This window comes from Arachis stenosperma, chromosome 1 (genome assembly GCF_014773155.1).
Source record: "Arachis stenosperma cultivar V10309 chromosome 1, arast.V10309.gnm1.PFL2, whole genome shotgun sequence".
NCBI lineage: Eukaryota > Viridiplantae > Streptophyta > Magnoliopsida > Fabales > Fabaceae > Arachis > Arachis stenosperma.
In genome coordinates, this window is record NC_080377.1 from 88,755,954 (window position 1) to 88,811,056 (window position 55,103).

The following is a 55,103-nucleotide window of genomic DNA, read 5'->3' on the forward strand; positions in this document are numbered from 1 at the left end:
AATGCTCAGCCCAAGCACACACCAAGTGGGCCCGGAAGTGGATTTCTGCATCATTTACTTATTTTTGTAACCCTAGTAACTAGTTTAGTATAAATAGAACTTTTTACTATTGTATTATAGATCTTTGATCAGTGTTATGCTATCTTAGACTTTTGTGGAGGCTGGCCATTCGGCCATGCCTGGACCATTATCACTTATGTATTTTCAACGGTGGAGTTTCTACACAATAGATTAAAGTGTGGAGCTCTGCTGTTCCTCAAGTAGTAATGCAAAGTACTACTGTTTTCTATTCAATTCATGCTTATTCTTGTTCTAAGATATTCATTTGCACACAAGAACATGATGAATGTGATGATTATGTGACGCTCATCACCATTCTCACTTATGAACGTGTGATTGACAACCACTTCCGTTCTACATGAAGACAAGCTTGAATGTATATCTCTTGGGTTTCTAATCAACGATTCACATCGACTCCCCTCTGACAATGGGGCATCTGAATATGAGATTGGAACCTCCGTGGTATAGGCTAGAATCCATTGGCAGCATTCTTGAGATCCGGAAAGTCTAAACCTTGTCTGTGGTATTCCGAGTAGGATCTGGGATGGGGATGACTATGACGAGCTTCAAACTCGTGACTGTAGGCGTGGTGACAGACGCAAAAGGATAGTAAATCCTATTCCTACACGATCGAGAACCAACAGCTGATTAGCCATACGATATCTGTGCATGGTATTTTTCATCCGAGACGAGCAATCCGACAGTTGATAAGCCGTACAGAAACCATGGAGGACCATTTTCACTAAGAGGACAGGAAGTAGTCATTGATAACGGTGACACCCAACATACAGCTTGCCATAGAAAGGAGTATGAAGGATTGGATGAAGGCAGTAGGAAAGTAGAGATTCAAAGGGATAAAGCATCTCCATACACTTATCTGAAATTCTCACCAATGATTTACATAAGTATCTCTATCTTTATTTTACGTTTTATTATCTTTTAATTATTAAAACTCTATAACCATTTGAATCCGACTGACTGAGATTTATAAGGTGACCATAGCATGCTTCAAGCCGACAATCTCCGTGGGATCGACCCTTACTCACGTAAGGTTTATTACTTGGACGACCCAGTGCACTTGCTGGTTTGTTGTGCGAAGTTGGAAAAAAGAGTTGAGATTACAATTGTGCGTACCAAGTTGTGGCGCCATTGTGTATTACAATTTCGTGCACCAAAAGTCTTACAAGGACCCAAGTTGAGGTATCAAAAATAGAAAAATTTGCATATGTCTGGCATCCAGGACGCTCCAACCTTATTTTCAGGCTCACACTATAAGAGTCTAAATGAACCAGCCCATGAAGCAAAGCCTTTAGAAAATAGACATTGTGGGAAGAATGGTCCAATGGGCTATAGAGTTATTCAAGTTCGACTTGAGATATGAAATTCGGACAGAAATTAAATCCCAATGCCTTGCTGACTTCTTGGCAGAATACACAAGCAACAAAAATGAAGCCTCTACGATCTGGAGCCTTTATGTGGATGGATCCTCTAATAAAGTCGGAAGCGGCACTGTTATCATCTTAGTGAGTGATGAGGGGACTCAGATAGAGGTCTCCCTGAGGTTTGAATTCTCTGCTTCCAACAACCAGGCCAATATGAAGCCTTAATTGCAGGCTTAAAACTCGCCAAAGAAGTCGGTGCGACCAAAGTAATAGTCTTCAGTGACTTCCAAGTAGTAACTTCTCAAATCAATGGAGAGTACCAGGCAAAGTATCCTAATATAAAAAGGTACTTGGAAAAAACACTTGAGCATCTTAAGTAATTTCTTGAAACCGAGGTCAGGCACAAAACTCGGGAACTCAACAGCAGAGCCGATGCCCTCTCTAAGTTAGCAAGTACCAAGCCTGGAGGAAATAATAGAAGTTTGATACAAAAGACTCTCAAGGAGCCCTCAGTTATGAAGACAGATAACAAACTGGACATTCTACCTGTTTCAGGTTTAAACCTCACATGGATTACCCCTTTAGTCAAATATCTGAAATTCGACATTTTTCCCGAGGAACAAAAGGAAGCCAAGAAACTTCGGAGGGAAGCACAGAACTACACTTTGGTACAAAACGTCCATTATAAAAGAGGGATACCTACATCATTGTTAAAGTGCGTTCTAACTTCTAAAATAGAGGAAGTCTTAGAAGAAGTGCACAATCACCTCGGATCAAGGTCTTTAGCCAGGAAAGTGATTCGAGCTGGGTTCTTTTGGTCAACCTTGCAAAAGGATGCCACCGACTTCATTAAAAAATGCCAACTATGTCAGATACATGCCTATTTCCATGTCGCTCCCCCTTAAGAACTCATTAGTAAACCTCTCTATGGCCTTTTTCAAAATGGGGATTAGACTTACTTGGGTCTTTTCTCCAAACGCCTGGACAGGTCAAATACCTCATCGTAGGAATAGACTACTTCACTAAGTAGATAGAGGTAGAGCCATTAGCTACTATCACAACGCAAAGAAGTCAAGAATTTTTGTACAGATATATAATTACTCGGGGTCCCACACTCCATCACTACAGATAATGGTACTCAGTTTACTAACTCCACATTTAGGAATTTGGTATCCAGCAAGAAGATAAAACATCAATTCACATTAGTGGAACATCCCCAAGCTAATAGACAAGCAAAGCAGCCAATAAAGTCATACTAGCTGGACTAAAGAAAAGGTTGCAAGAAGCGAAAGGAGCTTAGGTAGAAGAACTTTCACAAGTCCTATGGGCTTATAGAACAACACCTCACTCCACGACTAGACAAATGATGAGCGGATAATTTATACGCTTATTGGAATTATTTTTAGTATGTTTTTAGTATGCTTTAGTTAGTTCTATTATATTTTTATTAGTTTTTAGTTAAAATTTACTTTTCTGGATTTTACTATGAGTTTGTGTGTTTTTCTGTGATTTCAGGTATTTTCTGGCTGAAATTGAGGGACCTGAGCAAAAATCTGATTCAGAGGCTAAAAAGGACTGCAGATGCTGTTGGATTCTGACCTCCCTGCACTCGAAGTAGATTTTCTGGAGCTACAGAAGCCCAATTGGCGCGCTCTCAATTGCGTTGGAAAGTAGACATCCTGGGCTTTCCAGCAATGTTAGTCCATACTTTTTCCAAGATTTGATGGCCCGAACAGGCGTTTCAATTCAGCTCAAGAATTCTGGCGTTTAACGCCGGAACTGGCACAAGAATGGGAGTTAAACGCCCAAACTGGCACAAAAGCTGGCGTTTAACTCCAAGAAAAGTCTCTACACATAGAAGCTTCAATGCTCAGCCCAAGCACACACCAAGTGGGCCCGAAAGTGGATTTTTATGTCATTTACTCATCTTTGTAAACCCTAGGCTACTAGTTCTCTACAAATAGGACGTTTTGCTATTGTATTTCATATCTTTAGATCTTTGAATCTTTTGATCGTTTTGGGGGATGGCCTCACGGCCATGCCTAGACCTTGTTCTTATGTATTTTCAACGGTGGAGTTTCTACACACCATAGATTAAGGTGTGGAGCTCTGCTGTACCTCGAGTATTAATGCAATTACTATTGTTCTTCTATTCTATTCAGCTTGTTCTTGTTCTAAGATATCACTTGTTCCTCAACTTAATGAATGTGATGATCCGTGACACTCATCATCATTCTCACCTATGAACGTGTGCCTGACAACCATCTCCGTTCTACCTTAAATTGAGTGGATATATCTTGGATCCCTTAATCGGAATCTTCCTGGTATAAGCTAGAATTGATGGCGGCATTCAAGAGAATCCGGAAGTCCAAACCTTCAGACAGAAGGAAGTCCAAACCTTCAGACAGAAGGAAGGTGAATCCCTCTATGAAGCTTGGGAAAGATACAAACAATTAATCAGAAAATGTCCTTCTGACATGCTTTCTGAATGGTGCATCATAGGCATTTTCTATGATGGTCTCTCTGAACTGTCCAAGATGTCTTTGGATAGCTCTGCTGAAGGATCTCTTCATCTGAGAAGACGCCTGCAGAAGCTCAAGAACTAATTGAAATGGTTGCAAACAACCAATTCATGTACACTTCTGAAAGGAATCCTGTGAACAATGGGACAAATCAGAAGAAAGGAGTTCTTGAGATTGATACTCTGAATGCCATATTGGCTCAGAACAAAATATTGACTCAGCAAGTCAATTTGATTTCTCAAAGTCTGTCTGGAATGCAAAATGCACCAGTCAGTACTAAGGATGCTTCATCTGAAGAAGAAGCTTATGATCCTGAGAACCCTTCAATGGAGAGGTGAATTACCTAGGAGAACCCTATGGAAACACCTATAATTCTTCATGGAGAAATCATCCAAACTTCTCATGGAAGAATCAAGAGAGACCTCAACAAGGTTTCAACAACAATAATGGTGGAAGAAACAGGGTTAGCAATGGCAAGCCTTTTCCATCATCTTCTCAGCAACAGACAGAGAATTATAAGCAGAACCACTCTGACTTAGCAACCATGGTCTCTGATCTAATCAAAACCACTCAAAGTTTCATGACTGAAACAAGGTCCTCCATTAGGAATTTGGAGGCACAAGTGGGACAGCTGAGCAAGAGAATTACTGAACTCTATCCTAGTACTCTTCCAAGCAATACAGAAGAAAATCCAAAAGGAGAGTGCAAGGTCATCAACATGGCCGAATTTGGATAGGAGGAAGAGGCAGTGAAAGCCACTGAGGAAGACCTCAATGGACGTCCACTGGCCTCCAATGTGTTCCCCAATGAGGAACCATGGGAATCTGAGGCTCAAAATGAGACCATAGAGATTCCATTGGATTTACTTCTGCCATTCATGAGCTCTGATGAGTATTATTCCTCTGAAGAGGATGAGTATGTCACTGAAGAGCAAGTTGCTAAATACCTTAGAGCAATCATGGAGCTAAATGACAAGTTATTTGGAAATGAGACTTGGGAGAACAAACCTCCTTTGCTCACCAAAGAACTGGATGACTTGTCTAGGCAGAAATTACCTCAAAAGAGACAAGATCCTGGGAAGTTTTCAATACCTTGTACCATAGGCACCATGACCTTCAAGAAGGCTCTGTGTGACTTAGGGTCAAGTGTAAACCTCATGCCTCTCTCTGTAATGGAGAAGCTAGGGATCTTTGAGGTACAAGCTGCAAGAATCTCACTAGAGATGGCAGACAATTCAAGAAAACAAGCTTATGGACTTGTAGAGGATGTTCTGGTGAAGATTGAAGACCATTACATCCCAGCTGATTTCATAGTCCTAGAGACTGGGAAATGCATGGATGAATCCATCATCCTTGGCAGACCATTCCTAGCCACAGCTAAGGCTGTGATTGATGTTGATAGAGGTGAACTGATCATTCAAGTGAATGAAGAATCCTTTGTGTTTAAGGCTCAAGGATATCCCTCTGTCACCATGGAGAGGAAGCATGAAGAGCTTCTCTGAAATCAGAGCCAAACAGAGCCCCCACAGTCAAACTCTAAGTTTGGTGTTGGGAGGCCACAACCAAACTCTAAGTTTGGTGTTGAACCCCGACATTCAAACTCTAAGTTTGGTGTTGGGAGGTTCCAACATTGCTCTGAGCATTTGTGAGGCTCCATGAGAGCCCTCTGTCAAGCTACTGACATTAAAGAAGCGCTTGTTGGGAGGCAACCCAATGTTATATCTTACCTATTTTCTTTTGTTATTTTATGTTTTCTGTAGGTTAATGATCATGAGAAGTCACAAAATCAATTGAAAAAACAAATACAGAATGAAAAACAGGAAGAAAAACAGCACACCCTAGAGGAAGAACCTGCTGTCGTTTAAACGCCAGTAAGGCTAGCAGGTGGGCGTTTAACGCCCAGTCTGGCACCATTCTGGGCGTTTAACGCCAGAAAGGGGCACCAGACTGGCGTTAAACGCCAGGAAAGGGAGAACCTGGCGTTAAACGCCAGAAATGGGCACCAGCCCGGCGTTTAACGCCAGAATTGGCTCAAAACGCATTTTTGCATGCCATTTGGTGCAGGGATGACTTTTCCTTGACACCTCAGGATCTGTGGACTCCACAGGATCCCCACCTACCCCACCACCTCTCTTTCTTCACCCATTCACCAATCACCTCAACACCCCTTCCCCAAAAACCCTTCACCTATCAAATCCCATCTTCTCTTCACCACTCACATCCATCCTTCATAAAACCCCACCTAACTCACCATTCAAATTCAAACCACTTTCCCTCCCAAACCCACCCATAATGGCCGAACCCTACCCCTCCCTTCACCCCTATATAAACCCATCTTCACTCCTTCACTTTCACACACCCTAAACACTACTTCTTCCCCCTTTTGGCCGAACCACACAACCTCCTCCATCTCCTCCATTTTCTTCTTCTTCTCCTCTATTCTTTCATCTTTTGCTCGAGGACGAGTGGTGCGCGAAATTGTGAACAATACTTTTCACAACTCTCATAATCCCTGGTCATGAACTCCAAAAACTTGGTGGTTCAATTCCATGGCATTACACAACTTCGCACAACTAACCAGCAAGTGCACTGGGTCGTCCAAGTAATACCTTACGTGAGTAAGGGTCAATCCCACGGAGATTGTTAGCATTGAAGCAAGCTATGGTCATCTTGTAAATCTTAGTCAGGCAAACTCAATTGTATATGATGATGAACGAAAATATATAAAGATAAAGATAGTGATACTTATGTATATCATTGGTGTAAGAGCTTCAGACAAGCGTATGAAGATGCCTTCCCTTCCGTTTCTCTGCTTTCCTACTGCCTTCATCCATCCTTCTTACTCCTTTCCATGGCAAGCTTGTGTAGGGTTTCACCATTATCAGTGGCTACCTCCCATCCTCTCAGTGAAAGCGATTGCATATGTCCTGTCACGGCATAGCGGAATTCAGCTGTCGGTTCTCGGTCAGGCCGGAATAATATCCATTGATACTTTTGCGTCTGTCACTAACGCCCTAGCCTGCTAGGAGTTTGAAGCACGTCACAGTCATTCAGTCATTGAATCCTACTCAGAATACCACAGACAAGGTTAGACCTTCCGGATTCTCTTGAATGCTGCCATCAGTTCTTGCCTATACCACGAAGATTCTGATCTCACGGAATGGTTGGCTCGTTTGTCAGGCGAGCACTCGGTTGTCAGGCGATCAACCATGCATCGTGCAATCAGGAATCCAAGAGATATTCACTAAGCCTCAGATGCTTGTAGAACAAGAATGGTTGTCAGTCACCTTGTTCATGAGTGAGAATGGTGATGGGCGTCAATCATCACCTTCATCAAGTTGAAGAACAAGTGATATCTTGGACAAAGAACAAGTGGAATTGAATGGAAGAACAATAGTAATTGCATTAATACTCGAGGTACAGCAGAGCTCCACACCTTAATCTATGGTGTGTAGAAACTCCACCGTTGAAAATACATAAGAACAAGGTCTAGGCATGGCCGAATGGCCAGCCTCCCAATGATCTAAGATAGCATAAAACAAAGATAGCTACCAAAAGTCTCCTAACACAATAGTAAAAGGTCCTACTTATAGAAAACTAGTACATAGATGAGTAAATGACATAAAAATCCACTTCCGGGCCCACTTGGTGTGCTTGGGCTGAGCAATGAAGCTTTTTTCGTGTAGAGACTCTCCTTGGAGTTAAACGCCAGCTTTAGTGCCAGTTTGGGCGTTTAACTCCCAATTAGGTGCCAGTTCCGGCGTTTAACGCTGGAATTTCTTGAGGTGACTTTGAACGCCGGTTTGGGCCATCAAATCTTGGGCAAAGTATGGACTATTATATATTGCTGGAAAGCCCAGGATGTCTACTTTCCAACGCCGTTGAGAGCGCGCCAATTTGGCTTCTGTAGCTCCAGAAAATCCACTTCGAGTGCAGGGAGGTCAGAATCCAACAGCATCTGCAGTCCTTTTGAGTCTCTGGATCAGATTTTTGCTCAGATCCCTCAATTTCAGCCAGAAAATACCTGAAATCACAGAAAAACACAAAAACTCATAGTAAAGTCCAGAAAAGTGAATTTTAACTAAAACTAATAAAAATACTAAAAACTAACTAAATCATACTAAAAACATACTAAAAACAATGCCAAAAAGCATACAAATTATCCGCTCATCACAACACCAAACTTAAATTGTTGCTTGTCCCCAAGCAACTGAAGATCAAATAAGATAAAAAGAAGAGAATATGCAATGAACTCCAAAAACATCTATGAAGATTAGTATTAATTAGATGAGCGGGGCTTTTACCTTTTTGCCTCTGAATAGTTTTGGCATCTCACTTTATCCCTTATAATTCAGAATGATTGGCTTCTTTAGGAACTTAGAATCCAGATAGTGTTAATAATTCTCCTAGTAAAGTATGATGATTCTTGAACATAGCCATTTATTGAGTCTTGGCTGTGGCCCAAAGCACTCTGTCTTCCAGTATTACCACCGGATACATATATGCCACAGACACATAATTGGGTGAACCTTTTCAGATTGTGACTCAGCTTTGCTAAAGTCCCCAATTAGAGGTGTCCAGGGTTCTTAAGCACACTCTTATTTTGCCTTGGATCACAACTCTATTCTTTCTCTTTTTCTTTCTTTTTTTTTTTCGAAATTTTTTTTTTCGGTTTTTGCTTGCTTTCTTTCTTGCTTCAAATCATTTTTTTATGATTTTTCAGATCCTCAGTAACATGTCTCCTTTTTTCATCATTCTTTCAAGAGCCAACATTCATGAACCACAAATTCAAAAGACATATGCACTGTTCAAGCATACATTCAGAGAACAAAAGTGTTGCCACTACATCAAAATAATTAAACTATTATAAAATTCAGAATTCATGCAATTCTTTCCTTTTCAATTAAGCACGTTTTTATTAAAGAAAGGTGATGGATTCATAGGACATTCATAACTTTAAGGCATAGACACTAAGACACTAATGATCACAAGACACAAACATGGATAACATAAAGCACAAAAATTCGAAAAACAGAAGAATAAAGAACAAGGAAATCAAGGAACGGGTCCACCTTAGTGATGGCGGCTCTTCCTTCCTCTTGAAGATCCTATGGAGTGCTTGAGCTCCTCAATGTCTCTTCCTTGTCTTTGTTGCTCCTCCCTCATGATTCTTTGGTCTTCTTTAATTTCATGGAGTAGAATGGAGTGTTCTTGATGCTCCACCCTTAGTTGTCCCATGTTGGAATCAACTCTCCTAGGGAGGTGTTTAGTTGCTCCCAATAATTTGTGGAGGAAAGTGCATCCCTTGAGGAATCTCAGGGATCTCTTGATGAGAGGGGTCTCTTGTGTACTCCATCCTTTTCTTGGTGATGGGCTTGTCCTCATCAATGGGGGTATCTCCTTCTATGTCAACTCCAACTGAATAACAGAGGTGACAAATGAGGTGAGGAAAGGCTAACCTTGCCAAGGTGGAGGTCTTGTCCGCCACCTTATAGAGTTCTTGGGCTATAACCTCATGAACCTCTATTTCTTCTCCAATCATGATGCTATGAATCATGATGGCCCGGTCTAGAGTAACTTCGGACCGGTTGCTAGTGGGAATGATTGAGCGTTGTATGAACTCTAACCATCCTCTAGCCACGGGCTTGAGGTCATGCCTTCTCAATTGAACCGGCTTTCCTCTTGAATCTTGCTTCCATTGTGCGCCCTCTTCACATATGATTGTGAGGACTTGGTCCAACCTTTGATCAAAGTTGACCCTTCTAGTGTAAGGATGCTCATCTCCTTGCATCATTGGCAAGTTGAACGCCACCCTCACACTCTCCGGACTAAAATCCAAGTATTTCCCCCGAACCATAGTGAGATAATTCTTTGGATTCGGGTTCACACTTTGGTCATGGTTCTTGGTGATCCATGCATTGGCATAGAACTCTTGAACCATCAAGATTCCGACTTGTTGAATGGGGTTGGTGAGTACTTCCCAACCTCTTCTTCGGATCTCATGGCGGATCTCCGGATATTCACCCTTTTTGAGTGAAAAGGGGACCTCGGGGATCACCTTCTTCAAGGCCACAACTTTATAGAAGTGGACTTGATGCACCCTTGAGAGGAATCTATCCATCTCCCATGACTCGGAGGTGGAAGCTTTTGCCTTCCCTTTCCTCTTTCTAGAGGTTTCTCCGGCCTTGGATGCCATAAATGGTTATGGAAAAACGAAAAAGCAACGCTTTTACCACACCAAACTTAAAATGTTTGCTCGTCCTCGAGCAAAAGAAGAGAGTAGAAGAAGAAGAAATGAGGAAGAGGGAGAAGGTGGTGTGTTCGGCCATTATGGGTGGGTTTGGGAGGGAAAGTGGTTTGAATTTGAAGGGTGAGGTTGGTGGGGTTTTATGAAGGATGGATGTGAGTGGTGAAGAGAAAGATGGGATTTGATAGGTGAGGGGTTTGTGGGGAAGAGGTATTGAGGTGATTGGTGAATGGGGAGAAGAGAGAGAGAGTGATGGTGGGTCCTGTGGGGTCCACAGATCCTGTGGTGTCAAGGAAAAGTCATCCCTGCACCAAATGTTGCTCAAAATCACGTTTTGAGCTATTGCTGGCGTTAAACGCCGGGCTGGTGCCCATTCCTGGCGTTTAATGCCAGGTTGTTGCCCTTTACTGGCGTTTAACGCCAGTCTGGTGCCCCTTTCTGGCGTTAAACGCCCAGAATGGTGCCAGACTGGGCGTTAAACGCCCAACAGCTAGCATTACTGGCGTTTGAACGCCAGCTTCTTCTCCTCCAGGGTGTGCTATTTTTCTTCCTGTTTTTCATTTTGTTTTTGCTTTTTTCATTGTTTTTGTGACTTCTTATGATCATCAACCTACAAAAAAAATAAAATAACAAAAGAAAATAGTTAACTATAAAACATTGGGTTGCCTCCCAACAAGCGCTTCTTTAATGTCATTAGCTTGACAGAGGACTCTCATGGAGCCTCAGAAATACTCAGAGCCGTGTGGGAACCTCCCAACACCAAACTTAGAGTTGAATGTGGGGGTTCAACACCAAACTTAGAGTTTGGTTGTGGCCTCCCAACACCAAACTTAGAGTTTGACTGTGGGGGCTCTGCTTGGCTCTGTTTTGAGAGAAGCTCTTCATGCTTCCTCTCCATGATGATAGAGGGATGTCCTTGGGCCTTAAACACCAAGGATTCTCCATTCACTTGAATGGTCAACTCTCCTCTATCAACATCAATCACAGCCTTTGCTGTGGCTAGGAAGGGTCTGCCAAAGATGATGGATTCATCCATGCACTTCCCAGTCTCTAGGACTATGAAATCAGTAGGGATGTAATGGTCTTCAATCTTCACCAAAACATTCTCTACAAGTCCATGAGCTTGTCTTGAATTGTCTGCCATCTCTAATGAGATTCTTGCAGCTTGCACCTCAAAAAATCCCTAATTTCTCCATTACAGAGAGGGGCATGAGGTTTACACTTGACCCTAAGTCACACAAGGCCTTCTTGAAGGTCATGGTGCCTATGGTACAAGGTATAGAAAACTTCCCAGGATCTTGCCTCTTTTGAGGTAGTTTCTGCCTAGACAAGTCATCCAGTTCTTTGGTGAGCAAAGGTGGTTCATCCTCCCAAGTCTCATTTCCAAATAACTTGTCATTTAGCTTCATGATTGCTCCAAGGTATTTAGCAACTTGCTCTTCAGTGACATACTCATCCTCTTCAGAGGAAGAATACTCATCAGAGCTCATGAATGGCAGAAGTAAGTCCAATGGAATCTCTATGGTCTCATTTTGAGCCTCAGATTACCATTGTTCCTCATTGAGGAACTCAGAGGATTGGTACACGCCCACTGAGGTCTTCCTCAGTGGCGTCCTCCTCCTCTCTTTCCTCTCCATATTCGGCCATGTCTATGGCTTTGCACTCTCCTTTTGGATTTTCTTCTGTATTACTTGGGGAGTGCTAGGAGGGAGTTCAGTAACTTTCTTGCTCAGCTGACCTACTTGTCCTTCCAAATTTCTGATGGAGGACCTTGTTTCATTCATGAAACTTTGAGGTGGTCTTTATTAGATCAGAGACCATTGTTGCTAAGTCAGAAGTACTCTGCTTAGAACTCTCTGTCTGTTGCTGAGAAGATGATGGAAAAGGCTTGTTATTGCCAAGCCGGTTTCTTCCACCATTATTATTGAAACCTTGTTGAGGTCTCTCTTGATTCTTCCATGAGAAATTTGGGTGATTCCTCCATGAAGAATATAGGTGTTTCCATAGGGTTCTCCTAGGTAGTTCACCTCTTCCATGGAAGGGTTCTCAGGATCATAAGCTTCTTCCTCAGATGAAGCATCCTTAGTGTTTGGTGCATTTTGCATTCCAGACAGACTTTGAGAAATCAAATGACTTGTTGAGTCAATATCTTGTTTGAGCCAATATGGCATTCAGAGTGTCAATCTCAAGAACTTTTCTTGACTAGTCCCATTGTTCACAGGATTCCTTTCAGAAGTGTACATGAATTGGTTATTTGCAACCATTTCAATCATTCTTGAGCTTCTGCAGGCGTCTTCTTCAGATGAAGAGATCCTCCAGCAGAGCTATCCAAGGACATCTTAGATAGTTCAGAGAGACCATCATAGAAAATACCTATGATGCTCCATTCAGAAAGCATGTCTGAGGGACATCTTCTGATTAATTGTTTGTATCTTTCCCAAGCTTCATAGAGGGATTCTCCATCCTTCTGTCTGAAGGTTTGGACTTCCACTCTAAGCTTACTCCATCTTTGTGGTGGAAAGAACTTTGCCAAGAAGGCATTGACTAGCTTTTCCCAAGAGTCCAGGCTTTCTTTAGGTTGAGAATCCAACCATATTCTAGCTCTGTCTCTTACAGCAAAAGGGAATAGCATCAGTCTGTAGACCTCAGGGTCTACCCCATTAGTCTTGACTGTGTCACAGATTTGCAAGAATTCAGCTAAGAACTGATGAGGATCTTCCATTGGAAGTCCATGGAACTTGCAATTCTGTTGCATTAGAGAAACTAATTGAGGCTTAAGCTCAAAGTTGTTTGTTCCAATGGCAGGGATAGAGATGCTTCTCCCATAAAAATCAGGAGTAGGTGCAGTGAAGTCACCCAGCACCTTCCTTGCATTGTTGGCATTGTTATTGTTTTCGGCTGCCATGTGTTCTTCTTCTTTGAAGAATTCGGTCAGGTCCTCTAAAGAGAGTTGTGCCTTGGCTTCTCTTAGCTTTCTCTTCAAGGTTCTCTCGGGTTCAGGGTTAGCTTCAACAAGAATGCCTTTGTCTCTGCTCCTGCTCATATGAAAAAGAAAGAGAGAGAACAAGAGAAATGTGGAATCCTCTATGTCACAGTACAGAGATTCCTTGAAGTGTCAGAGGAAAAGAAAAATAGAAGAAAAGAAGGTAGAAGAATTCGAACTTGATTAGTTAGAGTTCGAATTGTGCATTAAGAAGGAGTAGTACTCCATAAATAGAAGGATGTGAGAAGGAGGGAAGAAGATTTTCGAAAATTAATTAGAAAGATGTCAAAAACATTTTAAAAATTGATTGATAATTTTCGAAAATTGAAAGTGGGGAAGAATTGAAGTGATTTTTGAAAAAGATTTGAAATTAGAAGTCAAAAAGATTTGATTGAAAACTATTTTGAAAAGATGAGGTTAAAAAGATTTGATTGAAAAGTTATGGTTTTAAAAAGATGTGATTGAGAAGATATGATTTGAAAACAATTTTAAAAGATATGATTTGAAAACAATTTGAAAAGATATGAATTTAAAAAAAAATATTAATGACTTTCCTAACAAGAAAAGATAAGATTCAAACATAAAACCTTTCTTAATAGAAAAGGCAAAAAATGTTTAATCAAATCATTAATTGTTGGTAAGTATCTTTGAAAAAGGAAAGAAATTGATTTTGAAAACATTTGATTGAAAAGATATGATTTGAAAAAGATTTGGTTTTGAAAAACTTTGAAAACTTGAAAAAAAATTGATTTGAAAACAAAATCTTCCTCCTAGCACCTGGCGTTAAACGCCCAGAATGGTATACATTCTGGCGTTTAACGCCCAAAATGCTACCTCTTTGGGCGTTAAACGCCCAACCAGGTACCCTGGCTGGCGTTTAAACGCCAGTCTGTCTTCTTCACTGGGCATTTTGAATGCTTAGCTTTTTCTGTATAATTCCTCTGCAGCATGTTCTGAATCTTCAATTCTCTGTATCATTGACTTGAAAAGACACAAATTAAAAATATTTTTGGATTTTTAATAATAAAGAACAATCAAAATGTAACTAGAACCAAACAACAATGCATGCAGGACACCAAACTTAGCAGTTTGTATCTACTGACACTATCGAAATGAGAATGCATATGAGACACACACAAATACTTCAAGTCAATAGAATTCAAAGATTAGAACAAAGAACTATATGCATGGATTCGAAAAAATAACAAAAACATGCATTTGACACCAAACTTAAGATGAGACTCTAGACTCAAACAAGAAACATCAAATATTTTGGTTTTTTTGATTTTGTAATTTTTTTGTGTTTTTCAAAAATTAAGTGGAAAAAGATATCCAAATTCTTAATGAGAATTCCAGGAATCAGTGCAATGCTAGTCTAAGACTCCGGTCCAGGAATTAGACATGGCTTCTCAGCCAGCCAAGCTTTCAAAGAAAGCTTCGGTCCAAAACACTAGACATGACCAAAGGTCAGCCAAGTCTTAGCAGATCACTGCTCCAAAAGCAAGATTGATTAAAATCAACAAGCTCTTGTGGTGATAAGTTGAAACCTCGGTCCAATCAGATTAGACATGGCTTCTCAGCCAGCCAGATTTCAACAAATCATCATGAAACTCTAGAATTCATCTTCAAGAATTTCGAAAAAATAAATACCTAATCTAAGCAACAAGATGAACCGTCAGTTGTCCAAACTAGAACAATCCCAGGCATTGTTACCAAAAGCTTGCTCAAAACTTGAACAATCCCCGGCAACGGCGCCAAAAACTTGGTGCGCGAAATTGTGAACAATACTTTTCACAACTCTCATAATCCCTGGTCATGAACTCCAAAAACTTGGTGGTTCAATTCCATGGCATTACAAACTTCGCACAACTAACCAGCAAGTGCACTGGGTCGTCCAAGTAATACCTTACGTGAGTAAGGGTCGATCCCGGAGATTGTTAGCATTGAAGCAAGCTATGGTCATCTTGTAAATCTTAGTCAGGCAAACTCAATTGTATATGATGATGAACGAAAATAATATAAAGATAAAGATAGTGATACTTATGTATATCATTGGTGTAAGAGCTTCAGACAAGCGTATGAAGATGCCTTCCCTTCCGTTTCTCTGCTTTCCTACTGCCTTCATCCAATCCTTCTTACTCCTTTCCATGGCAAGCTTGTGTAGGGTTTCACCATTGTCAGTGGCTACCTCCCATCCTCTCAGTGAAAGCGATTGCATATGTCCTGTCACGGCATAGCGGAATTCAGCTGTCGGTTCGTCAGGCCGGAATAATATCCATTGATACTTTTGCGTCTGTCACTAACGCCCTAGCCTGCTAGGAGTTTGAAGCACGTCACAGTCATTGAATCCTACTCAGAATACCACAGACAAGGTTAGACCTTCCGGATTCTCTTGAATGCTGCCATCAGTTCTAGCCTATACCACGAAGATTCTGATCTCACGGAATGGTTGGCTCGTTTGTCAGGCGAGCACTCGGTTGTCAGGCGATCAACCATGCATCGTGCAATCAGGAATCCAAGAGATATTCACTAAGCCTCAGATGCTTGTAGAACAAGAATGGTTGTCAGTCACCTTGTTCATGAGTGAGAATGGTGATGGGCGTCAATCATCACCTTCATCAAGTAGAAGAACAAGTGATATCTTGGACAAAGAACAAGTGGAATTGAATGGAAGAACAATAGTAATTGCATTAATACTCGAGGTACAGCAGAGCTCCACACCTTAATCTATGGTGTGTAGAAACTCCACCATTGAAAATACATAAGAACAAGGTCTAGGCATGGCCGAATGGCCAGCCTCCCAATGATCTAAGATAGCATAAAACAAAGATAGCTACCAAAAGTCTCCTAACACAATAGTAAAAGGTCCTACTTATAGAAAACTAGTACATAGATGAGTAAATGACATAAAAATCCACTTCCGGGCCCACTTGGTGTGTGCTTGGGCTGAGCAATGAAGCTTTTTTCGTGTAGAGACTCTCCTTGGAGTTAAACGCCAGCTTTAGTGCCAGTTTGGGCGTTTAACTCCCAATTAGGTGCCAGTTCCGGCGTTTAACGCTGGAATTTCTTGAGGTGACTTTGAACGCCGGTTTGGGCCATCAAATCTTGGGCAAAGTATGGACTATTATATATTGCTGGAAAGCCCAGGATGTCTACTTTCCAACGCCGTTGAGAGCGCGCCAATTGGGCTTCTGTAGCTCCAGAAAATCCACTTCGAGTGCAGAGAGGTCAGAATCCAACAGCATCTGCAGTCCTTTTGAGTCTCTGGATCAGATTTTTGCTCAGATCCCTCAATTTCAGCCAGAAAATACCTGAAATCACAGAAAAACACACAAACTCATAGTAAAGTCCAGAAAGAAAAGTGAATTTTAACTAAAAACTAATAAAAATATACTAAAAACTAACTAAATCATACTAAAAACATACTAAAAACAATGCCAAAAAGCATACAAATTATCTGCTCATCACAACACCAAACTTAAATTGTTGCTTGTCCCCAAGCAACTGAAGATCAAATAAGATAAAAAGAAGAGAATATGCAATGAACTCCAAAAACATCTATGAAGATTAGTATTAATTAGATGAGCGGGGCTTTTACCTTTTTGCCTCTGAATAGATTTGGCATCTCACTTTATCCCTTATAATTCAGAATGATTGGCTTCTTTAGGAACTTAGAATCCAGATAGTGTTAATGATTCTCCTAGTAAAGTATGATGATTCTTGAACATAGCCATTTATTGAGTCTTGGCTGTGGCCCAAAGCACTCTGTCTTCCAGTATTACCACCGGATAATATATGCCACAGACACATAATTGGGTGAACCTTTTCAGATTGTGACTCAGCTTTGCTAAAGTCCCCAATTAGAGGTGTCCAGGGTTCTTAAGCACACTCTTATTTTGCCTTGGATCACAACTCTTATTCTTTCTCTTTTTCTTTCTTTTTTTTTTTTCGAAATTTTTTTTTTCGGTTTTTGCTTGCTTTCTTTCTTGCTTCAAGAATCATTTTTTTATGATTTTTCAGATCCTCAGTAACATGTCTCCTTTTTTCATCATTCTTTCAAGAGCCAACATTCATGAACCACAAATTCAAAAGACATATGCACTGTTCAAGCATGCATTCAGAGAACAAAAGTGTTGCCACCACATCAAAATAATTAAACTATTATAAAATTCAGAATTCATGCAATTCTTTCCTTTCAATTAAGCACGTTTTTATAAAGAAAGGTGATGGATTCATAGGACATTCATAACTTTAAGGCATAGACACTAAGACACTAATGATCACAAGACACAACATGGATAACATAAAGCACAAAAATTCGAAAAACAGAAGAATAAAGAACAAGGAAATCAAGGAACGGGTCCACCTTAGTGATGGCGGCTCCTTCCTCTTGAAGATCCTATGGAGTGCTTGAGCTCCTCAATGTCTCTTCCTTGTCTTTGTTGCTCCTCCCTCATGATTCTTTGGTCTTCTTTAATTTCATGGAGTAGAATGGAGTGTTTTTGATGCTCCACCCTTAGTTGTCCCATGTTGGAACTCAACTCTCCTAGGGAGGTGTTTAGTTGCTCCCAATAATTTTGTGGAGGAAAGTGCATCCCTTGAGGAATCTCAGGGATCTCTTGATGAGGGGGTCTCTTGTGTACTCCATCCTTTTCTTGGTGATGGGCTTGTCCTCATCAATGGGGGTATCTCCTTCTATGTCAACTCCAACTGAATAACAGAGGTGACAAATGAGGTGAGGAAAGGCTAACCTTGCCAAGGTGGAGGTCTTGTCCGCCACCTTATAGAGTTCTTGGGCTATAACCTCATGAACCTCTATTCTTCTCCAATCATGATGCTATGAATCATGATGGCCCGGTCTAGAGTAACTTCGGACCGGTTGCTAGTGGGAATGATTGAGCGTTGTATGAACTCTAACCATCCTCTAGCCACGGGCTTGAGGTCATGCCTTCTCAATTGAACCGGCTTTCCTCTTAAATCTTGCTTCCATTGTGCGCCCTCTTCACATATGGTTGTGAGGACTTGGTCCAACCTTTGATCAAAGTTGACCCTTCTAGTGTAAGGATGCTCATCTCCTTGCATCATAGGCAAGTTGAACGCCACCCTCACACTCTCCGGACTAAAATCCAAGTATTTCCCCCGAACCATAGTGAGATAATTCTTTGGATTCGGGTTCACACTTTGGTCATGGTTCTTGGTGATCCATGCATTGGCATAGAACTCTTGAACCATCAAGATTCCGACTTGTGAATGGGGTTGGTGAGTACTTCCCAACCTCTTCTTCGGATCTCATGGCGGATCTCCGGATATTCACCCTTTTGAGTGAAAAGGGGACCTCGGGATCACCTTCTTCAAGGCCACAACTTTATAGAAGTGGACTTGATGCACCCTTGAGAGGAATCTATCCATCTCCCATGACTCGGAGGTGGAAGCTTTTGCCTTCCCTTTCCTCTTTCTAGAGGTTTCTCCGGCCTTGGATGCCATAAATGGTTATGGAAAAAAACGAAAAAAGCAACGCTTTTACCACACCAAACTTAAAATGTTTGCTCGTCCTCGAGCAAAAAAAGAAAGAAGAGAGTAGAAGAAGAAGAAATGAGGAAGAGGGAGAAGGTGGTGTGTTCGGCCATTATGGGTGGGTTTGGGAGGGAAAGTGGTTTGAATTTGAAGGGTGAGGTTGGTGGGGTTTTTATGAAGGATGGATGTGAGTGGTGAAGAGAAAGATGGATTTGATAGGTGAGGGGTTTGTGGGGAAGAGGTATTGAGGTGATTGGTGAATGGGGGAAGAAGAGAGAGTGATGGTGGGGTCCTGTGGGGTCCACAGATCCTGTGGTGTCAAGGAAAAGTCATCCCTGCACCAAATGTTGCTCAAAATCACGTTTTGAGCTATTGCTGGCGTTAAACGCCGGGCTGGTGCCCATTCCTGGCGTTTAATGCCAGGTTGTTGCCCTTTACTGGCGTTAACGCCAGTCTGGTGCCCCTTTCTGGCGTTAAACGCCCAGAATGGTGCCAGACTGGGCGTTAAACGCCCAACAGCTAGCATTACTGGCGTTTGAACGCCAGCTTCTTCTCCTCCAGGGTGTGCTGTTTTTCTTCCTGTTTTTCATTTTGTTTTTGCTTTTTTCATTGTTTTTGTGACTTCTTATGATCATCAACTACAAAAAAAATAAAATAACAAAGAAAATAGTTAACTATAAAACATTGGGTTGCCTCCCAACAAGCGCTTCTTTAATGTCATTAGCTTGACAGAGGACTCTCATGGAGCCTCAGAAATACTCAGAGCCGTGTGGGAACCTCCCAACACCAAACTTAGAGTTTGAATGTGGGGGTTCAACACCAAACTTAGAGTTTGGTTGTGGCCTCCCAACACCAACTTAGAGTTTGACTGTGGGGCTCTGCTTGGCTCTGTTTTGAGAGAAGCTCTTCATGCTTCCTCTCCATGATGATAGAGGGATGTCCTTGGGCCTTAAACACCAAGGATTCTCCATTCACTTGAATGGTCAACTCTCCTCTATCAACATCAATCACAGCCTTTGCTGTGGCTAGGAAGGGTCTGCCAAAGATGATGGATTCATCCATGCACTTCCCAGTCTCTAGAACTATGAAATCAGTAGGGATGTAATGGTCTTCAATCTTCACCAAAACATTCTCTACAAGTCCATGAGCTTGTTTTCTTGAATTGTCTGCCATCTCTAATGAGATTCTTGCAGCTTGCACCTCAAAGATCCCTAATTTCTCCATTACAGAGAGGGGCATGAGGTTTACACTTGACCCTAAGTCACACAAGGCCTTCTTGAAGGTCATGGTGCCTATGGTACAAGGTATAGAAAACTTCCCAGGATCTTGCCTCTTTTGAGGTAGTTTCTGCCTAGACAAGTCATCCAGTTCTTTGGTGAGCAAAGGTGGTTCATCCTCCCAAGTCTCATTTCCAAATAACTTGTCATTTAGCTTCATGATTGCTCCAAGGTATTTAGCAACTTGCTCTTCAGTGACATACTCATCCTCTTCAGAGGAAGAATACTCATCAGAGCTCATGAATGGCAGAAGTAAGTCCAATGGAATCTCTATGGTCTCATTTTGAGCCTCAGATTACCATTGTTCCTCATTGAGGAACTCAGAGGAGATTGGTACACGCCCACTGAGGTCTTCCTCAGTGGCGTCCTCCTCCTCTCTTTCCTCTCCATATTCGGCCATGTCTATGGCTTTGCACTCTCCTTTTGGATTTTCTTCTGTATTACTTGGGAGAGTGCTAGGAGGGAGTTCAGTAACTTTCTTGCTCAGCTGACCTACTTGTCCTTCCAAATTTCTGATGGAGGACCTTGTTTCATTCATGAAACTTTGAGTGGTCTTTATTAGATCAGAGACCATTGTTGCTAAGTCAGAAGTACTCTGCTTAGAACTCTCTGTCTGTTGCTGAGAAGATGATAGAAAAGGCTTGTTATTGCCAAGCCGGTTTCTTCCACCATTATTATTGAAACCTTGTTGAGGTCTCTCTTGATTCTTCCATGAGAAATTTGGGTGATTCCTCCATGAAGAATTATAGGTGTTTCCATAGGGTTCTCCTAGGTAATTCACCTCTTCCATGGAAGGGTTCTCAGGATCATAAGCTTCTTCCTCAGATGAAGCATCCTTAGTACTGTTTGGTGCATTTTGCATTCCAGACAGACTTTGAGAAATCAAATTGACTTGTTGAGTCAATATCTTGTTCTGAGCCAATATGGCATTCAGAGTGTCAATCTCAAGAACTCCTTTCTTCTGACTAGTCCCATTGTTCACAGGATTCCTTTCAGAAGTGTACATGAATTGGTTATTTGCAACCATTTCAATCAATTCTTGAGCTTCTGCAGGCGTCTTCTTCAGATGAAGAGATCCTCCAGCAGAGCTATCCAAGGACATATTAGATAGTTCAGAGAGACCATCATAGAAAATACCTATGATGCTCCATTCAGAAAGCATGTCTGAGGGACATCTTCTGATTAATTGTTTGTATCTTTCCCAAGCTTCATAGAGGGATTCTCCATCCTTCTGTCTGAAGGTTTGGACTTCCACTCTAAGCTTACTCCATCTTTGTGGTGGAAAGAACTTTGCCAAGAAGGCATTGACTAGCTTTTCCCAAGAGTCCAGGCTTTCTTTAGGTTGAGAATCCAACCATATTCTAGCTCTGTCTCTTACAGCAAAAGGGAATAGCATCAGTCTGTAGACCTCAGGGTCTACCCCATTAGTCTTGACTGTGTCACAGATTTGCAAGAATTCAGCTAAGAACTGATGAGGATCTTCCATTGGAAGTCCATGGAACTTGCAATTCTGTTGCATTAGAGAAACTAATTGAGGCTTAAGCTCAAAGTTGTTTGCTCCAATGGCAGGGATAGAGATGCTTCTCCCATAAAAATCAGGAGTAGGTGCAGTGAAGTCACCCAGCACCTTCCTTGCATTGTTGGCATTGTTATTGTTTTCGGCTGCCATGTGTTCTTCTTCTTTGAAGAATTCGGTCAGGTCCTCTAAAGAGAGTTGTGCCTTGGCTTCTCTTAGCTTTCTCTTCAAGGTTCTCTCGGGTTCAGGGTTAGCTTCAACAAGAATGCCTTTGTCTCTGCTCCTGCTCATATGAAAAAGAAGAGAACAAGAGAAATGTGGAATCCTCTATGTCACAGTACAGAGATTCCTTGAAGTGTCAGAGGAAAAGAAAAATAGAAGAAAAGAAGGTAGAAGAATTCGAACTTGATTAGTTAGAGTTCGAATTGTGCATTAAGAAGGAGTAGTACTCCATAAATAGAAGGATGTGAGAAGGAGGGAAGAGGATTTTCGAAAATTAATTAGAAAGATGTCAAAAACATTTTAAAAATTGATTGATAATTTTCGAAAATTGAAAGTGGGGAAGAATTGAAGTGATTTTTGAAAAAGATTTTGAAATTAGAAGTCAAAAGATTTGATTGAAAACTATTTTGAAAAAGATGAGGTTAAAAAGATTTGATTGAAAAGTTATGGTTTTAAAAAGATGTGATTGAGAAGATATGATTTGAAAACAATTTTAAAAGATATGATTTGAAAACAATTTGAAAAGATATGAATTTAAAAAAAATATTAATGACTTTCCTAACAAGAAAAGATAAGATTCAAACATAAAACCTTTCTTAATAGAAAAGGCAAAAAATGTTTAATCAAATCATTAATTGTTGGTAAGTATCTTTGAAAAAGGAAAGAAATTGATTTTGAAAACATTTGATTGAAAAGATATGATTTGAAAAAGATTTGGTTTTGAAAAACTTTGAAAACTTGAAAAAAAATTGATTTGAAAACAAAATCTTCCTCCTAGCACCATCCTGGCGTTAAACGCCCAGAATGGTATACATTCTGGCGTTTAATGCCCAAAATGCTACCTCTTTGGGCGTTAAACGCCCAACCAGGTACCCTGGCTGGCGTTTAAACGCCAGTCTGTCTTCTTCACTGGGCATTTTTGAATGCTCAGCTTTTTCTGTATAATTCCTCTGCAGCATGTTCTGAATCTTCAATTCTCTGTATCATTGACTTGAAAAGACACAAATTAAAAATATTTTGGATTTTTAATAATAAAGAACAATCAAAATGTAACTAGAACCAAACAACAATGCATACAGGACACCAAACTTAGCAGTTTGTATACTACTGACACTATCGAAATGAGAATGCATATGAGACACACAAAATACTTCAAGTCAATAGAATTCAAAGATTAGAACAAAGAACTATATGCATGGATTCGAAAAATATAACAAAAACATGCATTTGACACCAAACTTAAGATGAGACTCTAGACTCAAACAAGAAACATCAAATATTTTTGGTTTTTTTGTGATTTTGTAATTTTTTTGTGTTTTTCGAAAATTAAGTGGAAAAAGATATCAAAATTCTTAATGAGAATTCCAGGAATCAGTGCAATGCTAGTCTAAGACTCCGGTCCAGGAATTAGACATGGCTTCTCAGCCAGCCAAGCTTTCAAAGAAAGCTTCGGTCCAAAACACTAGACATGACCAAAGGTCAGCCAAGTCTTAGCAGATCACTGCTCCAAAAGCAAGATTGATTAAAATCAACAAGCTCTTGTGGTGATAAGTTGAAACCTCGGTCCAATCAGATTAGACATGGCTTCTCAGCCAGCCAGATTTCAACAAATCATCATGAAACTCTAGAATTCATCTTCAAGAATTTCGAAAAAAATAAATACCTAATCTAAGCAACAAGATGAACCGTCAGTTGTCCAAACTAGAACAATCCCAGGCATTGTTACCAAAAGCTTGCTCAAAACTTGAACAATCCCCGGCAACGGCGCCAAAAACTTGGTGCGCGAAATTGTGAACAATACTTTTCACAACTCTCATAATCCCTGGTCATGAACTCCAAAAACTTGGTGGTTCAATTCCATGGCATTACACAACTTCGCACAACTAACCAGCAAGTGCACTGGGTCGTCCAAGTAATACCTTACGTGAGTAAGGGTCGATCCCACGGAGATTGTTAGCATTGAAGCAACCTATGGTCATCTTGTAAATCTTAGTCAGGCAAACTCAATTGTATATGATGATGAACGAAAATAATATAAAGATAAAGATAGTGATACTTATGTATATCATTGGTGTAACAGCTTCAGACAAGCGTATGAAGATGCCTTCCCTTCCGTTTCTCTGCTTTCCTACTGCCTTCATCCAATCCTTCTTACTCCTTTCCATGGCAAGCTTGTGTAGGGTTTCACCATTGTCAGTGGCTACCTCCCATCCTCTCAGTGAAAGCGATTGCATATGTCCTGTCACGGCATAGCGGAATTCAGCTGTCGGTTCTCGGTCAGGCCGGAATAATATCCATTGATACTTTTGCGTCTGTCACTAACGCCCTAGCCTGCTAGGAGTTTGAAGCACGTCACAGTCATTCAGTCATTGAATCCTACTCAGAATACCACAGACAAGGTTAGACCTTCCGGATTCTCTTGAATGCTGCCATCAGTTCTTGCCTATACCACGAAGATTCTGATCTCACGGAATGGTTGGCTCGTTTGTCAGGCGAGCACTCGGTTGTCAGGCGATCAACCATGCATCGTGCAATCAGGAATCCAAGAGATATTCACTAAGCCTCAGATGCTTGTAGAACAAGAATGGTTGTCAGTCACCTTGTTCGTGAGTGAGAATGGTGATGGGCGTCAATCATCACCTTCATCAAGTTGAAGAACAAGTGATATCTTGGACAAAGAACAAGTGGAATTGAATGGAAGAACAATAGTAATTGCATTAATACTCGAGGTACAGCAGAGCTCCACACCTTAATCTGTGGTGTGTAGAAACTCCACCGTTGAAAATACATAAGAACAAGGTCTAGGCATGGCCGAATGGCCAGCCTCCCAATGATCTAAGATAGCATAAAACAAAGATAGCTACCAAAAGTCTCCTAACACAATAGTAAAAGGTCCTACTTATAGAAAACTAGTACATAGATGAGTAAATGACATAAAAATCCACTTCCGGGCCCACTTGGTGTGTGCTTGGGCTGAGCAATGAAGCTTTTTTCGTGTAGAGACTCTCCGTGGAGTTAAACGCCAGCTTTAGTGCCAGTTTGGGCGTTTAACTCCCAATTAGGTGCCAGTTCCGGCGTTTAACGCTGGAATTTCTTGAGGTGACTTTGAACGCCGGTTTGGGCCATCAAATCTTGGGCAAAGTATGGACTATTATATATTGCTGGAAAGCCCATGATGTCTACTTTCCAACGCCGTTGAGAGCGCGCCAATTGGGCTTCTGTAGCTCCGGAAAATCCACTTCGAGTGCAGGGAGGTCAGAATCCAACAGCATCTGCAGTCCTTTTGAGTCTCTGGATCAGATTTTTGCTCAGATCCCTCAATTTCAGCCAGAAAATACCTGAAATCACAGAAAAACACACAAACTCATAGTAAAGTCCAGAAAAGTGAATTTTAACTAAAAACTAATAAAAATATACTAAAAACTAACTAAATCATACTAAAAACATACTAAAAACAATGCCAAAAAGCATACAAATTATCCGCTCATCAACGAGCAAACCTTTTAAGTTTGGTGTGGTAAAAGCGTTGCTTTTCGTTTTTCCATAACCATTTATGGCATCCAAGGCCGGAGAAACCTCTAGAAAGAGGAAAGGGAAGGCAAAAGCCTCCACCTCCGAGTCATAGGAGATGGAGAGATTCATCTCAAGGGTGCATCAAGACCACTTCTATGAAGTTATGGCCTTGAAGAAGGTGATCCCCGAGGTCCCTTTCAAACTCAAAAAGAGTGAATATCCGGAGATCCGACATGAGATTCGAAGAAGAGGTTGGGAAGTTCTCACCAACCCCATTCAACAAGTCAGAATCTTAATGGTTCAAGAGTTCTATGCCAATGCATGGATCACCAAGAGCCATGATCAAAGTGTGAACCCGAACCCAAAGAATTGGCTTACAATGGTTCGGGGGAAATACTTGGATTTTAGTCCGGAAAATGTGAGGTTGGCATTCAACTTGCCCATGATGCAAGGAGATGAACATCCTTACACAAGAAGGGTCAACTTTGATCAAAGGTTGGACCAAGTCCTCACTGACATTTGTGAAGAGGGCGCCCAATGGAAGAGAGATTCAAGAGGGAAGCCGGTTCAATTAAGAAGGCATGACCTCAAGCCCGTGGCTAGAGGATGGTTGGAGTTTATCCAATGCTCAATCATTCCCACTAGCAACCGGTCTGAAGTTACTCTAGACCGGGCCATCATGATCCATAGCATCATGATTGGAGAAGAAGTAGAAGTTCATGAGGTTATAGCCCAAGAACTCTATAAGGTGGCGGACAAGTCCTCCACCTTAGCAAGGTTAGCCTTTCCTCATCTCATTTGTCACCTCTGTTATTCAGTAGGAGTTGACATAGAAGGAGACATCCTCATTGATAAGGACAAGCCCATCACTAAGAAAAGGATGGAGCAAACAAGAGACCCCTCTCATCATGAGATCCCTGAGATGCCTCAAGGGATGCACTTTCCTCCACAAAACTATTGGGAGCAAATCAACACCTCCCTAGGAGAATTAAGTTCCAACATGGGACAACTAAGGGTGGAGCACCAAGAACATTCCATCCTCCTCCATGAAATTAGAGAAGATCAAAGAATCATGAGAGAGGAGCAACAAAGACAAGGAAGAGACATTGAGGAGCTCAAGCACTCCATAAGACCTTCAAGAGGAAGAACAAGCCGCCATCACTGAGGTGGACCCGTTCTTTAATCTCCTTGTTCTTTATTTTCTTGTTTTTCGAATTTTCATGCTTATGTTTATCCATGTTTGTGTCTCATGATCATTAGTGTCTTAGTGTCTATGCCTTAAAGTTATGACTGTCCTATGAATCCATCACCTTTCTTAAATAAACAAGTTCTTAATTAAAAAAGAGAAGAATTGCATGAATTTTAGATTTTATAACAGATTGATTATTTTGATGTGGAGGCAACACTTTTATTTTCTGAATGTATGCTTAAACAGTGCATATGTCTTTTGAATTTGTTGTTCATGATTGGTTGGCTCTTGAAAGAATGATGAAAAAGGAGACATGTTACTGAGGATCTGAAAAATCATAAAAATGATTCTTGAAGCAAGAAAAAGCTGTGAATACAAAAAAAAAGAAACGAAAAAAAGGGGGAGAAAGAGAAAAAGAAAGAAAAAGAAAGAAATAAAGTTGTGATCCAAGACAAAAAGAGTGTGCTTAAGAACCCTGGACACCTCTAATTGGGGACTCTAGCAAAGCTGAGTCACAATCTGAAAAGGTTCACCCAATTATGTGTCTGTGGCATGTATGTATCCGGTGGTAATACTGGAAGACAGAATGCTTTGGGCCACGGCCAAGACTCATAAAGTATCTGTGTTCAAGAATCATCATACTTAACTAGGAGAATCAATAACACGATCTGGACTCTGAGTTCCTAAAGAAGCCAATCATTCTGAATTTCAAAGGATAGAGTGAGATGCCAAAACTGTTCAGAGGCAAAAAGCTAAAAGCCCCGCTCATCTAATTAATTCTGATCTTCATAGATGTTTTTGGAGTTCATTGCATATTCTCTTCTTTTTATCTTATTTGATTTTCAGTTGCTTGAGGACAAGCAACAATTTAAGTTTGGTGTTGTGATGAGCGGATAATTTGTACGCTTTTTGGCATTGTTTTTAGTATGTTTTTAGTAGTTTTAGTTGAGTTTTTAGTATATTTTTATTAGTTTTTAGTTAAAATTCACTTTTCTGGACTTTACTATGAGTTTGTGTGTTTTTCTATGATTTCAGGTATTTTCTGGCTGAAATTGAGGGACCTGAGCAAAAATCTGATTCAGAGACTGAAAAGGACTGCATATGCTGTTGGATTCTGACCTCCCTGCACTCGAAGTGGATTTTCTAGAGCTACAGAAGTCCAATTGGCGCGCTCTCAACGGCGTTGGAAGTTAGACATCCTGGGCTTTCCAGCAATATATGATAGTCTATACTTTGCCCAAGATTTGATGGCCCAAACCGGCGTTCAAAGTCACCTTCAGATTTCCCAGCGTTAAACACCGGAACTGGCACCAAAGTGGGAGTTAAACGCCCAAACTGGCACAAAAGCTGGCGTTTAACTCCAAGAAGAGTCTCTGCACGAAAATGCTTCAATGCTCAGCCCAAGCACACACCAAGTGGGCCCGGAAGTGGATTTTTATGTCATTTACTCACCTTTGTAATTCTTAAGCTACTAGTTCCCTATAAATAGGACCTTTTACTATTGTATTTTTCATCTTTTGATCACTTTAGATCTCTAGATCATCTTTGGACATCTAGTTCTTAGATTATTGGGAGGCTGGCCTCACGGCCATGCATAGACCTTGTTCTTATGTATTTTCAACGGTGGAGTTTCTACACACCATAGATTAAGGTGTGGAGCTCTGCTATACCTCGAGTATTAATGCAATTACTATTGTTCTTCTATTCAATTCAGCTTGTTCTTGTTCCAAGATATCACTTGTTCTTCAACTTGATGAATGTGATGATCCGTGACACTCATCATCATTCTCACCTATGAACGTGTGACTGACAACCACCTCCGTTCAACCTTAGATTGGGTGAATATCTCTTGGATTCCTGATACACGACGCATGGTTGATCGCCTGACAACCGAGCGCTCGCCTGACAAACGAGCCAGCCATTCCGTGAGATCAGAGTCTTCGTGGTATAGGCTAGAACTGATGGCAGCATTCAAGAGAATCCGGAAGGTCTAACCTTGTCTGTGGTATTCTGAGTAGGATTCAATGATTGAATGACTGTGACGAGCTTCAAACTCCTGAAGGCGGGGCGTTAGTGACAGACGCAAAAGAATCACTGGATTCTATTCCGGCCTGATTGAGAACCGACAGATGGATAGCCGTGCCGTGACAGGGTGCGTTGAACATTTCCACTGAGAGGATGGGAGGTAGCCACTGACAACGGTGAAACCCTTGCATAAGCTTGCCATGGAAAGGAGTAAGAAGGATTGGATGAAGACAGTAGGAAAGCAGAGAGACGGAAGGGACAAAGCATCTTCATACGCTTATCTGAAGCTCTCACCAATGATATACATAAGTATCTCTATCTTTATCTTTATGTTTTATTCATATATCATCCATAGCCATTTGAGTCTGCCTGACTAAGATTTACAAGGTGACCATAGCTTGCTTCATACCAACAATCTCCGTGGGATCGACCCTTACTCGCGTAAGGTTTATTACTTGGACGACCCAGTGCACTTGCTGGTTAGTTGTGCGGAGTTGTGATAGAGAGTTGATATTGCAATGAGCGTACTATGTTGATGGCGCCATTGATGATCACAATTTCGTGCACCACTTTTCAAGTCAATAATACAGAGAATTGAAGATTCAGAACATGCAGCAGAGGAATTACACAGAAAAAGCTGGGCATTCAAAATGCCCAGTGAGGAAGGAAAACTAGCGTTTAAACGCCAGCCAGGGTACCTGGCTGGGCGTTTAACGCCCAAAAGGGTAGTGTTTTGGGCGTTAAACGCCAGAATGGATACCATTCTGGGCGTTTAACGCCAGGATGGCACAAGAGGGAAGATTTTGTTTTTAATTCAAATTTTTTTCAGGTTTTCAAAATTTTTCAAAATCAAATTTTTTTCAAATCATATCTTTTCAATCATATCTTTTCAAAATCAATTTCTTTCCACTTTCAAAAATACTTGCTAACAATTAATGATTTGATTCAACATTTCAAGTATGTTGCCTTTTCTGTTGAGAAAGGTTTAATGTCTGAATCATATCTTTTAAATTTCTTGTTAGCCAGGTGATTAATTTTAAAAATCAAATCTTTTTAAATTGTTTCTCAATCATATCTTTTCAATCACATCTTTTTTAAAAACCATAACTTTTCAATCATATCTTCTTAATCACATCTTTTTCAAAATAGTTTTCAATCATATCTTTTTGATTTATAATTTCAAAATCTTTTTCAAAAATCACTTTATTTCTTTCCCAATCATATTTTTCGAAAATCATTCTTCAATTTTTCAAAACGTTTTTAAAATGTTTTTAATTTATTTTCGAAAATTTCTTCCCCTCTTCTCACTTCCTTCAATTTGTGGACTAACACTCCTCCTCAATGCACAATTTGAACTCTATCTTTCTTTATAAGTTCGAATTCTTCTACCTCTTCCTTCTATTTTTCTTTTCCTCTAACACCTCAAGGAATCTCTATACTGTGACTGATAAAACACTATTTCATGGTTTATCTTGTGCTCAATTGAGTGGTTTTTATCTACTCTTTACCCATTTATTCATACTATTTGCATGTTTTACATTTTCCTTCCTAATTATGTGCTTTGATTGAAAACATGTTTCTTTAGACTTATACTTGCTAATATTAATCCTCTCTTATTACCATTAGATGCCTTGATATGTGTGTTAAGTGTTTTCAGAGATTATAGGGCAGGAATGACTTAGAGGATAGAAAGGAAGCTTGCAAAAGTAGAAGAAATACAATAAGTTGGAGAAACTGCTAAGCTGTCCAACCTAACCTCTTCGCACTCAAACGGCTATAACTTTAGCTACAGAGGTCCAAACAATGCGGTTCCAGTTGCGTTGGAAAGCTAACGTCCGGGGCTTCGATTTGATATATAATTTGCCATAGCTGCCCCGATGCCAGGCGATGCGAACGTGTGAGTCACGCGGACGCGTGACCTGGCAGGAGCGCAACCCGCACGGCCGCGTAAGCCATGCGGCCGCGTCACTTTTCCGCGACCTGTACGGACCAGAAAACGCTGGAAGTGATTTCTGCGCTATTTCTGACCCAGTTTTCGGTCCAGAGGACACAGATTAGAGGCTATAAAGTGGGGGATTGCATCCATTCATAACCAGGCTCTCATAATTCAGTTCTCATGATTTAGATTAGTTTTGAGAGAGGTTCTCTCCTCTCTCTTAGGATTAGGATTTAGGACTTCTCTTAGTTTTAGGAGTGACTCTCAATCCCAGGTTCTTTATTTTTATTTATTTTTCCAATTAAATTTATGAACTTTTTCATGATATGATTTTTTTTTAATTAATATTAGTTGAGATATTTCAGTTATTATTGCTTTTTTTTAATTACATGATTATTGCCTCCCATCTGAAGGCATTTTTATTCCAACAGTTTCAATTTTCTTTCCTTTTGGCTTTGGTTAAATAATTGGTGACTCTAGAGTTATCAAACTCATTGTTGATTGAAAATTGGAATTCATCCACTTAACTTACCTTCATAGTTAGAGGTTAACAAAGTGGGAGAAAAGTCAAATTCTCATCACAATTGATAAGGATAACTAGGAAAGGACCTCCAGTTCTTTTACCCTGCCAAAGGTTTATTTTACAGCTATTATTATTTTATTTTACTTATCATATAATATATTCCCACCTTACTTCCAAAACCCCGATTTTACCTTTTTCATAGCCAATAATAAGAACATACCTCCCTGCAATTCCTTGAGAAGACGACTCGAGGTTTAAATACTCGGTTATCAATTTTAAAGGGGTTTGTTACTTGTGACAACCAAAATATTTGTACGAAGGGATTTTTGTCGGTTTAGAGACTATATCTACAACGCGACTGTTTTTATGAAAATCTTTACTGGCAAAAATCCTAACGTCAAAATGGCGCCGTTGCTGGGGAGTTGCAAACGTGTGCCTTATTATTGGTTATTGTAAATATTTTATTTTTGCTTGTTTATTTGTTTTTATTTTTATTTTTAATTTTTTATTTCTATTTACTACTATGAACTCTCACCCCTTTGGCTATGAGTCTGGTTACAATAATGTTGCAGGAAGAAGAAATTACAATGAGAACAGGCATCAAGGTTGGAACAATCAAAGATGGGAGGAGCCACAAGGATTTGATCAACCCTCATGGCAACAACCACCTCCAATGGACTATCAACAACCACCACCATATGCCTATGAATCCTTTCCTCAACATAACTTTGGACCACCAAACTCACAAGCCCCTTTCCGCCATTCACCTCCATATGACCCTAACCCTCATCCACCATACCAACCACCTTATGAGCCATATGAACCATATATAGAACCACCCCAATTCCAACCCAATTACTCACAAGAACCACCACTTCAATATTCACCATCTCCATATCCATCAATCCAAGAGCATTATGATCCTACTTATGAAAATCGAGTGCATCAAGAGGCAAAGGATCGTCTCAAGGAAACAATGGATCGATTTCAGGCAACCACTCAACAACTGGGGCAAGTATTAATTCAATGGGCTTCTAGACGCTTAAATACACAAGGATCAGCCACAGCCCCATGTGGACAGTCTAGTAAAGAGCATAGCATAAAGGAGTACCAGAAACTCCAGTGGACAAGACAGAGTATGAACTCATACTAGAACAAGTAAAAGAAGCTATCATTGTTCAAGAAGAAGAGTTGGTTGAAGACTTAGGAGACGCAGAACCTCCATGGGAAAGACAAGACATAGAGCCTCCTTCCAAGACGATTGAGATTGATGTTGAAGAGGGTGTACAACCTCCAAAGCATATCATAGTTGAAGACTTGGAAGAGGTTGATCAAGAGATGGAGATTCAAGAAGAAGAAGCACAACCTCCCATGCCCTTGGAAACAGCCAATCTTTTACAGCACTCCCCAGCAGAAACCCAAAGAATTGAATTGACTTCTCCGGACAATCAGATTATTCTTTCTGAAAAGAATTTAATAGTCTCTGATTCTGATTCTGCTTCCAAAGCTGTGGACACTACCAACTCAGACTCCTCCAAGTCTAAGGTCCCAGAAACTCGACCAGATATACAACTAACACCTTCAAACTTGGCACAACTTCAAACTCCTCCAAGACCAAAACCAAGCACGTCAATCATTCCCACCCCTACATCAACTGCTACCTTGGATGACTTGACTTCTATTTTGGATAAAATCATCTAGGAGACTGATGAGCGGATAATTTATACGCTTTTTGGCATTGTTTTTGCATAGTTTCTAGTATAATTTAGTTAGTTTATAGTATATTTTTATTAGTTTTTAAGCAAAATTCACATTTCTAGACTTTACTATGAGTTTGTGTGTTTTTCTGTAATTTCAGGTATTTTCTAGCTGAAATTTAGGGACCTGAGCAAAAATCTGATTCAGAAGCTGACAAAGGACTGCTGATGCTGTTGGATTCTGACCTCCCTGCACTCGAAATGAAATTTTTTGGAGCTACAGGAGTCCAAATGGCGCGCTCTCAATTGTATTGGAAAGTAGACATCCAGCGCTTTCCAGCAATATATAATAGTCCATACTTTGCCCGAGTTTAGATGACGCAAACTGGCGTTTAACGCCAGCTTTCTTCCCTATTCTAGTGTTACAAGTTGCAAAGCAGAGTTAAACGCCATAAACAAGTTACAAACTGGCGTTTAACTCCAAAGAAGACCTATACACATGAAAGCTTCAATGCTCAGCCCAAGCACACACTAAGTGGGCCCAAAAGTGGATTTCTACATCATTTACTTATTTCTGTAATCCTAGTAACTAGTTTAGTATAAATAGAACTTTTTACTATTGTATTAAAGATCTTTGATCAGTGTTATGCTATCTTAGAATTTTGTGGAGGCTGGCCATTCGGCCATGCTTGGACCATTATCACTTATGTATTTTCAACGGTGGAGTTTCTACACACAATAGATTAAGGTGTGGAACTCTGCTGTTCCTCGAGTATTAATGCAAAGTACTACTGTTTTCTATTCAGTTCATGCTTATTCTTATTCTAAGATATTCATTCGCACACAAGAACATGATGAATGTGATGATTATGTGACGCTCATCCCCATTCTCACTTATGAACGCGTGATTGACAACCACTTCCGTTCTACATGAAGACAAGCTTGAATGTATATCTCTTGGGTTTCTAATCAACGATTCACATCGACTCCCCTCTGACAATGGGGCATCTAAATCTGAGATTGGAACCTCTGTGGTATAGGCTAGAATCCATTGGCAGCATTCTTGAGATCCGAAAAGTCTAAACCTTGTCTGTGGTATTCCGAGTAGGATCTGGGATGGGATGACTGTGACGAGCTTCAAACTCGCAACAATAGGGCATGGTGACAGATGCAAAAAGATAGTAAATTCTATTCCTACACGATCGAGAACCAACAGCTGATTAGCCATACGATATCTGTGCATGGTATTTTTCATCCGAGACGAGCAATCCGACAGTTGATTAGCCGTACAGAAACCATAGAGGACCGTTTTCACTGAGAGGACGGGAAGTAGCCATTGACAATGGTGACACCCAACATACAGCTTTCCATAGAAATGAGTATGAAGGATTGGATGAAGGCAGTAGGAAAGTAGAGATTCAAAAGGGATAAAGCATCTCCATACACTTATCTGAAATTCTCACCAATGATTTACATAAGTATCTCTATCTTTATTTTACATTTTATTTATCTTTTAATTATTAAAACTCCATAACTATTTGAATCCCCCTGACTGAGATTTACAAGGTGACCATAGCTTGTTTTAAGCAGACAATCTCCTTGGGATCGACCCTTACTCACGTAAGGTTTATTACTTGGAAGACCCAGTGCACTTGCTGGTTAGTTGTGCGAAGTTGTGAAAAAGAGTGATATTACAATTGTGCGTACCAAGTTGTTGGCGCCATTGAGATCACAATTTCGTGCACCAAGTTTTTGGCGCCGTTGCCAGGGATTGTTCGAGTTTGGATAACTGACGGTTCATCTTGTTGCTTAGATTAGGTAATTTTCTTTTATTTTATTTTTCAAAAAGTTTTCAAAAATCTTTCAAAAAAATTTTCTTCTTTTTCTATTTTTTTCTAAACACAATTTTCGAAAAATCCAAAAAAATTTATAAAATCATAAAACCAAAAAAATATTTTGTGTTTCTTGTTTGAGTCTAGTGTCAATTTTTAAGTTTGGTGTCAATTGCATCTTTTTAATTTTCTAAAAATTTTCGAAAATTCATGCATTGCATTCTTCATGATCTTCAAGTTGTTCTTGACAAGTCTTCTTGTTTGATCTTCATATTTTATTGTTTTATGTCTTTTGTTGTTTTTCATATGCATTTGTGAATTATTAGTGTCTAAACATGAAAAATCTCTAAGTTTGGTGTCTTGCATGTTTTTCTTTTCTTGAAAATTTTTCAAAAAAATAAGTTCTTGGTGTTCATCATGATCTTCAAAGTATTCTTGGTGTTCATCTTGACCTTCATATTGTTCTTGTATGCATCATTTGTTTTAATCCAAAATTTTCATGTGTTGAGTCATTTTGTGGTTTTTCTCTTTCCTCATTAAATTCAAAAATAAAAAAATATCTTTTCCTTATTCTACTCATAATTTTCGAAATCTTTGGGTTGACTTAGTCAAAATTTTTTAAAATAAGTTGTTTCTTGTTAGTCAAGTCAAGATTTCAATTTTAAAAATCTTATCTTTTCAAAAATTTTTCAAAAATCAAATCTTTTTTATTTTTCTTTTATATTTTCGAAATTTTTTTTAAAATTCATTTTCAAAATATTTTTCTTAATTTTATTTCATAATTTTCGAAAACTTTACTAACAATTAATGTGATTGATACAAAAATTTGAAGTTTGTTACTTTCTTGTTAAAAAAGGTTCAATCTTTAAATTCTAGAATCATATCTTTTAGTTTCTTGTTAGTCAAGTAATCAATTTTAATTTTAAAAATCAAATCTTTTTAATTTCCTTTTCAAATCTTTTTTTCAAAATAAATTTCAATCATATCTTTTTAAACATATCTTTTCCAAATCATATCTTTTTCAAAATCAATTTCAAAAATCTTTTCTAACTTCCTATCTTTTCAAAATTGATTTTCAAATCTTTTTCATCTAACAAATTGATTTTTTGTTTGTTTTACTATTTCTTATCTTTTTCAAAACCACCTAACTACTTTTATCTCTCTAATTTTCGAAAATTCCTCACCCTTTTTCAAAATTTTTTTTAATTAACTAATTATTTTAAATTTTAATTTTAATTTTATTTCTTCTCTTAATTTTCGAATTCTAACTAATAATTAAAATAAAAACAAAAATATTCTTCTTCTCTTTTCTTCTAATTTCCGAATTTCCCTCTCTCTCTTTCTATTTATTTTATTTATTTACTAACACTTCTCTTCTCAAAATTCGAACCCCTCCCTTCTCTGTGTTCGAATTTTTCTTGTTCTTCCTTCATTCGTTTTCTTCTACTCACATAAAGGAATCTCTATACTGTGACATAGAGGATTCCTCTTCTTTTCTGTTCTCTTCTTTTTCATATGAGAATGAGCAAGGACAAGGACATTCTTGTTGAAGCAGATCCTGAACCTGAAAGGACTCTGAAGAAGAAGCTAAGAGAAGCTAAAGCACAACAATCTAGAGAAAACCTTACAGAGAATCTCAAAAAAGAAGGAGACATGGCCGAACCCAACAACAATGCAAGGAAGATGCTTGGTGACTTTACTGCACCAAATTTCAACTTCAATGGAAGAAGCATCTCAATCCCTGCCATTGGAGCAAATAATTTTGAGCTAAAGCCTCAATTAGTTTCTCTGATGCAACAGAACTGCAAGTTTCATGGACTTCCATCAGAAGATCTTTTTCAATTCTTAACTGAATTCTTGCATATCTGTGATACTGTTAAGACAAATGGGGTTGATCCCGAGGTCTACAAGCTTATGCTTTTCCCTTTTGCTGTAAGAGACAGAGCTAGAACATGGTTGGACTCTCAACCTAGAGATAGCGTGAACTCTTAGGATAAGCTAGTCACGGCTTTCTTAGCCAAGTTCTTTCCTCCTCAAAAGCTGAGCAAGCTTAGAGTGGATGTTCAAACCTTCAGGCAAAAAGAAGGTGAATCCCTCTATAAAGCTTGGAAAATATACAAGCAACTGACCAAAAAGTGTCCTTCTTAAATGCTTTCAGAATGGACCATCCTGGATATATTCTATGATGGTCTGTCTGAATTGTCTAAGATATCATTGGACCATTCTGCAGGTGGATCTATTCACCTGAAGAAAATGCCTGCAGAAGCTCAGGAACTCATTGACATGGTTGCAAATAACCAGTTCATGTACACTTCTGAAAGGAATCCTGTGAGTAATGGGCTGCCTCAGAAGAAGGGAGTTCTTGAAATTGATGCTCTGAATGCCATATTGGCTCAGAACAAAATGTTGACTCAACAAGTCAATTTGATTTCTTAGAGTCTGAATGGATTGCAAAATGCATCCAACAGTACTAAGGAAGCATCTTCTGAAGAAGAAGCTTATGATCCTGAGAACCCTGCAATGGCAAAGGTGAATTACATGGGTGAAGCCTATGGAAACACCTATAACCCTTCATGGAGATATCATCCAAATTTCTCATGGAAGGACCAACAAAAGCCTCAACAAGGCTTTAACAATAATAATGGTGGAAGAAACACGTTTAGCAATAGCAAGCCTTTTCCATCATCCTCTCAGCAACAGACAGAGAATTCTGAGCAGAGCCCCTCTCGCTTAGCAAACATAGTCTCTGATCTATCTAAGGCCATGATAAACCCATATTTTATGATATATATTATGCTCAATCTAAGTGATTTATTCAATCCTTCACCTACTTATTCATGTGAATTGCATAGTTTTGCTTTCCCTTCCTTATTATGTGATATATGTGAAATACATGTTTTGTATGCTTTAAAAGTAATTATTTAAATTACCCTTTATTACCATTCGATGCCGTGATTTGTGTGTTGAGTAGTTGCAGAGCTTCTAAGACAGGAATGACTTAAAGGATGGAAAGGAAACATACGAAAATGGAAGGAAAGCACAAACTGGAGTTTTTGAAGAAACTGGCAGCGACATGGACGCGTGGACGACGCGGCCGCATGCCAGCGCGAAAAGGGGGCAACGCGAATGCGTGACTAACGCGGCCACGCGCCTTAAGCAGAACACAGATGACGCGGACGCATGATCGAAGCGAACGCGTGACAAGAAAAACTCCAGATGACGCGACCGCGTGACCCACGCTGACACGTGACAGACACCACGCATTAGAAATTATAGAAAATGCTCCCAGCAGTTTCTGAAGCCCTTTTTGGCCTAGATCCAAGTCCAATAGGCACAGATTAGAGGTTATAAAGTGAGGAAATGCATCCATACTTGAGACATCATACAACATACAATCATACATAGTTTTAGGATTAGATGTAGCTTTTAGAGAGAGAGGTTCTCTCCTCTCTCTTAGGATTAGGATTAGGATTTAGGATTTATCTTATTGGGATTATTTCTTCATCACAGGTTCAATATTCTTCTATTTATTTTCTCTTTTATTTAATGACCATTCATGTTATGATTTTCTTAATTAATATAATTTGAGATATTTCAGACTCATGATTGCTTATCTCTATTTTTAATTTAGATTATTTACTATTGGCTTTGGTTGATTAATTGGTAACTCTTGAGTTGTCAAACTCATCGTGATTGATAATTATTGTTCTTGCTGATTAATTTAGATTCCTATAACTCTAGTCTTTCCTTAAGGAGTTGACTAGGACTTTAGGTATTAAATTAATTTATCCACTTAACTGGCCTTCATAGTTAGAGGTTGACTTAGTGGTAGCAAAAATATAGTTCTCATCACCATTGATAAGGATAACTAGGATAGAACTTCCAGTTTTCACACCTTGCCAAGAGATTTCTTCGTTATTAATTCATTAATTTCGGCCATCCATTTCTCTTGTTCAAAACTTTTTCAAAACCTAAAAACATTATTTTCCATAACCAATAATAAAACACACCTCCATGCAATTCCTTGAGAAGACGACCCGAGGTTTGAATACTTCGGTTTATAAATTTTATTGGGTTTGTTACTTGTGACAACCAAACGTTTGTAAGAAAGGTTGATTGCTTGGTTTAGAAACTATACTTGCAACGAGAATTTATTATAACTTCTGAATCATTAATCTTCCGTTCTTCAAAATGGCGCCGTTGCCGAGGAATTGCAAACGTGTGCCTTATTATTGGTTATTGTAAATATTTTTATTTTACTTGTTTATTTGTTTTTGTTTTCCCTTCTTATTTCTGATAACTACTATGAATTCTCACCCCTCTCGCTTTGAGTTTGGTTCTACTTTTGTTGCAAGGAATGGAGGCTATAACAGGACTATGCATCAAGGTCTAAGCAATCAAAGATGGATGGAGCCAAGAGGATATGATCAACCCTTGAGGCAAAAACACCTTTCAAGATATCATGGACAGAGACCATTCTGCAATGCATACCAAACTGATAGATATGGTGGAGCCCCTTGTAGCTACCAACAAGCCCCACCCTATGCTCAGAGACCATCCTCTCAACATAACTTCGAACCACCATACTCACAAGTTTCTTTTCACCATTCGCCGCCATATAATCCTTATCTGCCCCAACACCAATCCAATTACTCCCAAGAACCACCACTCCCCTATGCACTATGTCCATATCCATCGAGCCAAGAATCACAGGTTCGCTTCAAAGAATCAGTGGACCAATTTAATGCAATCCTTCATCAACTGGAGCAAGCAATAAATCAATTATCTTCCAGACGTTCGGATACTCAACAAATCCCCATGGCTTCATGTGGGAAATCTAATGAAGAACGTAGTTTGAAGAAGACACTGGAAACTCCAGTGGACAGCATAGAGCATAACTTCGTACTGGAACAAGTAGAGGACGCTATCATTGTAGAAGAAGAAGAGTTGGTTGATGATTTAGGAGATGCTGAACCTCCACAGGAACCTAGAGTTGTGGAGAATTCCGTCAAGGATGTTACAATTGACGCTAAAGAGGATTTTGCACAGCCTCCAATGTAGATATCTTATGAAGAACTAGACGGAATAACACAAGACGCAAGTTTTCTTGATGATGATAATCACAAATCGAGTTCTCCTAGTAATGAACTTGCATCCGCAAGTGAATTCTGTGAGATAGAAGAATCTTCCCCAAGTGAATACGAAGATGATGCAGAGGTTGACTTTTCTCAACCTCCCAATTATGACTCAAGTGATGAGAAAGATATCAAAGACTCTGATCAAGACATGGTTGAAGCTGAAGAAGTTTACAAGGAAGTAGAGGAATTCACAGAAGACCACAAGGGAGTAGAACTTGCAGAACCACTGGAAACACCTATCACAAGGCCATTACTGCCCAATACAAACTTCAAGTGGGTAAAATCCTTAGCTTTTATCTTTACTTTTCCACTTGAATATGGTTTACTTGAAACAGATGGCCAACTTAGAGCTCTTTGCGGCTTTAAGAGTAAAAGGAAAATGACTCGCACTCAGAGTTGGTATGCGAGATTCAATGAGGTTTCACACTTCAATTTGAGGTACAAGGATTGGTGTTAAGCTCAATTGAAAGGATCTCGGAAGCTGTTTGGTCACTGCAGTGAGAATTCAGATTACTCACCACCCGACTGGAAAAATACAGATCAAGACAAAGATGGATGTAAAAGTAGAGCTTGGGATCATGGAATCTATTTTGACATTTAACACCCCGGGAGCCTAGAGACCTGTTTAAAACTGTGCAAAGGCTTTACATGCCTTGTTTGGGACCCTGGAGGATGCTGGCATTCCAAACACTGGTTGAGATTTCTGGACGAATTCAAGCACAAGCCACCATAGCAGGAAGCTCATCAAATGTCCAACTTAAGGACTTTAACTAAAAGTGCTAGGTGGGAGACAACCCACCATGGTATGATCGTTCTTTTTCCATTTTAGTCTGTTTCTGAATTCTGATTGAACCTGGAATTGTGCATAACATTCATTGCATTCTACATTCTGCATACTGCATGAAAAAAAAACACACACGACGCGACAGCGTCGATGACGCGTCCGCGTCATATGTGCGATGGGAAGAAAAGAAAAGTGAACAGAGAGTCACGCGAGAGCGTGGATAGAGGCGTGTGATGGACGAAATTGTGATCAACAATAATGACTCTTTGGCATGTGCAAAAAAAATTAACTCAGCACTTTCTTTCCACAACTCCGTTCAACTAACCAGCAAGTGTACTGGGTCATCCAAGTAATAAACCTTACGTGAGTAAGGGTCGATCCCACAGAGATTGTTGGTATAAAGCAAGCTATGGTCACCTTGTATATCTCAATTAGGCAGATTAAATGGTTTATGATAAGTTCGAAAATAAATAATAAACAGAAAATAAAATAGGATAGAAATACTTATGTAAATCAATAATGGGAATTTCAGATAGGCGTATGGAGATGTTAGAATCCTCTCGAATCTCTGTTTTCCTATTGCTTTCATCCAATCCTTCTTACTCCTTTCCATGGCAAGCTGTATGTAGGGCATCACCGTCGTCAATGGCTACTTTTCATCCTCTCGGGAAAATGGTCCTATGCGCTGTCACTGCATGGCTAATCGTCTGGAGGCATCACCCTTGCTGATGGCTACATCCCATCCTCTCAGTGAAAATGGTCAAAATGCTCTGTCACAGCACGGCTAATCATCTGTCGGTTCTCAATCAGGTTGGAATAGAATCCCTTGATTCTTTTGCGTCTGTCACTAACGCCCAGCCTTCAGGAGTTTGAAGCTCGTCACAGTCATTCAATACCGGAATCCCACTCGGAATACCACGGACAAGGTTAGACTTTCCGGATTCCCGGGATCCTACTCGGAATACCACAGACAAGGTTAGACTTTCCGGATCCCCATGAATGCCACCATCTATCTAGCTTATACCACGAAGATTCTATTGGGGAATCTAAGAGATATGCGCCCGGCCTAAAGTAGAACGGAAGTGGTTGTCAGTCACACGCGTTCATAGGTGAGAATGATGATGAGTGTCACAGATCATCACATTCATCAAGTTGAAGTGCAACGTATATCTTGGAATAAGAATAAAAGAGAATTGAATAGAAAGTAATGGTAATTGTATTGAAACTTGAGGTACAGCAGAGCTCCACACCCTTAATCTATGGTGTGCAGAAACTCCACCGTTGAAAATACATAAGTGAAAGGTTCAGGCATGGCCGAATGGCCAGCCCCTTAAAACGTGATCAATAGCCTCTCAAGATGAAGAATAAAAACAAAGCTGAGACCAAAGATGAAACGTGGTCAAAAGAGATGACTAATACAATAGTTAAATGTCCTATATATACTAGACTAGCTACTAGGGTTTACATGAGTAAGTAATTGATGCATAAATCCACTTTCGGGGCCCACTTAGTGTATGCTTGGGCTGAGCTTGATCTATCCACGAGCTGAGGCTTTTATTGGAGTTGAACGCCGAGTTATAGCGTGTTTCTGGCGTTCAACTCCGGGTTATGACGTGTTTTTGGCGTTTAACTTCAGACAGCAGCATGTACTTGGCGTTGAGCGCCACTTTACGTCATCAATTCCCAAATAAAGTATGGACTATTATATATTGCTAGAAAGATCTGGATGTCTACTTTCCAACGTCGTTGAGAGCGCGCCATTTGGAGTTCTGTAGCTCCAGAAAATCCATTTCGAGTGCAGGGAGGTCAGATTCCAACAGCATCAGCAGTCCTTTGTCAGCCTCCTATCAGAGTTTTGCTTAAGTCCCTCAATTTCAGCCAGAAATTACCTGAAATCACAGAAAAACACACAAACTCATAGTAAAGTCCAAAAATGTGAATTTCACATAAAAACTAATGAAAACATCCCTAAAAGTAGCTTGAACTTACTAAAAACTACCTAAAAACAATGCCAAAAAGCGTATAAATTATCCGCTCATCACAACACCAATCTTAAATTGTTGCTTGTCCCCAAGAAACTAGATGAACAAAATAGGATAAAAAGAAGAGAATATACTATAAATTCAGAATATCAATGAATATTAGTTCTAATTAGATGAGCGGGACTTGTAGCTTTTTGCTTCTGAACAGTTTTGGCATCTCACTTTTTCCCTTGAAGTTTAGAATGATTAGCTTCTCTAGGAACTTAGAATTTCGGATAGTGTTATTAATTTTCCTAGTTAAGCATGTTGATTCTTGAACACAGCTACTTATGAGTCTTGGCCGTGGCCCTAAGCACTTTGTTTTCCAGTATTACCACCGGATACATAAATGCCACAGACACATAACTGGGTGAACCTTTTCAGATTGTGACTCAGCTTTGCTAGAGTCCCCAGTTAGTGGTGTCCAGAGCTCTTAAGCACACTCTTTTGCTTTGGATCACGACTTTAACCACTCAGTCTCAAGCTTTTCACTTGGACCTGCATGACACAAGCACATGGTTAGGGACAGCTTGATTTAGCCGCTTAGGCCTGGATTTTATTTCCTTGGGCCCTCCTATCCATTGATGCTCAAAGCCTTGGATCCTTTTTACCCTTGCCTTTTGGTTTTAAGGGCTATTGACTTTTTCTGCTTTCTTTTTCTTTTTCTTTCTATTTTTTTTCGCCATTTCTCTCTTTTTTTTTCGCAAGCTTTCTTTTTCACTGCTTTTTCTTGTTTCAAGAATCAATTTCATGATTTTTCAGATCATCAATAACATTTCTCTTTGTTCATCATTCTTTCAAGAGCCAACAGTTTTAACATTCATAAACAACAATATCAAAAGACATATGCACTGTTCAATCATTCATTCAGAAAACAAAAAGTATTGTCACCACATCAATATAATTAAACTAAATTCAAGGATAAATTCGAAATTCATGTACTTCTTGTTCTTTTGAATTAAAACATTTTTCATTAAGAGAGGTGAAGGATTCATGGAATTTATTCATAGCTTTAAGACATAGTTACTACATACTAATGATCATGAAGTAGAGACACAAAATATAGATAAACATAACATAGAAACTGAAAAACAGAAAGAAATAAGAACAAGGAATGAATCCACCTTAGTGGCGTCTTCTTCTTGAAGGACCAACAATGTCCTTAAGCTCTTCTATGTCCCTTCCTTGCCTTTGTTGCTCCTCCCTCATTGCTCTTTAATCTTCTCTTATTTCATGGAGAATGATGGAGTGCTCATGATGTTCCACCCTTAATTGTTCCACATTGTGGCTCAAATCTTCTAAGGAAGTGTTGAGTTGTTCCCAATAGTTGTTGGGAGGAAAGTGCATCCCTTGAGGCATCTCAGGGATTTCTTGATGATGAGCTTCCTCATTGGTGCACGAAATTGCAATCACACTTTTGCAATCCCAAACAACTAACCAGCAAGTGCACTGGGTCGTCCAAGTAATACCTTACGTGAGTAAGGGTCGATCCCACGGAGATTGTCGGCTTGAAGCAAGCTATGGTTATCTTGTAACTCTTAGTCAGGATATCAATGATTATCAGGGTTGATTGTAAAAAGCAAAAGATCATGAAATAAGTACTTGTTTTGCAGTATGGGGAACAGGTTGAGGTTTTGGAGATGCTCTGTCTTCTGAACCTCTGCTTTCCTACTGTCTTCTTCTTCAAACACGCAAGGCTCCTTCCATGGCAAGCTGTATGTAGGGTTTCACCGTTGTCAATGGCTACCTCCCATCCTCTCAGTGAAAATGTTCAACGCGCTCTGTCACAGCACGGCTAATCATCTGTCGGTTCTCAATCGGGTTGGAATAGAATCCAGTGATTCTTTTGCGTCTGTCACTAACGCCCAGCCCTCAGGAGTTTAAAGCTCGTCACAGTCATTCAATCCCTGAATCCTACTCAGAATACCACAGACAAGGTTTAGACCTTCCGGATTCTCTTGAATGCTGCCATCAATTCTAGCTTATACCACAAAGATTCTGATTAAGGAATCCAAGAGATATCTACTCAATCTAAGGTTAAACGGAGGTGGTTGTCAGGCACACGTTCATAGTTGAGAATGATGATGAGTGTCACGGATCATCACATTCGTTAGGTTTAGGAACAAGTGATATCTTAGAATGGAAGCAAGCATGATTGAATGAAAAACAGTAGTAATTGCATTAATTCATCAAGACACAGCAGAGCTCCTCACCCCCAACCATGGGGTTTAGAGACTCATGCTGTAGAAGATACAATGAGAAACGTGTAAAGTGTCATGAGGTACAGAAACAATGTCAAAAGATCCTATTAATAGTGAACTAGTAACCTAGGGTATACAGAAATGAGTAAATAACGTAAAAATCCACTTCCGGGGTCCACTTGGTGTGTGCTTGGGCCGAGCATTGAAGCTTTTATGTGTAGAGACTTTTTCTGGAGTTAAACGCCAGCTTTTATGCCAGTTTGGGCGTTTAACTCCAATTTTTATGCCAGTTCCAGCGTTAAACGCTGGAAATTCTGAAGCTGATTTGCAACGCCGGTTTGGGCCATCAAATCTCGGGCAAAGTATGGACTATTATACATCTGGAAAGCCCAGGATGTCTACTTTCCAACACTGTTGAGAGCGCACCAATTTGGCTTCTGTAGCTCCAGAAAATCCACTTCGAGTGCAGGGAGGTCAGAATCCAACAGCATCTGCAGTCCTTTTCAGCCCCTGAATCAGATTTTTGCTCAGGACCCTCAATTTCAGCCTGAAAATACCTGAAATCACAGAAAAACACACAAACTCATAGTAAAGTCCAGAAAGTGAATTTTAACTAAAACCTAATAAAAATATAATAAAAACTAACTAAAATATACTAAAAACATACTAAAAACAATGCCAAAAAGCGTATAAATTATTCGCTCATCACAACACCAAACTTAAATTGTTGCTTGTCCCCAAGCAACTGAAAATCAAAATAGAATAAAAATAAGAGAACATACTATAGACTCCAAAATATCAAAGAAACTTAGCTCCAATTAGATAAGCGGGACTATTAGCTTTTTGCTTCTGAACAGTTTTAGCATCTCACTTTATCCTTTGAAGTTTAGAATGATTGGCATCTATAGGAACTCAGAACTCAGATAGTGTTATTGATTCTCCTAGTGAAGTATGATGATTCTTGAACATAGCTACTTTATGAGTCTTGGCTGTGGCCCAAAGCACTCTGTCTTCCAGTATTACCACCGGATACATACATGCCACAGACACATAACTGGGTGAACCTTTTTAGATTGCCCCAATTAGAGGTGTCCAAGTTTCTTAAGCACACTCTTTTTGCCTTGGATCACTTTTTATTTCTACCCTTGCCTTTTGGTTTAAAGGGCTATTGGCTTTTTCTGCTTGCTTTTTCTTCTTCTCTTCTTTTTTTTTTTTTTTTTTTTTGCTTTTTCTTGCTTCAAGAATCAATTTGATGATTTTTTTAGATCTTCAATAACATTTCTCCTTTTCCATCATTCTTTCAAGAGCCAACAAATTTAACATTCTTTAAACAACAAATTCAAAAGACATATGCACTGTTCAAGCATTCATTCAGAAAATAAAAAGTATTGTCACCATATCATACTAATTCAACTAGTTTCAGAGATAAATTCAAAATCCTGTACTTCTTGTTCTTTTGTGATTAAAGCATTTTTCATTTAAGAGAGGTGATGGATTCATAGGACATTCATAGCTTTAAGGCATAGACACTAAGATACTAATGATCATGTAATAAGACACAAACATAGATAAACATAAGCATAAAAATTCGAAAAATAGAAAATAAAGAACAAGGAGATTAAAGAACGGGTCCACCTTAGTGATGGTGGCTTGTTCTTCCTCTTGAAGATCTTATGGAGTGCTTGAGCTCCTCAATGTCTCTTCCTTGCCTTTGTTGCTCCTCTCTCATGATTCTATGATCTTCTTTAATTTCATGGAGGAGGATGGAATGTTCTTGGTGCTCCACCCTTAGTTGTCCCATGTTGGAACTCAATTCTCCTAGGGAGGTGCTCCCAATAGTTTTGTGGAGGAAAGTGCATCCTTTGATATGAATCTCTCCATCTCCCATGGCTCGGAGGTGGAAGCTTTTGCCTTCCCTTTCCTCTTTCTAGAGGTTTCTCCGGCCTTAGGTGCCATAAATGGTTATGGAGAAACAAAAAGCAACGCTTTTACCACACTAAACTTAGAAGGTTTGCACGTCCTCGAGCAAAAAAAGAAAGAAGAGAGAGAGTGGTGGGGTAGGTGGGGATCCTATAGGGTCCACAGATCCTGAGGTGTCAAGGATAATTCATCCCTGCACCAAGTGGCGAGCAAAAATGCTCCTTCTGCCAATCCTGGCGTTAAACGCCGGGCTGGTGCCCATTTTTGGCGTTTAACGCCAGCTTGGTGCCCATTCCTGGCGTTTAACGCCAGTCTGGTGCCCCTTTCTGGCGTTAAACACCCAGAATGGTGCCAGACTGGGTGTTAAACGCCCATTTGCTGCCCTTACTAGCGTTTAAACGCTAGCAAGGTTTTCCTCCAGGGTGTGCTATTTTTCTTTCTGTTTTTCATTCTGTTTTTACTTTTTCAATTGATTTTGTGACTTTTCATGATCATCAACCTACAGAGAATATAAAATAACAAAGGAAAATAGATAAATATAACATTGGGTTGCCTCCCAACAAGCGCTTCTTTAATGTCAGTAGCTTGACAGTGGGCTCTCATGGAACCTCACAGATACTCAGAGTAATGTTGGACCCTCCCAACACCAAACTTAGAGTTTGAATGTGGGGGTTCAACACCAAACTTAGAAGTTGGTTGTGGCCTCCCAACACCAAACTTAGAGTTTGACTGTGGGGGCTCTGTTTGACTCTGTTTTGAGAGAAGCTCTTCATGCTTCCTCTCCATGGTTACAGAAGGAGAACCTTGAGTCTTATAGTTTGCACTGTCTGCAAGCCACGGAGCTTTCTGAATAGCAAACAATTGCTCATCCGAAAAGGTTTCAGATATCTCAGTAGGAATGAGGGATGCTCCTGCTACTGGTTCTATCCGGGACAGGTGATCAGCTACTTGATTCTCTGTCCCTTTTCTGTCTCTTATTTCTATATCAAACTCTTGCAGAAGCAACACCCATCTTATGAGCCTGGGTTTTGAATCCTGCTTTGTGAGTAGATATTTAAGAGCAGCATGGTCAGTGTACACAATCACTTTTGATCCTACTAAATAAGATCTGAACTTGTCAATGGCATAAACCACTGCAAGTAACTCCTTTTCTGTGGTTGTGTAGTTCTTCTGTGCATCATTTAGAATACAGCTGCCATAATAAATGACGTGTAGAAGCTTACCATGCCTTTGTCCCAATACTGCACCAATGGCATGGTCACTGGCATCACACATTAGTTCAAATGGTAATGTCCAGTCTGGTGCAGAGATGACTGATGCTATGACCAGCTTAGCTTTCAGAGTCTCAAACGCCTGCAGACACTCATTATCAAAAATAAATGGAGTGTCAGCAGCTAGCAGATTACTCAGAGGTTTGGCAATTTTTGAAAAATCCCTTATAAACCTTCTGTAGAATCCTGCATGCCCCAGAAAGCTTCTGATTGCCTTAACATTTGTAGGCGGTGGTAATTTTTCAATTACTTCAACTTTAGCTTGATCCACCTCTATTCCCTTGTTTGAAATTTTATGCCCAAGGACAATCCCTTCAGTTACCATAAAGTGACATTTTTCCCAGTTTAAAACTAGGTTGGTCTCTTGGCATCTTTTCAGAACAAGTGCTAGATGGTTAAGGCAGGAGTTGAATGAGTCTCCAAATACTGAAAAGTCATCCATGAAGACTTCCAGAAATTTCTCTACCATATCTGAGAAGATAGAGAGCATGCACCTCTGAAAGGTTGCAGGTGCATTGCACAGACCAAAAGGCATCCTTCTGTAGGCAAATACTCCAGAAGGACATGTAAATGTTGTTTTCTCTTGGTCTTGAGGATCTACTGCAATTTGGTTGTAACCTGAGTAGCCGTCCAAAAAGCAGTAGTATTCATGACCTGCTAGTCTCTCTAGCATCTGGTCTATGAATGGTAAAGGAAAATGATCCTTTCTGGTGACTATATTGGGCCTTCTGTAGTCAATACACATGCGCCACCCTGTAACTGTTCTTGTAGGAACTAGTTCATTCTTTTCATTATGAACCACTGTTATGCCTCCCTTCTTGGGGACAACGTGGACAGGGCTCACCCAGGGGCTATCAGAAATAGGATAAATAATCCCAGCCTCTAGTAACTTAGTGACCTCTTTCTGCACCACCTCCTTCATGGCTGGATTTAGCCACCTTTGTGGTTGAACCACTGGCTTAGCATCATCCTCCAATAGGATCTTGTGCATGCATCTTGCTGGGCTAATGCCCTTAAGATCACTTATGGACCACCCAAGAGCTGTCTTGTGTGTCCTTAGCACTTGAATTAGTGCTTCCTCTTCCTGTGGATTCAAAGCAGAGCTTATGATCACTGGAAAAGTGTCACCTTCTCCCAGAAATGCATATTTCAGGGATGGTGGTAGTGGCTTGAGCTCGGGTTTAGAGGCTTATCTTCTTCTTGAGGAATTTTCAGAATTTCTTTATTTCCTTTAGTTCCTCCAGATCAGGCTGAACATCTTTAAAGATGTCCTCTAGCTCTGATTCAAGACTTTCAGTCATATTGACCTCCTCCACCAAAGAGTCAATAATATCAGCGCTCATGCAGTCATTTGATGTGTCTGGATGCTGCATAGCTTTGACAACATTCAACTTGAACTCATCCTCATTGACTCTCAGGGTTAATTCCCCTTTTTGGACGTCAATGAGGGTTCGTCCAGTTGTTAGGAAAGGTCTTCCTAGAATGAGAGTTGCACTCTTGTGCTCCTCCATTTCCAGCACTACAAAGTCAGTGGGAAAGGCAAATGGCCCAACCTTGACAATCATGTCCTCAATTATGCCTGATGGGTATTTAATGGAGCCATCAGCAAGTTGAAGACATATCCGAGTTGGTTTGACCTCTTCAGTCAAGCCGAGCTTTCTGATAGTGGATGCAGGTATTAGGTTGATACTTGCCCCAAGATCACATAGAGCTTTCTTGGTACAAGTACCCTCTAATGTGCATGGTATCATAAAGCTTCCTGGATCTTGAAGCTTTTTTGGTAAGCTTTTCAGAATGACTGCACTGCATTCTTCAGTGAGAAACACTTTTTCAGTTTCTCTCCAATCCTTCTTATGACTTAAGATCTCTTAAATGAACTTAGCATAAGAAGGTATTTGCTCAAGTGCCTCTGCAAACGGAATCTTTATTTCAAGAGTCCTTAGATAGTCTGCAAAGCGGGCAAATTGCTTATCCTGTTCTGCTTGGCGGAGTTTCTTAGGATAAGGCATCTTGGCTTTATATTCTTCAACCTTAGTTGCTGCAGGTTTACTCCTTACAGAGGTGGTTGGAGAAGCCTTTTTAGAGGGGTCACTATCAGCACTCTCAGGTGTCTGATTCTCCATTGGCGTTTGAACGCCAGGATTGGGTGAAGAATGGGCGTTTAACGCCAACTTTTCCCCCTTTTCTGGCTTTTGAATGCCAGAACTGGGCAGGGAATGGGCGTTTAACGCCAGCTTCCCCCCCCCCCTTTCTGGCGTTTGAACACCAAGAGTATTCCTCTCTGGGCTCTTATTGTCCTCAGAGGGATTTTAGACAGTGGTTTGGTTATCCTCTGTCAATTGTTCTTTTATTGGCTTTTTGCTACTTTGAGCAGTGTTATTCAATGTCTTCCCACTCCTCAGTTGAACTGCTTGGCATTCTTCTGTTATCTGTTTAGATAACTACTGTTTTGCCTGATTCAACTGTGATTCTATGTTCTTGTTAGCAATTTTAGTTTCTTGGAGCATCTCTTTAAATTCTGCTAACTGTTTTGTCATCAGGTGTAATTGCTGATTAAGCTCAACCATCTGTTCTTGAGGATTAGGATCAGTGGCTACTGCCATAACTTCTTCTTTTGTAGAGAACTCATTGCTAGAGTACAAATGTTGATTTCTAGCAACAGTATCTATAAGCTCTTGAGCCTCTTCAATTGTCTTCCTCATATGTATAGATCCACCAGCTGAGTGGTCTAGAGACATCTGAGCTTTTTCTGTAAGCCCATAGTAGAAGATGTCTAACTGTACCCACTCCGAAAACATTTCAAAGGGGCATTTTCTTAGCATACCTCTATACCTCTCCCAGGCATTATAAAGGGATTCATTATCCTCTTGTTTAAAGCCTTGGATGTCCAGCCTTAGCTGTGTCATCCTTTTTGGAGGGTAAAATTGATTCAGGAATTTGTCTGATAACTGTTTCCATGTCTTTATGCTTGCTGTAGGTTGGTTATTCAACCACCTCTTAGCTTGATCTTTTACAGTAAATGGAAACAGTAATAGTCTGTAGACATCCTGATCCACCTCTTCATCACATACTGTGTCAGTAATTTGTAAGCATTGTGCCAGAAACTTAGTAGGTTCTTCCTGTGGAAGACCGAAATACTGGCAATTTTGCTGCACCATGATAATGAGTTGAGGATTTAGCTCAAAGCTGCTTGCTTTAATGGGAGGTATACAGATGCTACTCCCATATGCAGCTGTAATGGGGTTAGCATATGACCCCAGAGTCCTTCTGGACTGCTCAATTCCACTTAGATCCATGATGAAGAAAGGGAGATGATGCGGATATTATTTTTTTATTTTATTTTTTTTATTAAAAGTGACTGAAAGGAGAAAAAAAATAAAATAAAATAAATGCAAAATAAATAAAATTTCGAAAACTGAAAGAAAAAAAGATCAAAGCAAATTGAAAACTAAATCAATTAGTTAATTAAAAAGATTTTGGAATTAGCAATTAAAAAAATATGATTGCAATTAAAAAGATTTGATTTTTGAAAACGATTTGAAAAGATCAATTTTTGAGATTAGAATTTTGACTTGACTAAAATAAAGATATGATTTTGAAAATTATTGACTAAATTAATGCAAAATTTCGAAAACTAAAAGAAAATAAGGAAAGGATATTTTTTTGATTTTTAAATTTTAATGAGGAAAGAGAAAGACAACAAAAAGACACTAAACTTAAAAATTTTAGATCAAAACAAAGAGAACAAACAAGAAAACTTTGAATATCAAGATGAACACCAAGAACACTTTGAAGGTCAAGATGAACACCAAGAACAAATTTTTGAAAAATTTTTAAGTGAATCAAAGCACAAAAGACACCAAACTTAAAATTTTTAGAAAATCAAACACAAATTTTCGAAAACTTAAAGAAAAACACAAGGAAGACACCAAACTTAAAATATGAAACTAAAATCAAATAAAAGACTCTAAACTAACAAAAATAAAACAGTCCTAATCTAAGCAACAAGATAAACCGTCAGTTGTCCAAACTCGAACAATCCCCGGCAACGACGCCAAAAACTTGGTGCACGAAATTGCAATCACACTTTTGCAATCCCGCACAACTAACCAGCAAGTGCACTGGGTCGTCCAAGTAATACCTTACGTGAGTAAGGGTCGATCCCACGGAGATTGTCGGCTTGAAGCAAGCTATGGTTATCTTGTAACTCTTAGTCAGGATATCAATAATTATCAGGGTTGATTGTAAAAAGCAAAAGATCATGAAATAAGTACTTGTTTTGCAGTAATGGGGAACAGGTTGAGGTTTTGGAGATGCTCTGTCTTCTGAACCTCTGCTTTCCTACTGTCTTCTTCTTCAAACACGCAAGGCTCCTTCCATGGCAAGCTGTATGTAGGGTTTCACGTTGTCAATGGCTACCTCCCATCCTCTCAGTGAAAATGTTCAACGCGCTCTGTCACAGCACAGCTAATCATCTGTCGGTTCTCAATCGGGTTGGAATAGAATCCAGTGATTCTTTTGCGTCTGTCACTAACGCCCAGCCCTCAGGAGTTTAAAGCTCGTCACAGTCATTCAATCCCTGAATCCTACTCAGAATACCACAGACAAGGTTTAGACCTTCCGGATTCTTTTGAATGCCGCCATCAATTCTAGCTTATACCACGAAGATTCTGATTAAGGAATCCAAGAGATATCTACTCAATCTAAGGTAAAACGGAGGTGGTTGTCAGGCACACGTTCATAGTTGAGAATGATGATGAGTGTCACGGATCATCACATTCATCAGGTTTAGGAACAAGTGATATCTTAGAATGGAAGCAAGCATGATTGAATAAAAAATAGTAGTAATTGCATTAATCCATCAAGACACAGCAGAGCTCCTCACCCCCAACCATGGGGTTTAGAGACTCATGCTGTAGAAGATACAATGAGAAACGTGTAAAGTGTCATAAGGTACAGATACAATGTCAAAAGATCCTATTAATAGTGAACTAGTAACCTAGGGTATACAGAAATGAGTAAATGACGTAAAAAATCCACTTCCGGGGTCCACTTGGGGTGTGCTTGGGCCGAGCATTGAAGCTTTTATATGTAGAGACTTTTTCTGGAGTTAAACGCCAGCTTTTTATGCCAGTTTGGGTGTTTAACTCCAATTTTTATGCCAGTTCCAGCGTTAAACGCTGGGAATTCTGAAGCTGATTTGCAACGCCGGTTTGGGCCATCAAATCTCAGGCAAAGTATGGACTATTATATATTGCTGGAAAGCCCAGGATGTCTACTTTCCAACGCCGTTGAGAGTGCATAATTGGGCTTCTGTAGCTCCAGAAAATCCACTTCGAGTACAGGGAGGTCAGAATCCAACAGCATCTGCAGTCCTTTTCAGCCTCTGAATCAGATTTTTGCTCAGGACCCTCAATTTCAGCCAGAAAATACCTGAAATCACAGAAAAACACACAAACTCATAGTAAAGTCCATAAAAGTGAATTTTAACTAAAAACTAATAAAAATATAATAAAAACTAACTAAAATATACTAAAAACATACTAAAAACAATGCCAAAAAGCGTATAAATTATCCGCTCATCACTCATGCATCTCTTGAGAACCGTGGAGGGACTCTCTTGCTTGCTCCATCCTCTTCTTGGTGATGGGATTATCCTCTTCAATGGATATGTCTCCTTCTATGATAACTCCAGCTGAGTAACATATATGGCAAATAAGGTGAGGAAAAGCTAGCCTTGCCATGGTGGAGGGCTTTTTGGCTATTTTGTAGATTTCATTGGAGATGACTTCATGAACTTCTACTTCCTCTCCAATCATGATGCTATGAATCATGATGGCCCGATCCACAGTAACTTCAGATCGGTTGCTAGTGGGAATGATGGAGCGTTGAATGAACTCCAACCATCCTCTAGCTACAGGCTTGAGGTCCAGTCTTCTTAGTTGGACTGGCTTGCCTTTGGAGTCTCTCTTCCATTGAGCTCCTTCCACACATATGTCCATAAGGACTTGGGTCCAACCTTTGATTAAAGTTGACCCTTCTAGTGTAGGGGCGTACATCTTCTTGCATCATGGGCAAGTGAAACGCCAATCTCACATTCTCCGGACTAAAATCTAAGTATTTTCCCCGAACCATTGTGAGATAATTCTTTAGATTTGGGTTCATACTTTGATCATGGTTCCTAGTGATCCATGCATTGGCATAGAACTCTTGAACCATTAAGATTCCGACTTGTTGCATGGGGTTGGTTAGGACTTTCCAACCTCTTCTTCAGATCTCATGTCGGATCTCCGGATACTCATTTTTCTTGAGCTTGAAAGGGACCTCAGGGATCACCTTCTTCTTTGCCACAACATCATAGAAGTGGTCTTGGTGGCTTTTGGAGATGAATCTTTTCATCTTCCATGACTCGGAGGTGGAAGCTTTTGTCTTCCCTTTTCCTTTTCTAGAGGATTCTCCGGCCTTAAGTGCCATTGATGGTAATGGAAAAACAAAAAGCTTATGCTTTTACCACACCAAACTTAAAAGTAGGGGAGTGTGGGTTTCGGCCAAAGTATAGAAGAGGGGGTTGTGATGTGTGAAAATGAAGTGGAATGGAGGGGTTTATATAGGGAAAGGGGAGAGGGTAGGTTCGGCCATTTTAGGGTGGGTTTGGGTGGGAAAATGTTTTTGAATTTTAAAGGTAGGTGGGATTTATGGGGAAGAGTGGATGGATGTGAGTGGTGAAGAGGTGATGGGGAAGAGAGATTGAGGTGATTGGTGAAGGGTTTTGGGAAATGTGACATGGGGGAGAGTGTAATAGGATTAGGAGGTAAGGTGGGAATATGTTAGGTGGGGATCCTGTGGGGTCCACAGATCCTGAGGTGATCCTGTGGGGTCCACAGATCCTGAGGTGTCAAGGAATTCCATCCCTGCACCAAATAGGCATGTAAAATGCCTTTGCATACCATTCTGGCATTTAAACGCCGAGGAGATGCACGTTCTGGGTGTTCAACGCCCATGTAAAGCATGTTCTGGGCGTTCAACGCCCATATGTAGCATGTTTCTGGCGTTGAACGCCAGTTCCATGCTTGTTACTGCGTTAAGCGCCAGCTTTCTCAAGGCACTTCCTGGCGTTCAAACGCCAGAATGTTGCGTGTTTCTGGCGTTCAGCACCAGATTCATGCTCTGTTCTGGCGTTGAACGCCAGCCAGATGCTCCTTACTGGCATTGAACGCCAGTCTGTCCTTCCTCCAGGGTTGTGATTTTCTTCTGCTGTTTTTGATTCGTTTTTAATTTTATATTTTTTTCGTGACTCCAATGATCATGTACCTAATAAAACACAAAATACA

General features: G+C 39.9%; 2 non-coding genes across 2 annotated transcripts; both read left to right on the forward strand.

Annotated features, from left to right (window-relative positions):
* The first annotated feature begins 12,602 nt into the window (after positions 1–12,602).
* On the forward strand, positions 12,603–12,710 carry LOC130952223 (small nucleolar RNA R71). Its single transcript, XR_009074408.1, has one exon. It is a non-coding gene; the product is annotated as a small nucleolar RNA R71 (small nucleolar RNA).
* Positions 12,711–21,140: 8,430 nt separating this feature from the next.
* Positions 21,141–21,248, forward strand: LOC130952234 (small nucleolar RNA R71). The gene has a single exon (XR_009074419.1). It is a non-coding gene; the product is annotated as a small nucleolar RNA R71 (small nucleolar RNA).
* Positions 21,249–55,103: the final 33,855 nt, after the last annotated feature.